Source organism: Tachysurus fulvidraco, chromosome 16 (assembly GCF_022655615.1).
Source record: "Tachysurus fulvidraco isolate hzauxx_2018 chromosome 16, HZAU_PFXX_2.0, whole genome shotgun sequence".
Classification (NCBI taxonomy): Eukaryota; Metazoa; Chordata; class Actinopteri; order Siluriformes; family Bagridae; genus Tachysurus; species Tachysurus fulvidraco.
Genome location: NC_062533.1, coordinates 13,430,755 through 13,502,843, shown reverse-complemented (window position 1 = coordinate 13,502,843; position 72,089 = coordinate 13,430,755). Strand labels below are relative to the sequence as shown.

General features: G+C 37.8%; 1 protein-coding gene and 1 long non-coding RNA gene across 2 annotated transcripts in view; both read left to right on the top strand.

The window, feature by feature from the left end:
* cd109 (CD109 molecule) overlaps window positions 1–12,150 on the top strand; it is a 31,283-nt gene extending 19,133 nt beyond the window's left edge. Inside the window, exons 24-33 of the mRNA XM_027155333.2 lie at window positions 759–840; window positions 1,645–1,873; window positions 2,273–2,444; window positions 3,856–4,046; window positions 5,772–5,924; window positions 6,014–6,079; window positions 7,560–7,693; window positions 9,444–9,600; window positions 10,551–10,653; window positions 10,766–12,150. Of these exons, the coding sequence (XP_027011134.2) occupies window positions 759–840; window positions 1,645–1,873; window positions 2,273–2,444; window positions 3,856–4,046; window positions 5,772–5,924; window positions 6,014–6,079; window positions 7,560–7,693; window positions 9,444–9,600; window positions 10,551–10,653; window positions 10,766–10,962 (1,484 nt within the window). The 3' untranslated portion in view covers window positions 10,963–12,150. The remainder of the gene's footprint in view (window positions 1–758; window positions 841–1,644; window positions 1,874–2,272; window positions 2,445–3,855; window positions 4,047–5,771; window positions 5,925–6,013; window positions 6,080–7,559; window positions 7,694–9,443; window positions 9,601–10,550; window positions 10,654–10,765) is intronic.
* A 24,331-nt stretch (window positions 12,151–36,481) lies between these two features.
* LOC125139056 lies at window positions 36,482–56,803 on the top strand. The gene is made up of 3 exons (XR_007138174.1): window positions 36,482–36,587; window positions 50,098–50,174; window positions 56,767–56,803. It is a non-coding gene; the product is annotated as an uncharacterized LOC125139056 (long non-coding RNA).
* Window positions 56,804–72,089: the final 15,286 nt, after the last annotated feature.

Sequence of the window (72,089 nt, the reverse complement as noted above, 5' to 3'; positions counted from 1 at the left end):
ACTCAAGACTCTGTCAGTGAGCAAAAAAACACTCAAGTCTCCGTCAGTAAGCAAAAAAACACTCAACACTCCATCAGTGAGCAAAAAAACACTCAAGACTCCATCAGTGAGCAAAAAAACACTCAAGTCTCCGGCAGTAAGCAAAAAAACACTCAAGACTCTGTCAGTAAGCAGTTGATAAATTCAACAAAATAGACTGTTTAAGTAATTTCCTGGGTACATAAATAAAATTCTGCACCACATACATCAGTTTCTGCAGATTCACTGGAGTCCACATATAACAGATGGCCCTATCAACGATAAAGAGACGGTTCATTTATGAAGCCTGGGAAGGTTATATACACTGATCCACAAGGAGGATTGGACGAACCCAGTGTCCCTCATGCAGTAATGTGTCATAATTATTAAATTAAGCTGATTAGGTATGATGAGATATCTCTTATGCAATACAAACCTTTTGAATCAGCAACTCGATGCTTACTCAAACAGTCAAGAATTTAATTTAGGAATTAGATTGACATTAGTTCAAATCTTATCCTCTTATTATTATGAATCACCACTGAAATGCAGGAAGTGCTTTTAAGAAAGTGTAACTCAAAAATCCTTAAGGCTTGGCAGGCTGTCAGTGGTTATATGATCCTAGGTTGTGGTTTAGCTTGCACACATAACTGTATATACACTGGCTTAAGTGTTACACAAGTGTCTGTGGTTTTCTGACAGTCAATGAGAATCGAGTGTTTCTGTCTGTCTATAAATAGGCTACGAGCGCGAGTTATCATATCAGAGGATGGACGGCTCTTTCAGTGCTTTTGGAGACAGTGACTCTTCTGGTAGTACGTGGTGAGAATCTAATCATTTTTATCTGTCCAAGGAACAGAGATGATGTGTGTTTTCTTTATGTAATTACTTCATTTTATGAACTAAACCAAAATCCCAATCTTTTGAACTCATATAAAGTCAAAACACTTAAAAAACATTCTAATCAGTTGTAGCTCAAGCTACTGGGTTGTTGATCGAAGGGTAAGGGTTCAAGCCGCATCACTGCCAGACTACCGTCGCTGGGCCCTGAAGCAAGGCCCTTAAAACCCTTTCTGCTCCAGGGGTGCTGGGTTGTGCGAAGAATCTCACTATGCTGTAATATATATGTGACAAAATAAAAGCTTCTAGTTACTGCATAGTACAGTAGACTTTTGTCAGGTTATAATAATATATGTTACAAGATTAATGTTTCCACCATGGGTGTCTATGGGAGTCTTTTATGGAAAAGGTCGGTGTGGGTGACGGTTTTCATTCCAACCAACAGAAGCCACACCTGAGTTTGAAAGCCTTATCTGATTAAACAGGTGGAATCAAGTGTTTGATTGGAATGAAAACCTGCACCCACAATGGCCCTTTGGGAATAAGATTAGATATCCCTGCCATAAGAAATCTGGCATAGAATGATATAGAACAATTCGCTTCACTTTGCTTTGAGTAATGAATAGGGACTGGGTTGAAATTACAGACACAGGGACAGTTATTCCTTAAACAATAACTGTTACAACTGTGTTTACAACCTTTTTTTATGATAATATATAATTCTCAAACAGTAATTATCAACTGAATTAAATATACTTGCTTTTATCTGATTTTTTCCTGTACCAGGTTGTCAGCATTTGTGCTGAGGTGTTTCCTCCAGGCTCAAGAGTTCATCTTCATCGATACAGCGATCCTGCTCAGGACGACAAGCTGGCTGCTTGCTCAGCAGCAGGACGACGGTTCCTTCGCAGAGCCTGGCCGTGTTATTCACACCGAGCTGCAGGGAGGTTTAGATGGACCAGTGTCTCTTACTGCTTATGTCCTCATGGCTCTTCTCGAGGACACGGAGTACAAGGTAAGTACACAGGATGGGTTAGGTTGGACTCTTCTAGAAAAAGTGAGAAATCACTATGGGTGTAGCAGTTACGTCTGTGCTCATTTATTTATTTATTTATTTATTTATTTATTTATTTATTTATTTAATTTTAATAACTGCAAGAAGCAACTATGCCAACAAATAAAGCCAATTTGGATGCTGGAAGGTTCAGGAACAAAAAACCTTTCACATCGACATTAAATAGTCAAGATGTTATTGTACAGGTTTAAATAATGGGTCGGTTAGATAATATTTTCTTTATAGCTCAGTGCAAAACATTGAGCAGCTCTTATAAAGACAATATATCAAAATCTGTCAAAATAGACATCTAAAAGATTAAAAAAATTCCATTATTTATCATGTGTTTTTATTTTGTAGCATACCTATGACAATGAGATATCTGCTGCCATGAACTTTCTGACCTCCAAACTGCGCCAAGGCGTCTCCAGTAACTACAGCCTGTGCCTGGTGACTTACGCGCTGTCTCTGGCTAAAAGTCCATCAGCGGCCATTGCTCTCACTGAGCTGATGAAAAGAGCCCAGATACATGGTGGGTAAAAAATTATATTGACAACAAAAAACACAAATATTCTGCCATATTGTCAATTAAATTTGTCATATTGTCAATTAAAACCCACTCTAGAAAAATCACACTCTAGTTTATTTTGTTTATGAGTGCCAACAAGTGCCAACATCTACAGATTAGGTTCTGGGTTGTTGATTAGAGGATTGGGGTTCTGCCAAGCTGCCACTGTTGGACCCTTGAGCAAAACCCTCTTTCTGCTCCAGTGGTGCTGTATCATGGCCGACCCTGTGCTCTGTAACATGATACATATATATTACATATATATTACATATATATATAGTACATACTGTATATAATGTGTAGTGCATTGTAAATATGTCTAGTAGTACACTGTGTGTACTGACTATGGGTGAGCACATTGCATCTTTTCCACATTTGCACATTTCACCTGGTACTAAGAAATTTTTGCACATTTTTCACCTGTATGTAAATTGTTCTAATTTCAGTTTCTTAACTACTGTATGTAAATGGTTCTGCAATTTCTGTAGCTCACTCCCAGGAATTTCACTCACCACGGCACATGTGCTGTGGTGATGTGACGATAAAGGTGACTTGACTTGACTTGACTTGACTTGACTTGACTTGACTTGACTTGACCCCGACCTCCAAAGTTGGGATGTGTGAAGAAAAAATTTCACTGTGCTGTAAAAGGTTTCTTGAGACCTAAAATTGATAAGGTGGTAAATAAATTTTAATAAATTATAGCCACTGCTTGTTGATTAGACATGGCAACCCATGTACTGATTGAAAATATTAATGTTTGTGGAAAGTCTAACGTACATGTAAAGCTATGGAGAAGCTGTGATGATTTACCTATGAAGTGTAAATTGAATAGTCTGGTAATTATTTATTTACTGATCCACAGTAACTGTTTTATCTTTGGTCAGGGTGGATTTGAGTTTATTCTGAGAGCCAGCAATTACTTTACTACTGTAAAACTCCTATAAACGCCTTTATTTGAGAGTGAACTCAAAGACTTCTTCAGTGATGTTAAAGAGTGGAATCTTTACATAGAATGCATGTAGTTTGGCAGGTTGAAAATTTATCAAACTTTCAGACTGCACTGTATATTGACTGCATTCTAAAGTATGAAAGGTTAATTAATAGCTGATGCCATATACATGCAGCTTTGTTAAGTTATGGATTTTCCTTGTCAAAAATAAATGTGTTTTTTTTTTGGCTGCTGGTACTAAAATGAAAAACGTATGCTGGTTCATGATGTTTGCCCAGCTGTCTCGCTGTGGCTTTTAATATGCTGGACTATAAAAGTGGCAGGTGCAGATGTAGTGCAGGTGTTATGGTTAACGGATTCTACAAAACTAATACACAACATCTGGATTCAACTGGATTCCATTTTTCCCACTTTTTTGTTTAGACGGTGTGCCCATGTGGACCAGTGGAGGAAGCAGCGTGTCAGAGTCATGGCAGCCACGCTCGGCTGATATCGAGATGGCGTCTTACGCTCTGCTCTCTCTGTACATGCTGGGCAGTGTGGAATATGCCCTCAGTCTCATGAAGTGGCTTAGCCAGCAGAGGAACCACCTTGGAGGATATGGCTCCACACAGGCATGTACACACACTATATAAAGTTCAAATCCCAGCACGTTCAAAAACATATATATTTGAACGTGCTGGGATTTGAACTTTCTATTCAGGGAGAAAGGGATGACATTCTCCCTGTCCTCTATCAATCACACAGACACTAGCCAATCATGGGTCTCTGTCAGCTCATGGATGCAAAAGGGGAGGGGACGCCTCTTTCGTACACCCCCTGACGTTCAACAAGATAGAGTTGGCTAGCTTCATGTGACTTTGTGGGGAAAAACGATAGCTGTTGTGTGATAAGGGAGAACTGTCTGGTGGGTAAAATCAGGAATCAAATCATAAAGAAAAACAACAAATAAAAAAAATAAAAAGCAATAACAATGGCAGAATTCCACAGTGTAACCCAGGTTTCAGTGTTACCCACTTATTAAGTTTTAAATTAGAATATTGTGACATCAGCTAATCAACTCGAAACAGCTGCAAAGGTTTCCTGAGCCATCAAAATGGTCTTCAATTTGGTTCACTAGGCTACACAAACATGGGAAAGACTGCTGATCTGACAGTTATCAAGAAGACAATCATTGACACCCTCCAGAAGGAGGTAAGCCATAAACATTCATTGACAAAGAAGCCTTTCACAGAGTGCTGTATCCAAGCATGTTAGCAGAAATGTGAGTGGAAGGAAAAAGATGCACAACAAACCGAGAGAAGTGCAGCCTTGAGAGGCTTGTCAAGTAAAATCCATTCAAGAATTTGGGTGAACACAAGGAAATGGACCGAGGCTTGGGGTCAAGGCATCAAAAGCCACCACACACAGACGTGTCAAGGAATTTGGCTACAGTTTTCATATTTTTCCTCTTAAGCCACTCCTGAACCACAGACAACCTGGTTAGCTGGGCTGAGGAGAAGAAGAACTGGACTGTTGCCCCATGGTCCAAAGTTCTCTTTTCAGATCAGAGCAAGTTTTGTATTTTATTTGGAAACCAGGGTCCTAGAGTCTGGAGGAAGGGTGAAGAAGCTCATAGCCCAAGTTGCTTGAAGTCCTGTGTTTAGTTTTCACAGTCTGTGATGATTTATGGTGCAATGTCATCTGCTGGTGTTGGTCCACTGTGTTTTTTGAAAACCAACGTCACTGCACCTGTTTACCAAGAAGTGTTAGAGCACTTCACGCTTCTTTCTGCTGAACAGCATTTTAAAAATGCTGATTTCATTTTCCAGCAGGATTTTGGCACCTGCCCACACTGCCAAAAGCACCAAAAGTTGGTTAAATGACCACGGTGTTGGTGTGCTTGACTGGCCAGCAAACTCACCAGACCTGAACCCTATAGAAATTCTATAGGCTATTGTCAAGAGGAAAATGAGAAACAAGAGACTAAAAAATGCAGATGGTGGGTTTTTGTTAAATGTGAGCCAAAATCATCACAATTTAAAAGTACCAAAGACTACTTCAGTCTGTGTGTACTGAATCTATATAATACACAAGTTTCACTATTTGAGTTGAATTACTGAAATAAATGAACTTTTCCATGACATTCTAATTTATTGAGATGTACATTATATTTCAAAAATACATATCAGCAGGCAGCATTATGTACTCAGCATCTAGATGCATTTGCATTTATTATTGGTATATAACACTTATAATAGCCTGTATATAGTTATACACTTTTACAAAGCTTTAAATCCAAATTGCACATCCATGTGAGACGGTCAAACCTAATAAAATGTGTACTTCTTTGTGTTCAGGACACAGTGATCGCTCTGCAGGCCCTATCAGCTTTTGCCTCACTGAGCAACACATTGGATATCAACCTCAAAATCAAAGTGACGTCAAAGACAGCTACAGTGGCTATGTTCATGATAGAACAAAATAACTACCTGCTCTACCAGAGCCAAGAGGTTACCATCTGTACACAGCACTCTGAAATCCAACGCTTTGTATCCACTTTCTCTTGGTGTGGTAACTTTTTGTGATTTTATTTCAACAGATTGAAGCTGAACAGCATCTTCAGCTCAACGTGTCAGCTGTGGGAAGAGGATTTGTGCTGTTCCAGGTTCAGTGTCTCCTTTATTTTTTAAAAATGAAATACTTTTTAATTATTCAGTTACATCCTTTCATACTTTTCCTAATTGATCGAATTTGTTTAGAAATGTTTACATGATTACATCATATCAATCACATTTTAGTGAATAAAGACAAAATGTAGTAGCACTAAGTTTGCAAAACCCAAATCCAAGGGGGTTTTTACACCTGGTCACTTCATACGTTTTCTGTGATCAGATATCTATCCGATCATAAAAAGACCAGGTGTAAACGCCCTCCAAAACGGTTTCGAGACGGATATAAATCCGATCGTTCAAACCACTTCAGGAGGTGGTCAGGGACACATTTCAGATGAAACTGGACAGGTGTAAATGCATGTGGTTGTTCAAGCCACATACGTCAGCGCTAAACTCCTCCCAAACGGAAGTACGTCACTCGCAGGTGACTCGCGAGTCGTGCATCATGCCAGAAACAAACAGTGCTGGCTATGATCTTTCACCCAGGCGTCTCGTTTGGTCTTAAAATGCACTGCTGCTACCAGCGAAAATGCAGCAAACAGTAAATGCTGTTTTTTGTAGCAACCGCACACACCAAAGCGTGTTCCATTTCAATTACCCCGGGAAATGAAGTAAAATATATTTGCATTTTGGGTGGGAGTAGAAAGATCGGATTGATATCCGATTCGCCAAGACGCGTTTATGTGGCCTAATGTAAATGGAACAGTTTTAACAAATCACATAGCTATCGGATCAGAGAAAACACATGAAGTGACCAGGTGTAAAAAGGCCCTAAGGTGTATCCGAGGTGTCCAAGTGACTGTTTTCCATATGTCTTTCTTGAAATTACCTCACAAAAATAATTTTAGACGGATAAAGCCATCTGCCAAATGCCATAAATGTACACATGGTTATGAAAGGTTTTGATGCTGGCTTGTAGTCCGAGTTTCTGCCAGCATTAACAGATCAAAGTCACACATGTTCCCATAATGCAATAGCTTACATTGGCATCCTGTATGGAGAATGTGAGTGTCAGCTGTGTCTTTAAGGCAGGATGACTTCATTCTCAGGCGGTTGGAGATCCACTCAGGAGACTGTGAGAAAGCTTGGGAGAGTCCAGTTTACAAGGTGTTACATCTGAACATTACAGCGAGTGATTCGCTGTAAGATGGCGTTCACTTGAACTGTGACTGGAAAAAAAAACTGGAACAATGTTTCATTGTTGTCGATGTGCAACAACGTCAATCTTACTCACACCCATGAGCTATTGTAGATACCCAGAACACCAGTTAAGTCTCTTAAATGACATAATAGTAGCATATTAAGTCAGTTTTCAGGGAAAAAAGACCAAACACATGGAAGCATTGACCAGTAGGCTAGAATTCCAGTGATGATTTATTTCACATACTCAGCTTGCTGCACGATGATGTTTAGATATTTCAGTGTACTTATTCATGGTTGAATTGTTTGTTCTTTCCATCACTGAATCTACAGCTCACGACATTCTACAATGTAGAGACTCAAGGGCTGTCACGCAGACGTCACGCTCACACATGCGAGGCCTTTGACTTGTATGTACATGTTATGGACAATGACATGTACAGTGTCAACATTCATATATGTTTCCGGTAAGAGACCGCAACACATACCTTTGTAATGGTTTTCATTATTTCAAAATGTGAAAAGTCTTACAGACGCACAGAGGTCTATAAGACTTTGTAGGTTAATTTAACAGGCGCTCATTGATATCCAACTTCAGGTAATGTTTCAGTGTCACATATTTTCCCCTCTTTACAGTAATCAATTGTGTGATGTTCAGTATTTTGCCGCCTGACAAAGCAGTTGTTTTTACTCAGTTGTTCGAACTGTTGGGGGGGCACGGTGGCTTAGTGGGTAGCACGTTCGCCTCACACCTCCAGGGTCGGGGTTCGATTCCCGCCTCCGCCTTGTGTGTGTGTGGAGTTTGCATGTTCTCCCTGTGCCTCGGGGGTTTCCTCCGGGTACTACGGTTTCCTCCCCCCGTCCAAAGACATGCATGGTAGGTTGATTGGCATCTCTGGAAAATTGTCCGTAGTGTGTGAGTGAATGAGAGTGTGTGTGTGTGTGCCCTGTGATGGGTTGGCACTCCGTCCAGGGTCTATCCTGCCTTGACGCCTGAGATAGGCACAGGCTCCCCGTGACCCGAGGTAGTTCGGATAAAGCGGTAGAAAATGAATGAATGTTCGAACTGTTCAATTTCTGACTGGCGTTCTGTTACTAAGCAACTTTCTGAAGATTCTATCACTTCGTTTCATACTGTAAATATGGGAAAAGTCCCAGGTCATGTGATCATCAAACAGGATATCAGAGATAAGACGGGGAACAACACCAGAATAAAAAAAACACTAGACATGCGTTTGGTAACACCAGGACACTAAGAGTTTACTCAGTATCTTCAATTTACAGCATTTTAGTTCACAATAGCAACATTCACTAATTGGCACGTCACAGCCGAAACTTCGGTCTTTTAGGTTTTTAGCTTGAGTTGTTAAAATGTTAGTAATGATCCCAAACATGCTAACAAGCTTTAGATTTAAGTGTCTTAAATCTAAAACTCTGACAATGCATAAAAAAAAAATTGCTAATCTAGAAAATCCACAAAACTGCTACAGGTTATTTATTTATTTATTTATTTATTTATTTATTTATTTATTTATTATTATTATTATTATTATTATTATTATTATTATTATTATTATTATTATTATTATTATTATTATTTTAAATTGACCATTAAATAGAAATATTATAGAATAGTTTGAGATTTGAGACACAACTCTAGTTTGTATAGCAGATGTAGCTAGACCGGTGAATGTGTCAGGATAGTGAAAAACAAATTGCTCAGTACCTTGTCACTTCCAGTATTATCACATAAAATCCAACTTGAGGGATATTTCTAATAATAATCTGTAAAAGAAATAAAAAAAAACAAAAAAGGTTTTCTCAAGAGAGAGGAAGAGATTTACTTGCAAATTTATCATTTATTAATGAAGTGACTCCATTTACAAATGATGTTTGGGTAGTTTGGGAAAACACTGTTATAGAGTTTCAGCATAGTTTAATCTACCCAAAAATTTGTCTAACAAGGAGTTTTTCCGTCTGTTGGCATTTTTTAATGTTGCTATATTTTAAAACGCCTTTCATCTAGCAACAAGCCCAATAATTCCATTTGTGACCCTATAAGAAACCAGCTTCGGACAAATCAATAGAAAATTGGCTTTTGGCTTGTGTGAGTTCCAGCTGGATTCTTTTCCTTGTAAGATTGTAAAGATAAAAAACTCACACTGCATTTTAAGCTGTTTAAGTGCTCTTCAAAGACCTTGTCTTCATCATTTTCAGGCTGTGTGAGAACCAGGAGCTGAATCAGACTGGAATGGCAATTCTGGACGTTGGCTTACTCACTGGATTTAGTTTGGCTCAAAGTGGCATCCCAGTGAACGAGCTGGTTAGAAGAGTGGAGACGTCTCCAGGAAATGTCATCCTCTACTTAGACTCTGTGAGCTTCTGATGCCATTTTGTTTTTATTTTACATCTACAGAAATGACCGAGTTTCATTTTTCTTGAATTTTTGGTTAGTTTTTTTTTTGCTCAGTTGTTTATGGGGTCTCAACTTCCAGTTTATTTACCTAAACTGTTACATACAGTATGTAAGCAGTAAAGCATCCTATGGTGGGGTTTTTAAATACTCCCAGTTGTTATGGTGTGATGCGCACTAAAGTTGATTATTTTCTTATAACCGCATTTCCTGATGTTTTTTTTCTTACACAACATAAAAAATGTCCACATTTACATTGGTCCTCATTTATTAATAAATAGCGTGCGATTTTAAAATATATTTTAACAGTCATCATTATGGATCTTCCATAAAGAAGTATAAAAATATTTCTATTTAATACTATTTTCAATTTAATAAGACAAAAATAAAACACACACACGCACACGCACACGCACACACACACACACACACACACACACACACACACACACACACACACACACACACACACACACACACACCTAACGATCAAACCTCTTTATCCTGAAGAATGCCTTCTGGTAGATTTATGGCACTGGAGAGTCCTTTAATAAAGTTTAATAAATGTTTCCTTACAGAAAAGATCTAGAATTAGAGGTTTAGTCTTTGATAAATAACAAGACATTTTAAAATCCATTTCATTATCAGGCTTAAATGATATCCATACATCATGGACCTACTATATCGGTATCTACCATACACTTCTCAGTAAATGAGTTGTTACCATAGAAACAATAACATATAAGAACATTGCATTAACCACTATATGCCTAATAGTTTCTGGAAAAACCTGACCATATGAACATCCATATGTGTTAAACCTCCCATTCCATATTTACAGTTATAATAAACTCACATCTTCTGGGAAGTTTCCACTATATTCCAGGTTCTTCATCTGCTTTTCTTCTCAGGTAACCAAAGCTGAAGCCTGTGTTAAAATCCCAACTACTTTGGAGTTTAAAGTGACCAGTGTTCAGGATGCAGTGGTCACTATTTATGACTACTATGAGCCAAGTAAGCTTCGGACATCTTAACATTAAGAAAAGCACTCACACTATAATGCTTCCTTTAGTTTTTAGTGTCTGGAGCAGCTCTTAGCATCCTCACATTTCCTTTCACTTGACAGGGAGGAGGGCGGTGACGACGTACACATCCGAGACCAGAAGAGACACGTCGTATTGTTTTTTCTGTGGGGAGGACTGCTCTCAGTGTGAAGATTTGGGGATCACTGTGTTTGACGGCGGTATTTCCTCACACCATCACCAGGGTTTGGTTCTGAGTCTGGCTTTGCTGCTTCTCATCACCTTCTCACTCTGTTTCTAGATGTGGCTGATATATTCCTTTCTAATTGAATAAAAAAGTTTATGTTGTGTAGTCAGGACTTTGAAGTACAGTCATGTAACTTAATTAATGATGCTAGAAACCTACTTAGAATGAGTAAAAAAAAAAACAACCCCAGAAGCTGGGTGTATGTACACTGATCAGCATTAACATTAAAACCACCTGCTTAATATTGCACCAGTCCTATTTGTGCTGCCAGACACAAACTCCACAAGTCCTCTGAATATGTGCTGAGGCACCTGGCACCAAGGTATTAGTTTCATGCTGAGGTCTGATGCTTGTGTGCCTATTCATGTGGTAGTTGGACAACTAATCAGTAGGTTGAGAGTTTGAATCCCACATCCACCAAACTGCCACTACTGGGCTCCTGAGCAGGGCACTTAACCCTCAGTTGTGTAAATGAGATAAAATGTAAGTCACTCTGGATAAGGGTATCTGTCAAAATGCTGTAAATTTAAATACATTATAGGATCTCTTGATGGAGGACAGGGTTCAACATGGACACCCAGACATGTCTGCAGATCCACAGCTCAGATCATAACAAGCATGAACATTTTCAGCAATTTGTGTTATAGTTGCTCCTCTGTGGGATCATACCTTTACTTCCCACAATCATCAGCGAGTCATGACCCTGTCACTGGTTCACTACTTTTCCTTCCTTGGGGCTCTTTTGAGATTCTCTTTCCCAGTCACAGTTTGGCCCTTATCAAAGTCAATTCCACACACTCGCCCCTTTTTCTCTCTTCCAGCTCGTCAACTTTCAGAACTGAAGGTTATAGCTGATCAGTGTATTTTTCTTGACAAATAACTGAATGATATCCTTTTATTTCATTGTCATTTTTAGTACAGTACGTTATGCAACAAATGGGTGTCACCCATTTATCTTGACACATCTGAGTCAATCATTTTCACCCACTGTAGCTATAAGTTCCTTTCTGTATAAATAAAATTGTTGGTTTAGTTGCTACATAAATAGTTTGGTGGTTTGGAGCCATGGAGAGAATTCACCTCACCTAGCCTAGACTGCTTTAGTCTTCTTATGTAAAATATATAAGTATCAGGAGCACTGATAGTCTGTTCAATTTTTGACAGCCAATCAGAAATTAGTAATTTGTGATATGAACTGTAATTTGCAACAAACTGTAATTACATAGAATAATGCACATCATAATAAAGAAAAGAAATTAGTTCAACATATTCCAAAAAGAAAAGAACGCCTCTGATTAAAATGTTTTTATGTGCTATGTATTTAAATGTGTTGTGCTTAGCAGTGCTGTGATGCATCTCATTGCAGTAACTACAGCATTTCATCTGAATCCCAGCACCTGCTGTCAGAAATGTGTGTCTCCACAGAGTGAAATCAGACCCATGTGAAAGGATAACAAATGCAGGGGATTTTATTAACATCCATATTAATTACCCCACCATCTGGTCCCACCATCTCTCTGGGTAAGCGTTGTATACAGGCAGACTCTTTTCTGTTCTGGAACCGAGGTGGTGGAATGAACTTCCTGTAAATGTCCGAACAGCCGAGTCACTGGCTATCTTCAATCGACGGCTGAAGACTTACTTATTCCTGAAACACTTGAACTAGCACTTTTTTCCCTGCTTGTTTTATGCATATTAAAAAAACACTGAAGAGAGATTTAGGTTGATGGTATGCTAATTCTGTAACCTAGTGAAACAGTGTTAATGTATTTGTCGATAGAGACTTCAAGGTCATTTTGTATGTCACACTGGATGAGGGAATCTGAAAAAGGCATAAATGTAAATGTGCATGAGACAACAGGTATAAATAGGGGAGATAATCAAAGGAACATGAGGAACAGGTGTGCGGAGGTGGGAACAGAATCACCAGACACAACATAAACAAAAATGTATGGCAAGAAATAACAAACTTAACTTGCACATAACTAGCTCACCACACTTTATTACATTGAGCTAGCTACCAGTTTTAGCTTGGTCACTGACTGAGGCATTTACTTGCCTGGTGGCCTAAGCAGTAAACGTATGTTTTGTCCAATCTGACGATATAAAGTATGATTCTTCAACACAAGTGCTCTTTTGAAGTGCACTAAAGATACTGTGAACACAAATAGCGAGAGATTTGCTCCACATGGTGACTTCCTGACTGGAAATGAATCACTTTAATGTCCAGGCCTAGCTGAGACATGTTTATAGCCAGCGACTGAGAAAGAGAACAGTCTAAAATGAAAGGAGAAGTCAAGGGCAAAGAGATTTTAATTTCCTTCATAAATCTGCACATATTGTGCTTCAAACTGATGTGTCGCTCAAAACCTTCGAGACATGAGTGTGTGAGAAAAACAGTCTGCAAAAGGACTTTATGGCATTTCTTGTAACGCTGTGCTTCAAAAGAGGCAAAGAGGCCATTAGCTAAAGGATCACTAGCCTCTCGTGGATGATGGCGTAAGCTTGGCTTAAAAGAAAACATGTTCCCGGGTTTCGAGTATGTGCTTTCAAATAAACACTCATGTCCACAAGCAAACTCAGTAATCACTTCAACTTTACAGTATGCAATTTAAGGCTTAGGAGGGTTTTCAACAGCTCTCGAAGACTCTCTTATAGTCATACCTGTGTTCCTGGTTAAATCCACATGTTCTCAAAGTCATGCAATGCCGTGGTGTTGTACAGTAATTCACACAAGATGTCCCGTGAGTCATTAGCAAGGAGACATCAGTTTTCTGTCAGCTTTATTAAACACAGCTTTTTTTTTTTTTTTTTTTTTTGCAAGGATAACTTCTGGAACAAATGCACTAAAATTAGCTAACACATAGACCCTGCTATACTACTTCATTAACATCATATTTTGTGGTTTTGGGGGGGGAAACAATACGACGAATAAGTCCAAGATTTTAGCAAAACCCACAGTATGTCCCTTCGTTCCATTAAGTCATGAATGTGGTTGCAATCGTGTGCTTATTACCACAGGGCTTTGGGACCACATGAAATGTCAATACATGGAACCGTTTGAGTGGAACAGAGCTGATGCTTGTAACATAGACACTACTGTGTAGGAGTTAAAGGCTGCAGTGTTTTAACATTGAGGATCATCCAGCAGTTCTGTCTTAAACGAACTTCCTCTGTCTGCCTCCGGTTCCTTGTGAGATCAGGCCCAGATGATAAAGTAAGACACAAACCCGAATCCCATTGACACGCAATCAATAGAAATAAGCATAGAAATAAAAATAATAGCAATTTCCACACATGAAAATTTTACTTTGCATATTTAAAGTATTTTAAGTAAACTTTACATGGCACTAAAAATGATTCACATAAAAATTGTATACAAGCTAAGAAATGAATAAATAAATATATGAGTCAATCTATTTGATGTATTTTCTTATCTATTTTATGCAATAAAGCTCAAATGGACTACATAAAACAGCACTGTAAGACGTACACTACAAACTCTGCTTTCTTCCGGATATAAACAATAACGGTTTATTTTCCAGCAAGTGGAAAAGGGCTGTGTTGAAGGCCGAGGGTGATGGACGCTCTGGACATGAGTGATGAATAGCTCAGTAAGGAGAAATTCAAATCTGGATACGGCAAGGTCCAAAAGTCAGAGACCACACAGAAAAGCTGTTTTTCTTTCCGTTTCAAATGGGAAATAAAGTATTTCGAATTTAAAAATGTTTCTAACAAAGAAAGCAAATGTTCAGTATCTTGGATATGTAATATTCAAATTCTGCACTACTTCTTATGTCTATTTAAATGTAAGCAAATAAATCCTATTGATTATGTTAATATCTTGTACAAAAGGTCAAATGTTGAATCTCTTCCGGTGAAGCATGCGATCAGACAAGACTCTGGTGGATTCGATCTTAAATGATGAACTTTTCATTTGAACTTTTCACTCAAGTTGTATCAGTAATATAGACTTTTGGACCTCACTATCTGTAAAGCTGAAATTATCCAAGGATGGACAAGATGAGAGGGATGTAGTCACATCTTCTTTTCCTCATAATGGCTGCTGTAGTTCATAATTTAATAGTCTCAGACCTTAAAGCCAACACAACAAGAAATGTTGAAAACAACTCATGCATAATGTTCAATTACATCAGTTCTGAATTTGCTGATGTTCTGACAAAATGACAAAAACTGACACATTCGTGTCAAAGGCATGCTGTATATATGGACATCTGGATTATGATGCTGAATTTCTGGTCTGTCAGTAAAACTAATCTCTAACATTTCCGCCATTTTTGCACCAACATCGATCATCTCAATTCATACCATGTTCAGATTGTTTGTTTATATTTAATAAATGATCGTTTCTGTACTAACAGCTCGTTCACATACTGTATGTCGTCCTTCAATCGATCACTTTTTTGCATAGCGCTTTAAACCGTAGATATTAAAGCAGCTTTACAGAACTATAGAAATTTAGAATAGAAATTATTACATTTAAATTCACCCTCTCTGCTCCAGGGGTGCTGTATCATTGGGATATGTGAAGAGAGAATTTCATTGTTCATAAAGTATATGTGACAAAATAAAGGCTTCTTTCTTTATTTATTTTTTTCTTTCTTGCTTGCTTGCTTGCTTGATTGATTGATCCCAAAGTAAATTCAAGGTATACCACTGGTATAAAGAGTTCAACTGTCAGACATTATGCTCTTAAATTAAAATCCAAAATTGCAATTATTGTCGAGTTCATGTTGTTTAAAAGGGGAATAAAACACTGAAATAAAAATAATGAAACTTTGTGAAGTGAAGTGAAGTGAAGTGAAGTGACGTGACATACAGCTAAGTACGGTGACCCACACTCAGAATTTGTTCTCTGCATTTAACCCATCTAAAATGTGTGCACAGCAGTGAACACACACAGAGCAGTGGGCAGCCATTTATGCTGCGGCGCTCGGAGAGCAGTTGGGGGGGGGGGTGGTTGCTGCCTTGCTCAAGGGCACCTCAGTCATGGTATTGCCGGCCCTGAGACTCGAACACACAACCTTAGGGTTAGGAGTCAAACTCTATAAACATTAGGCCACGACTTCCCCTTGTGCTGGTAACAGTAACTCCACTTTGATTTGTGCTTTGTCACACCTCCCTGTCGATGATTCTCCCTGTAATAGTTCTCTCCCTTATGTAATACAGGTCACAGGGTAATGGAATTCTACAACAGGAAGAAATGATTCAGAAAAAGCAGCCTTTAATTCACTGCTGTATTTAATTCAAATTGTCTGGAGCAGTTGTGGGAGGTGTTGTCATTGTCTTCAAATGCTGATGATTAACATCTGAAAATTGCTGGTCTGAAAGTAATAGATTCGCTGCGTCACTAGATGGCGTAGAGCCTCATATAAACAACTAAAATCTATTGATCCCCAGATGCCACATTCCTATTAAGTGAGCTGTGGATTTGATCTTTTAATAAATCACCCTAGAAACGCATTTGCATCAAAACACAGCAGCTTGCGTAAACACGACACTGAGCTAACCTCTGTAGTGAGTCCGAAGTCATGGGAACGTAAACATGAAGTCCTGTGGAAAACATGCAGCTTATAGCGTAAGCCTTGCACTCAAATCAAACACTTCTCCTCTGACTAATTTCTGATGTGAACTTGCTATACAAATTCACAGCAATCAAGTCTAATGTTACTGTACACAAAGCACAGTATCTAAGATCCACTGCAGGGAAAAAAAACAACAAAAAACTATCCATTATCCATCCTCCAGTTGCCAAACACTGTCTTGTGACAGACCTTGGATCTGATTTAAACAGGCCAATTGTTTGGAAGCTTTGGGACAAGACTTGTCATCATCTGAATCCTGGCAATGCTTGAGCCATTCAAGTCATATTCAAAATACAGAAATGGAGTGTTTTTAACAGCTCATAATTGAACAGGTTTGGAGCAAACTGCACTCAGACAATTCAAGGCTTCAGGACTGCAGATTCTGGCTTCATTACTGACAACTCATAGAGGCTGAAGGAAACTTTAGAAAGAGCACACCTTCTGTTCCTCCCCAGTGGCAATGAGGAAATGAGTCACAACTCAGCATTTGTCTTTAATTCAGACATTATGAACCCTACAAAAGCAAAAGCTTGCACATAGGCTGCTAATCTCGATCCTCCACTAGGTGGTAGACTTGATCAAGCCAAATCTATATGACATCGCAGCTTGCCATCAGACATTATGACCTCTTGATATATCTCTGCTTTAGAACCATTCTTATGGACAATACGAAAGTTGAGGATTTCGTTGTTCAGCAATGCCTACTGACCACAAGGTCACCCAGTGCCAAAGAAAACTCTTATTTACTGGGGAAGTGGTGGCTCAAGTGTCTAAATCCATAGGTTGTTGAACAGAAGGTTGGTGTTCAAGCCCTAACACTGCCAAGCTGCCACTGTGTCATAGCTGCCCCTGTGCTCTGACCTCCAACCTCCTCAGATGGGATATTTGAACATAAGAATTACACTGTGCTGTAATGTAGAGATAATAATACTAATGAACATAATCTAATCACATTCCAGTCTGACTAACTACCCTCAAAGGTATGAAGACTTTTAGCCTTCTATAGGCATTTAAATAATATGGAGTCTCTCAAAAATTTCCACTTGTTTTTAGAATTTAGAGTTCACTGATTAAAACAGCTTTCTATCCTCATTCCAGCATTCATTTCTTCTCAAAAGCAATTTTTACAGTCGAAGCCGAGGCTGTGACTAGGAGCTCGGTATCTTTAGCTAATTTTGCTTGTCCGGTGCAAAAAAAATTCAAAAGTCATTTCACTGGGCATGGAATTTCTTTTTAATTCTATATAAAAAACAAAGTCTTGAAGTCATAAAATCGAAGCATGAGATTGTACATGACCTCAGATGCTGCAAAAGTACTTACATCACTGCATAAAGCATTAGCATAGCTTCCGTCATTACACCACGATGAGACATAGCTGGCTGAGGATGCACTCATTTTTGCTGAAGATGATCATGGAAACACCATACACAGATATGTGGAGCTTCTTCAGATATTGAAGAGGGAGATAATCCCAAACCAGGCTGACCTGAATCACTGTGGTGTTACCAGCTGAGCCAGCAGTGAACAGCGAGGTTGTGGGTGAGATATAAATATATTGTATATACTGTATATCCGTGATTGATTAGCTTTCCAGCACAATCCACAACCTCAAAGTTCTGCCTCGTCAGTGGTTCATCTCAACCTTCACCATTTATGTTGTAATATAATGATGCATATGATGTAATGGATGCTTGCTGGCTGAAGGTTGGCCAGAAACATCTGAGACAGACCATTGCAGTAGCATTACCGCATTCTCCCACATTTGTAATACTAGATGTTTAAGTAGCCACAGAAGCGCTGCGATGATGGAAACTTCTCTTGCTCGTTTTCTAACTCTGTCGTTCCCTCTCACTTACCCTCATCCGCTGGCAGTGTAATTGTTGGAGCTCAAGGAACAGCAGAGCACTGGCTACACTCACATTACATTTGGTTGGAAGCTTTTTTTTAATTTATTTTTTTTATCAAAGCCAGAGCCCAGGTGTGCAGGATGCTTTTCACATTACAAAGTCTTTAATGCTCATCAGTGTAAATGATGATCAGTTAAAACTAATCCAAATCCAAATGTGACTGTTTTTCAGCTTTAAGGGTCATCATATTGTGTTGCATTATCTTCATCGGTTTTCCTGCTGACAAATGATTTATCTTTATTTGTGTGTAAATAACTAGAGACAAATTAACACGAGAAACTAAATTGACAAATTATCAATCGCCAAAACCATCGCCATCCTGAATCTAGGAAAAAGTGTTGATTATCTATCTATCTATCTATCTATCTATCTATCTATCTATCTATCTATCTATCTATCTATCTATCTATCTATCTATCTATCTATCTACTTAATTACTTACTTACTTGTTTATTTGTTTGTTTGTTTGTTTGTTTGTTTGATTTTTTTTCCGGCCCAGCTACCACCACCCACTATATTTTTATTCATATGAAGGTTTAACAAACATACAAATATATATTTCAGGGGGGGTACACACCAGCTAAGTACACATATACAGACAGACAGACAGACAGACAGACAGACAGACAGACAGACAGACATTGACAGACATAAACAGACATAGATAGACAGACAAAGACAGACAGACAGATAGAGACAGACAAACAGAGAGACAGACAGGGACAGACAGACAAACAAACAGACAGAGACAGACATAGACAGACAAACACAGACAGACAGAAGCAGACAGACAAACAGACAGGCGAGGATTTGTGAGTGTAGGGTTGGTATAAGTACATGTGTTTATTATTTGTTATTGGGGGTAAAGATAGGGGTGGTTGGAGTGAAGGGTGGGAAGGGAAGTAATGGGAATGCACTTGGTTCACATTAACTGAATTTGTAGAAAGACTATGTGTGGTTTCCAGGTTTCTTTAAAGGCAGATATATTATTGTTTTTATGCGCTATGGTTTCTTGTGGTATTCTGTGATTAGGTTAGTCCAATGGTTGATATGACAAGATGATTTCAATTTCCAGTTTTGATTATTTGCTTATTTGTTGCCATTTTTTTTCTTATTTCTGGGAGAAGGTAACGGATGTGGGCTACACTAATGTCACATTCCTTGCACACTTATAATTAAATTGGCATTGAAGGAGAAACAAATACAGTTTTATTGATGGGCTTAATATTTGATGTGATGATGATTATATAAATAATTTGCTACGGCCTTTTTACAGGCACCAGATCTCAACCCGATTAAACACCTAAGGAGTGATTTGTTAGACATTGCTTTCAAAAACCTGGCGAAAGGAAAAAATCCTTTTTTATCTTTCCTCACTTATCAAAGGTTCGAACCGAGGCAAATTGAGGCAAAAAATTGAGGCAAATTCTTATGTGTTTGCCCAGTTCATTGGATATTATTATGCAGCACAGGTAAAGCTCAAGCAAGTATTATTTTGCTGCACTTAAAAGTTTCCATGAACGAAATGAACAAAACAGAACCCACATGATTTGATTTCTGCCACTGTGGGGCCCTTGAGAAAGGCCCTTAAACTTTGTGATCGATCCAGTGATCTGAGCCCAACTTCCTCTCAAGCTGGGATATGAAAAGAAAAGTGTTGGATTAGAACTGGACTGAATAAGCTGTTAAAGATGCAGGCTGTGCTCCATTCCAAACAACAACCCACATTTAATTTTGTGTTAATGCTTATAACGTTTCCGATGTCCCACTGAGTTTATGTTCTCGTGCAATATGAGTAGACAGCAAGGCATTTTATTGCAAAAGAAGGTTCCGTAATGAATGAAGCATTATTAATGAGAATAATTATACACGTAAATGAAGCGAACCAAATGCTTTCCATATTTCATGGTAAGTACTTGTTTTGGCTAAGCAGGTGGGGGACAGACAATAGCTGTAACTCTCTGCATCTCGGCTTCTTATGAATTGCGACTGATGTTTTTTTAGCTGAGTATGATTGAGTTATTGTTAATGATCTTTAATATTTGCTTAAACAGTCAGAAGTCAGCGCTTCATTAGTTGGCAACAAGTCAAGATGATGTCATTTGCTCTGTACAGCCTGTAGGAAAGTTTTCATTTGACTCACCAAAGATGACCTTGTTCTGGTCTGCTGTGTGTGTGTGTGGTTTTTTTTTTTGTTGTTTTTTTTTTTTTTTTGTAATCTTGGACAGTCATCCACGATCTGAGATAAAATGATGCAGTAGCATTACCACATTCTCCCACATTCGTAATACTAGACCTGCCACAAAAGTGCTGTAATGATGGAAACTATTTTTCTCGCTAGTTTTTGACTCTTTCTTTCCTTCTTTCACCCTCACACTCCTTTAACAGACTCTGCAATTACTGGAACTAAAGGAACAACAGAGTTCAGGCTACACTCATGTTACACTTCGAATCGCGACGCACTGCTAATGATTTTCTTCTTAACACCACGCAAAAGATGCTACCGTCTTTCCTCGCTTAAGAAAGAGACGTGATTTATCAAGGCCAAGTCGATTGAAATCTTTCCACATCATAATGTCTTTAATGATGGTCAGTGTTACAGAATCCATAGAGAACATTACGTCTTGCTTCAAGTTAAATCCAAAAACATCTGTTTTTCAGCTTTTTAAGATCCATTGTAATGTGTGCCGTGACAGATGGTTGTGATATCAGATGGGAGGGCAAAAATCTCATATCTATCAAAAAGCAATGAAACTATTAGGTTTGAGCAATGTATTATATCACTAGGTCTCACCGGTGCCATAATAAAAATGATATTGGGCAAAGCATTAGACACACGATGAAGCAGACAGACAGCTGCCTTTAGAACATATGCGTTTCACGTCTGTAATGAACCACTGGGATTATGTCACGTTTCCTCTGAATACCAAACATGGTTAACAGAAAAGATGTAACCACTTTGTTTTAATAAAAAGAACTTACTTATTAGTTTTTACATGTTTTACAAAATATTTATTTTCAATCTCTTTTTTTATCTAATGATTGATCAAGTAAACCAGTTCACCACACGGTCAATAAACAGTGCTGATAACTGGATTCTAGATTACTAGTATTCTTTGCCCAAACTAAACCATTTTTGGACATTCGTTAACAACAATCATCATTTGATTTTCATTAACAAAGTGAAATCAACCATTCATATTATATTTTTTGTCTTGATGCCTTTTAGACACTTGCCCTTGATAATAGACATTTGTAACCTGCTAATTAGACTGAGAATAAGAGCTTTTGTTTATATTACATACTCCATGCTCACTGAAGTTATAGTGAAGTGACAGGGACTCAGTGGTTAAGGCTCACTGCTGGTGTCAAGGTCAAGCCAAAGCACTGCCAAGCTGCCACTGTGGGGCATGGTGGGGTCCTTGAGCAAGGGTATTTTACCCTACAATTTGAGTCCAACTTCCTATCAAGCTGGGATATGCAAAGAAAAAAATTAAATTCTTTTATTAAAAGTAAAATCTTCTTCTTAGTGAAACGGAGTTGAAATAAACCAGAAATGTCCCAAATGACACCAAGAAAATGTTTAGGAAGGAAAATAAGAAATAAAAAAAATTGAAGAAAGTATAAACTGCTTCAGAGATCTTACCTTGTTCTCCAGCTCTTCAAAGTCCTTGTCACTATAGAGGCAGATTTTCTTCCGTAACAAAAATGACTTGGGGTCGGGAAGACATTTAGTAAATAGAGGTCTATGCTAAGATGCTGTGACAAATACTCTTCAAACCTTCAAAAACTCTTTCAGGATTTTTTATCTTATATAAACACATGGATTATACTTGAAAACCTTTTCTTAATAATTGGAGACACAATTTAAAACATAAAAGTTTTTATTTTTTTATTTTATTTTAACTGCTATAATAATGCAATTTACATGAGGACTAAAAGACAAATGAGCTCATAAAATCATGATTATATCTGGATGTAATTTCTTTTCTGAACCAAACTTTTCATTCTTTTTCTTCAGGTCTGAGAGATTTATGGATGTCCTTCTTGATGCTGGTGATGCTGGAGATGTAGAATCGCAGTGCATAATATTTATATTGCTGTGCATTGGAAAAGACATTGGTTTCACTGTATAAGGAGAGCATACAGAACAAACAAATAATTATTGATGAGAACTATTATCCATGTAAATGGAGCAAAACAAATGATCTCATAGTTTCATGGTTCAGAATGCTTGTTTGGGTATATCCATTTTAATTAGGTTTTGGCTAATGGACTGGAGAACAGCTGTAACTCTTTCTCCATCCCAGTTTCTTGTGGATTGTGACATTAAGAGTATTTTCCACATGGAGATTAATGAAATATCATCTTTAATATCAATACTTGCGTATGTGAGTTCCCTGTTATTTGGCAGTAGATCAAAATACTTTCCATCTGCTTAGCCTGTAGGATGGCTCTCATTTTACTCAGACAAAAAAAAACAGACATGGCCTAGCCCTGGCCTGTAATGGGGTTTTTGTTTCTAGCATGGTTAACCCCAGTCATCATAAAAAGCCATGAAAACATTGTCTGGGGCTATCATCCTGGGGATATTCAGGGAAATGTATGTTATTCTATGAAAATGTAGCATTACAAATGATTCCCTTGCTAGATGGACATCATCCAAAGTGATGATCAAGATTAGGTGACACAACTGCTCTAGTAAACGTACATAAATATTCATCTGTATATATAGTCCATACACATCTGTAAATTACTGTTTATAGTAATAGCCATATATTTTGGTACAGCACATATCCTTCTGTAAATTCCAGTTTATTTCAGTTTATGGTTATAGCCATCTGTATTTTATGTTCATAGTACATACATATCTGTAAATTACTTCTATATTACCATTTTATTTATTTAATGTAAACACTGTATATCCTGCACTTACTGCTATTGCACTCTGGTTAAACCTAAACTGCATATCGTTGCCTTGTGCTTGTACATGTGTAATGACAATAAAGTCTAATCTAATCTAATCTAATCTAATCTAATCTAATCTAATGTAATCTAATCTAATCTAATCTGGTATTATATTAACCCAACTAGCTTTAGCATAATACACTTACCAAAAACTGAAATAAAAAAAAGCCTTAACTGTTTCTACTTTACCTTGCAGGCAGACTAAATGTCATATTTAACTATTGCATCATGAACATAATGAGTTTTGCCTCAGAGGTGAAATCAAAGTGAGAAAATGTAATCATTCTTAACAGGTCCAGGCGTTGTCTCCACTTTAGAGATCCGAAACCTCAGGGAGAACATGTTTCAGAGAGTTTTGACCTCCACCCTAGTTATCAGATAATTATTAGACAGAAGAATTACAGAGTAGACTCCTCTAACCGGGCTTAATGATAAGAATTACTTCTGTTTTCCGCGTGCTTCAGAGATTTCCTCTGGGTACTACGGTTTCCTGACCAGTCTGAAGACTGTAAATTGATTGGCATCTGTAAACTGTGTGATTGTTCACTCTGATTGATTATCACCCCATCCAAGGTGTTCCATGCCTGGTGCCCCTGGTATAGACTCTAGGTTTCATTCAACCCTGTGTAGGATAAGTGGATGGAGGGATGGAATTCTTCCTCTGAGGTTGGCTTGAATTTCAGATGTATTAATCATTTCCTTGTGCCAGACATGTTCTGTGGTTTTGACTCCTGTACTCCTACAGTAGCCTGGGTGGTCCTGTAATAACCATTAGTTTGAAAGATTTTTTTTTATAAATGTATTGAATAAATACAGCAAAAACAGGTTTTGTTAACTAAATTAAGCAGAAATTTGTATAAAACAAAATAAAGCTTTCTTGAGTGAATTTGGGCTTCATGCAAATATAAATCCACACTCTGAAATTCTATGAAAAATTTTCCATGGAGCAGGGTGGGGTTGAGGGCCTTGCTCCAGGGCCCAACAGTGGCTGGGCCGTGAACCCTGATCCTCCAATCAACAACCCAAAGCCTTAACCAGTTGAGCCACCACTCTGGCCCTACAATAATTTTTACAGTGCAGCGCTGAACAATACACAGTTCTGTAGTGAGTAAAGTGCAATTTTAAAATGCTATAGATGCAAAATTAAAGGACATTTAGCAGAAAAGTAGATGAAGGTGGTCCATACAACTTGTTTTTGTAATCGGATGCCCTTCCTGACACAATCATGCCATTTTATCAGTGATTGGTACCGGGTACAGAGAGTTAACCCCTCAGTGGCTGGGTTGGTCCCCTGCCTGGGAATCCGGGCTCTGCGCTGCAGTGGGATTGCAAATACGTGCAGTTGAGTATGAGCATGAGCATGCGATTGAGTGGTGTGTGTGTGTCAGAAAAATTTGGTGTCTCAGTAAGGAAACCTATACACCCTAAAATGGAGGGATTTCCTTTTAGACAAGCTCACTAAGACCAATATACTTGGACTGCCTTGTACAGTATATACCCAACAAACATTAGCTAGATTTAATTTAATAAACATTAAAGTCTACTCTTCCTTGTAAGGTTGATTTAGTTTCCCCTCCTTTTCATCACTTAACAATTGTGAAGTCAGTGTATCATTTTATGCATTAATTTAATCTGAATTTACTCAGCTATTAGCTAACCTCGCATCACTATTTTATGAACCTTAAAATAGTCGTGGCTTTAAATTACTCTCTTGGGAAGTAATGAACTGCAGTTTTGAGTTATTTTGCTGGCAGGCTAATATACTGAATGTCTGGAATATTTGTTTTAAACCTATATATTCTATACAGAACAGAATAATTAAGTCCTGAGGGGACCAAAGCAGATTTATGTGCATGTAAAAGCCATGACAATTAATTATAGTCAAGCCTGTTAGCATGGCGTTTCATGCTAAAATTGTTTGAAACAATTTGGTGTAAACTCTTTGAGGACTTTCTAGGCATTTCTAGAAATCTTAGATCAATAACAGAAGTCTCATTGTAGACAAATGTCATTACAGATGAATCTATCATCTTCATTCATGTATACAAATCCAAAAAACGGTTCAAACAATGAAATAGTTGATGGGAACAGAAAGGGATGAAGGACTGTGGAAAGCTAGTATTCAGTCTGGAACCTTCTGCGACAACTGAGTATGAAATTCATTATGCAAATAACTATAAGCTGCTAATAATATAAATAGATTTTAGATTATAGATAATATGATATGATTTTTATTTAATATATAAGTAAATAGTGAGCTTGTACAATGTGCACTCTTGACTTTTGATGGAATAATGGCTGAATTTTAAATTGACAATGTTTTTGTCAATTTAAAATTGCTTTTTGTTCTTTCTTTGCTTATCCCAGAGTGACAAATAAAGGGATGGTGGTGATTATTTGGTGTGTATGAGTCCTCTGTGTTAAGACTCAATAGTAGGTCAAATTTGTTTGGATTCACATAAATTACACAATTATCTGTCAATGCAGGCAGCCAGTACATGATTGATGTATATGCTGCAAGGGTAAAAAGGTCATAGACTAAAGCAGAGATCCAAGGTTCCATGCCAGCACTGAACAGCCGTTTATGCAGCGAACACCAACTCGTCAGGAGATTTATTGGTCCAGTTACAGGTTAGGATGTTGGCTTGCAGTGTTTGCTCTATTAGGTTTTACAAGCTTGACATATCCACCTGATATCACGCAAATTCACAGGAACAGTGAACCCAGAGCTGACATAGAACAGAAACTGTGAATTTGTGTGAGGAATATTGTGTCGAATATTGGCTTTAAGTCTATGTAAACTAAAAGCTGAGGCATGTCTATAATTTCATAAACAGGTGTACATCTCATCAGTGGTGTATAAGTTACCCCCTGTGGCCCACATGGTGTGAGAGGTTCGCAGGTTGCTCCACTGTCGAGTCAACACTGTCTATATTCTCATGTCTTAAATAGAAAGCTAATAGCATTGTACTAACTGGAAACTAACCGTTTCCCAGTCTATGGAAATGACATCACACACACATAAATTCAGGAATAGTTCTAGAGAGGGTCTCAAAAACATGTCATTTTAACAGGGGTGTGTAGACTTGTTATATCAACTGTTATATCCACTGACTTGTTATATCAACTGTTCTTGGGAACAAGACTATTCATTATTGCCAATAATGAAGGCTTTGTTAAAAAGCACAAGACTCTTGTGTCTATGTCCTAATAAATGTACTTTGCCTATAAAGTAACTGAGACTGGATTGTGGCTTCTTTTAATGCTTATTAGTTGTTGCTGGATGTGGGTATGTGTGTCATAATCCAGTAGCTAGGTCACCTCTGAAGAATAGAATAGAATAGAATAGAATAGAATAGAATAGAATAGAATAGAATAGAAAGGGGCACAGAAGCCTTGATTATTGCCACATATACATTACAGCACAGTGGAATTCTTTTCTTCACATACTCCAACTAAGGTGGCTGGGGTCAGAGTGCAGGGGCAGCTATGATACAGCGCCCCTGGAGCAGGGAGGGTTGAGGGCCTTGCTCACCTTGAACCCCAATCCTCCGATCAACAACTCAGAGCCTTAACCAGTTGAGCCACCACTGCCCTCCAAAATACCCGGGGAAGTGAAGTAACCTGACTTCACTACCTGACTTTGTTACAAAGTCTTGACTCAAGAAAGTGTCCATAAGAATTTTGCTACCTCCGGCCATTAAATGACCACTTTAGATATTACTCCTTAGTGGTGTTTGTCTGACTTCAGTGTCTGACCTGAAAAAAATGATAATTGTGCTATATTTCATCCCAGCAGAGTTTTACACTCTTGGTATCCTTAGTGTTGGTGAAACTTCACAGCACTTCTGAAGTGGACATGTCGCTCTGGAAAAAGATGTCTGCTAAATGCCATAGATGTAAATGTAGATATCTGTTAAATGCAAATAAACCATGCTTTCATGATTTAAATTGAACATATTATAAAAATTTTACAAAACTGGAATATTGTTCAGCCAGAATTTCAGGAACATCAGACCTTCTCACTAAACTGCCCCATGTTCCTTTCAAAAGATTTTTGCCTACTCCCTTTCTACAATCTTCTTCTCAGTGCCATAAAAGGGTTGCCAGATTCAGCGGATTTTAATTAGATGGTGCCTACAGTACAGTGAACATCTGAGCTCCACATGAGGAACCAGGCAGAGCCACATGAGGAACCACTGAACAACATCTATCAGACTTTTAATGCAGATGTGCAGAAAAATGATAGATGCTGTATTAACGTACCCTTTTAACAAGCCTCAAAGTGCTTTGGTTTCATTAGTGTTTACATATCGCATGTTGTTGTATAGATTTATTAATGGATGCCTGGAGCCCCAAAGTGTTTTATGAGTCAGACACTTTAAGGGACTTAGAAAAAGAATGTAAACAGTGTTTCTTTGACAACCTCTAACCAGGAGGTCCAAACGTCCTGTCAAGGAAGAATCATAGAGAATTTTAGTGGAAAGAGGAGACTGAAGAGATTGATGCTCCTCCTCTTGTCTTTTTCCTAGATTGCTAGCCAGCTGTGTGCAGCCAGATGATCCTCATCTTTTAAATACTTAGCTACAATGCTGTTGCTGGCAACACAAATAGTTCTAGATCAGTGGAGATGAAGATGGAGGCAGTGACGGGAGATGAACTTGTCTGAACTCTGGGTCACAAAGAGGGGGGAATTAAAGTAAGAGCTCTGCATGTTAATAACATCAGGGAACTTCTGGACCTTGTGTCAAGATCAGTTCTCATATCTCCAGTCTGTGGCAGCATGTCGTGCCGTGGCTTAATAGTGTTTAATTGGTTTATATCTGCAGGGAGAAGAGCGCAAGTGAGTGATGTAAATAGTTTAGTAAGGTACTGCTGAAACTTGCCTGATGTTATGCCTGAGATCTGGAGGCCTCTGAGGTTGGGTCATGTTTCCCAGATGCAGCATGATCCTGCATATTGAGCAGACCAAACAGAGGTGACTCATTGTGGTTTTGTTGCTTCCTTTGCACAGCAAAGAGCACCAATTTTAGACACGCACATAACTGTGGCTGAAGATTTTCTGAAATTGCTTTAATGTACACCATCAGATTTCTGCTCATCCGGACACCATTCTTTGCCCTGTACTGTGAAATAGCTCATGAGTCATCAGAGGGTTATTAAGTCTTTCAGTGAGCTGAGAACCTTCCTGTTTACTCCAGATCTTGTCCTAGTTTCAATAACCTTCACACAGCGATCATTACCTGCACCTGTGTGTATTTTTCCCTACACCTGTTCATTGTCTCTGTCTTTGTCTATATATACTTCATTGTATCTAGGGTTTTTTGTTCAGAAATCTTAGCGTTAGTTTCATAGAAAGTCACGTTAAAGACTCCTTCATATACCTTTTTTATCTCCTGTTTGTTGGAAAGACAAAAATTTGACTTTGCTGAATAGGGAAGCTTCTACACAGCACCCTGCAGAAACCTCTAACAGACCCAAGTGCCACAGTTTGCTGTCATTCTTACAGGGTCACATTGATGCATTTGACTTTTTAGTTTTTGGTGGGGGTGCATATACTTTTGAACATGCAGATTTTTTTCAGTTTCTGTGACACCAGTATGGCTCACATGGCGGTAAGGGGAAAAAAAAAACATTAACTAAGTAGCTATTAACTAAGTTGCTTGCTAGCTCACTCACTGAAAGTTAGCAACTACTAGCTACCAGCTTATCTTAACCACCAGCTAAACATTTTAGAAAAAGATGCCAATATTCGTTACCACTATTAAAATTGACCAGAGATCTGATCTTGAGGTCTGACCTGAGGTTCATTCATTTTCTACCGCTCATCCGAACTACCTTGGGTCACGGGGAGCCTGTGCCTATCTCAGGCGTCATCGGGCATCAAGGCAGGATACACCCTGTACGGAGTGCCAACCCATCACAGGGCACACATGCACTCTCATTCACTCACACAATCACACACTACGGACAATTTAGGGATGCCAATCAACCTACCATGCATGACTTTGGACCGGGAGAGGACACCGGAGTACCTGGAGGAAACCCCCGAGGCACGGGGAGAACATGCAAACTCCACACACATAAGACGGAGGCGGGAATCGAACCCCAACCCTGGAGGTGTGAGGCAAACATGCTAACCACTAAGCCACCATGCCCCCCTGACCTGAGGTTTGAGCTCTTAAATAAGCATATTTTAAACATTTGTTAACTGCAAAAAAGATAATGTGGATGCCAAATAGTAGGTTGTGTTGCGAGTGGATTAGCCATGATTCAAGTTTCTCTAAAATCTCCAGTTTGCTTTGATTCAATTTATTTCTACATTTTTCTGCAAATAATATTAAAATGTTGAAAAGTTGGTGGAATTTATCAAACGTAATATTGTGCATGGCGTATATATGCGTTGGGTTGTACTGCTGACCTGTTGAGTGTATTCAGACATGTACAGTTTAATGATAAAGCTGATTATTCATCGCCATCAAGAGTAAAATGAGCTGGAGCTGGAGATCAGAGACATGAACTGAGCTCATGTCTCTGGCATGGCTGTGAGATAACATCATTAAGAGCTTTCACACTCATTTGCACAGAAGTTTTGCAGTACACTGGTAACCGTATACAGTGTCATCTAAACGTATGCTTCTATTCTTTTCTTAATGCTTTTGATGAAAACCAGTCCATATGCTGACGTAATAGTACCTCGACGTAATGTCGTGTGGAAAATGTGTTTGCCCAGACCACTTGATCATCGTTAGCACCTGTCTCAGATTTACTTTAGTGTAGAACCATAAAATATTGCTACTTGTTGCCAAATTTCTGGTTGCTTGCGATGGTCTTGGATATTAGTTATTTGGGAAAAGGCCAAATAAGACTTTAATAAGAGTTTTGTCACAATGCATGTAAATATACCGATATAGCAGTATTTAAATCATAACAACATGAATTCATTACTATGGCACTTAGAACGTTATTTGTCCTCCGTTGATCCTCTGAATTTTAAAGCCGTAGTAAAGAGTATCCTCTTTCAAGGCATGACTTCTTTTTATCAGCCCAGGCAAAGGTGATAAAATCCGTTTCTTCAGAAAAGAGCAATTTTATTTGTGTTCCCTGGTGACTGTAATACAAGGATCCCTGGGTTTACCACATTTTATCTTAATGCATTTTTCTTAAGAACAGGAAAATCCCCAGTGGAATGTAAACAGTTGGAATTTATTTTGACCTCCAGTAGTAACTCAGTGGTTAAGATTCTGAGGAAAGTTGGCTGTTTCAGCAAGGCCCTTGTCCCTCAACAGTGCGATTTATTGAATAGGGTTGTGTAGACTCTACTCTCACTTGTAAAATTAAACAATCAATATAAATGTAATGTAAGCATTGACTTCAATGCTTGGTTTTATCGAGTGGCTCAATTCACTTCTAAAGAACTTGGATAAGTTAAGCCATAAGATACCATCTTAGGCCTCATGTTGTCTCTTATTCACTTCCACAAGTCCTAATATCTGCATACATCATATCACCATTTTTTTCATACGCAATAGTACATGGCTGTTCTTGTAGCTGGAGGGTTTCTTAAACATTTTCCAACCAAGCTACATAAACAATGCCTGAGGTCCTATTTTCCACTCATTAAATATAAGAGCCTACAGATGGTACCATTGGATAACCTTTGTGACTGGACTTGTATTAGACATGTTCTTGTCATGCCTGAAGGCTCTGTGCCATTGAGGACCTGAATTCCAGGATGTGGGAAGAGTTATTCCCATGCTTATGCTTAAGTTTCTCACAAATCAAGATCTCTTCAAGTTCACAAAACTGTTATTCAAAATCAAATCAAATTTTATTTGTCACATACACATACATACAGGGTACGACATGCGGTGAAATGCTTTTTGCTTTTGTCCGGTATATAAGCATAAAAATAAAAAAAGGAATGCAATTTAGGATAAAAAAAAATAAACCAAAACCAAAAGGAGATAGATAAATAAACAAGTATAAACCATATAAAAAAAACGATATAAAATGAAATGAAAATATAAGTTGAAAAATAATGTATATACATAAATATACATATACATAAATGTGTATGTCCTTAAAGTCCTTAAAGTGTCCAGGTACAGTATGGTGTGTAAATAGTGTATATAGTGTATAAAGTGGCACTGTGCTGTGCAAGTCCAGAGTTAAAGTGTCAGTGCAAAAAAAGATGTCATTAAAACAGTGAATATTCAGTATTCAGTAATACTCAGTAATATCAACGATTTAAATTTTTACAAAATTTCCAAAATTTGAAATTGCCTAAATGTCATTTTTGTATGTCAATTTAGAACATTTTAATGTCAAGTTTAGATCAACAGATCTTCAAATCCTAACCAGTGGCTAGATAGGGATTAACTGTTTTTACCTTTTTAACATGGAATAAAATGAAATTCTGACTGCATGGTTTTCCTTTTGACTATTGTGACTTTTTATTTTCATTTCAAACATAAAAATGAAGACATGGGTCATATTATTACCAATCCAAATGCAGCATGCATAATGACTCTGTGAAAATAACTTGGACTGTATTAGTAAATGTTAGACTGTAAATGACAGGTTCGTACTCTATTAATGCATTTTTCTAAATGTATCTTCTCATTTCCAGGGATGTGTATGGTGGAGATTCTAAATTGTTAAGTCTCAAAAGAAACTAATAAATAGTGTTTATATTTATAGAGTAAATACTCTACTTATACCTATAATAGAGTAAATACTCTATACTTAATTTAATAAAGCTTGCTTTTAAGAGACTCTGTAACTCTGAGTGTCCTGTGTCTGCCCTTTGTAGCAGTCAGAAAGTTTTCCTTCAGGGTGAAGGACTTTCCGATTCACGTTAACACGACAAGGTAGTTTCTGTGATTTTATGAACTTCAGGAGGGCCAAAAAAGAGAATGGTGACCAAACTACTGTGAAGTAGCTGCTATGGCATGAGTTATAACAGGACAAACTTGTCTCATGGATGTTCTGCAGCATCAACTATAAAAAATTAAATGTACAACATGCTATTTTTTTGTAATTACGTGACACATTAATTGTTGGCATGTGAGAAGAACAAAACAACTTGGGATATGCTGTCATTGCTGTCAAATTTGTTTTATTCCTGTTTGAGTCTTGTTTAAGAAAGGTATGAGAAGAATGTCACCATCACTTCCACTTGAAGTACAATTTGTTTTTGCAAGGTGCTGTTGAGACAATGTCTGGAGGCTGTCTAGTTTTGCCAGTGTCAAAACTCTCCTTCCAGATCTTTCCAGCCACACTGAAAAGTCTCAAAACAAGGATCAGTGCCACAGGATGATGTAAGAGCTTGTGGGGACTGCAGTAAAATATGAGACCACAGATATCTCATTATGCTATCAACGTTTACCCAACAACTGTTAGTAAATCATTACCAATCACCATCAGATAGTAAAAGCTTACATTTTGAAGGGATAAGAGGCACTTTAGATCAAGTCATATCTTTTCGATCTTATATCTTTAGCCAAGACTGAACAAAGCAGGAAAAGAAAAATCATGCAACTGGAAGGGAAGGAAACATTTAGATGTTTGGCTGCAGGTGGTCAGTGGTTATAAAGACATCTCTCTCCTTGACTGCTACTACCTCATTCCTGGCGAAAAACACTACAATTCTGTCCGGTAAAATATTTTACACTAACTTTACCCCACCATTCACCCAAATCCTAACACTCCGTGTGAGCATTTTGTTGTATGGGCTTTCCAGGCAAGTGCAGAAGTTTATAAAAGGTTACAGTTAACTCTGGGGTTTTGTTGAGTTGATATAATCAAGCTATGCTGGAAAACAGTGACTCAAATACTTTCCTGTAAGTTCATTTGGGACTGTGGAAATATCCTTGCAGAAATGTGGTAAGTGGAAATATGCCCCAGATTTCCTTCTTCACCTGCTGTTAATGTGAATGCAAACCTTTGTTGTGTGCATGTTGAACACAAGGGCTGCCAGGCTCCGACTCCAGCTCAAGTTTGGACCTGAGGAATTTTTGCCCTTGAGTCTAAGAACTTATGTCAGCCTGAGTGGTTAAAACTACAGGGAGTCCTATAATTTGCAAAAAAAAAAAAAAAAAAACACACACACACAAAAAAAAAAACACACAAAAAAACCCAGCGTTTAATTCGAATGTGCTTATGCACTCATAAGGACATTAATCTGACAGGAGGACGTTTTACTTGCTTGCTCACGTTGAGCTCAACGTGTCAATGTTGTTGGGAGAAACATGTCTTAAACCCTCTAAATGTTTTGGTAACTGTAGTAACTGCTGTAGTAACTGTAGTCTTAGAGGACCATTTATTTATTTATTTATTTTGAAAAACTGTTTGAAAGCCTGAAAGCCCAGGCAGAATCTGCTAAAGGTGTGTAGAAGGTTTACTGGGTTTATTCAACACACTGTACTAGCACTTATTGTTATCCTGCACTGCCGATCGAGGCTTTGATGCGCCTCAGTCTTCATATTTACTCCATACCAGATTACTGGTTTGCATTTTACTCAGGAAGGTCAAAAAGAGAAGGAGGAGACTAGGAGAATTTTATAGTGCTTTTCATGAGAATGGCATGCACATGTTCATTTTATGGCAGGAGACAAACAAAAAATGAAAGGAGAAAAGAAAAAAAGCTTGCACAGATACAGTATGTCAAAGTAGTGATGATACTACATAAGTCATGGTCTGTATGGTCAGGACACTCTTTATCTGTAGGTTGTAATTTGGACATTAAGGATGTAGCAGGTCAGCAGGAGGTTGATGAGCTGCTCTTAAACTTATCTCCTGCAGGTTCCATGTGGTGGAGGAGAGCTGGAGGAATGTCAAGAATTCTGTGCAATTGAAAAATGGTGGGCTTTCACATGCACAACACATGCTCTCGTCGGTCTGAACCTTCTTGAAACAAGTTAGGTAATCATTTATATTTTAATGTACATTAGTCTGACATTTTGGAGTAGTTCATAGAAAGGTTAAGAGCTTAAGTCTGATGTAGTTTTTGGTGTTTGAATAGCGATCACACAATAACACCAAGGTTAATTTAGATTAAATATTGATGGCCCACTCCATGGTTCTGCCAACATGTATCTATTGAACATTTCTAACACTTCATGAAATAAGTATAGAGTGTCATTGTCTTAACTTTGTCCTAAACACCTCCTTTCTGAGGGGTCGTCAAGTGCACAGTGATGTATTCAAGCGTTACCTATTTACAAAAATCAGACCTCCAAGCCTTTTCCTTAATACCTAACCCAAATCCCAGTGGACTCACGTCACATTTTGGGAATTTAAATATGAAATGCATGTGCTTATAAACACATTTCAAGCAATAGGCCTTTAACGAGTGACCTTTAAAGGTCTGAGACTTTAACAGTCTAAGACTCAAACTTAAAACATTCTAGCTCCTCAAACTTTCTGCAAAGTCTTAATTACATATTGGTTTGGATTTGATGTATGGATTAAGTCGGTTTTAAGTCGGTGTTACTGTATTTGACTCAATGCTAAATTTATCAACATTAATTTTATTTATATAGCACAATTAAAAGTGCTTTACAAAGTGCTTTACAATTACAAATCTACACTATATATATATATATATATATATATATATATATATATATATATATATATATATATATATGCTAATTATTTATACTTTTTCAAATTTTTTTTATATATATATAAGGAAATTGATCATTAATAACAACAACAACAACAACAACAACAATAATAATAATAATAATAATAATAATAATAATAATAATAATAATAATAATAATAATAATAATAATAATAATAATTAAAAATAAGTCAGACAGAAATCTCCATGGTCAATGATGAGCAGGTGGAGGAATGCCTGGAAAGTTGGAGGTCTGCTCCAGAAAGAAGAGGAATGTCAGTCGTAGTAAGACAGAATACATGTGTATGAACAAGAGGGAAGGAATTGCTGAGGTCAAAAAGGTGCAGGAGTTGAAGTATTTGGGGTCAACCATCCAGTGTGATGGGGAGTGTGGGAAAGAGGTGAAGAGGCGAGTACAGGCGGGTTGGAGAGACTGTTTTGGGGACAAGGTCAGAGAGGCCAGATTGAGAGGGTTTGGACATGTACAGAGGAGGGAGATAGTTGAAGATAGATGGAGCTGCCAGGTGAGAGGTTTAGAGGAAGGCCAAAGAGGAGATATATAGATGTGTTAAAAGAGGACATGGTGCAAGAGTAGAGGATACTGAGGATAGAACTAGGTGGAAACAGATAATTTGCTGTTGCTTCCCCTAGTAGGAAAAGCTGAAAGTAGAAGAAAACAACAACACCCAACATTTCCTACCTGATCTTGATAAGCTTCTCCGTCCCAGTTCTGAAAAACATGTGATGATGTTGCCACCAACATGCTTCAGTGTAGGTCTCAGATGATGGCCTGGTGATGATAGCTGCTTGGCTACTACCTGGTATAATGCTTGGACTTTAAATCAGAGTTTAATCTTGGTTCATTAGACCATAGAATAAATTAGGTCAATTTTTGACCCAAGCCAATCACACACACACACAAAGAAAAAACTAGAATTACATCAGAAGATCTCTCATGTTCTTCATTATGTCTCTAACTAAAGGCACTCAGCCTGGCTTTCATCCAGCTCTAGGAAGAGTCTCTGTGATGACTTCATCCATTTAAGAATAATCTGCCCTGAAACACTTTTGTCTCATGGGTTTACACACAAATCCACTGACTTCATGGTTTATTTGTTGCCTGGACATTTGCAGACTCTCAGCTGTATACAGAGATGTGACTTTGTAAATCATGTGTCATTAAATGAATTTGCTATATTTTATTCTCTTCTTGGGGATTAGTGGAAACAGAACGTTCCCGAGTTCAATTTCCAGTTTCATGTCAAAGGGGGTAAAACAAATTTAGTCATTCATTCATTCATTTCATTCATTCATTTCATTCATTCATTCATGTGTCTTCAGTTATTGCTTCATCCTTGGGAGGGTTTCAGTGAAACCAGAGTCCTGGAAAACATGAATCATGAGACAGGAATAAAACTGACATATGGCTCTAGTCCATCACATGGCATGATGCATGTGCACTCAGAAAGCGTAGAATCTGGAGGAAACCCAAGAGAACAAAGAGAAGTTAAAATGAGGTGACATCAGAGACCAGAGATCAGGATCGAGATGAAGGAATCTGGATCGGTGAGACAACTTCAACAAGTCACCAAGAAAGTGTTTTAAGATTTGACTTAAAAGGTGACACAGATTAAGCTTGTCTAAGTTCAACTGGTACTGTAGGTAGTTTAAGGACCTTGGTGCAGCGGGCAGAAATTCACACTTGTTTTTAGCCAGTATCATAGAACGGTCGGCTAAAATTAGTCTAGCATCTTCTGTGCTTTTCTTTTGTGTTGGAAATATTACTTTTACATGTAGTCCAATTCAAAAAAGTGATATTTTTCAAACTGTAGTGCTTTATACTGCCCTTAATAAATCCCTCAGCTACTGTTTTGAAAGTCAAGCTCTCCACTGACCCTCCCAGAGTAATCAAGTGCCAGATTTTCCATTAAGATTGCAACATAGGATCAGGACGAAATTTTCCAGACAGCATGCATCTTGCTGAGAAGGTTCTGGTGTTCCTTTTGTTTTACTACTGTAGTACAATCAAGAAGCCTCTTTCATCTGAAAGTGCTGAAGTAAAACCAGAGCCTAAAGGCCCTCCATCTGATGCAGTTTAACTTTAAACATGAGAGGAAGCTAACTAAATTGAAGCGACGGTTCGACTTCCTGATATTTTTTATTATTCTTGAGTACTAATTGGCTGTCACGTGACTGTAGGTCACTTGCTGTACATCCTATAATGTATGACGATCAAACCAATTTCCTTTAATCAGGATGGGAAAAATTCTGAGATATTTTTTAAATCTCTTCCAACTTGGCAGCAATCGAACCATTAAGTATAAGCATAGCTTGCTAGCCGAGGTTAGGAAATCTATTAGAAATCATTGTCTTCTGAAGGAAGTTAAGTCAATAATTGACTCATCGGATGCAATTAAATACATCTTCATCATATAGGTTAAAAACCTTGATTGAGTAATCACATTGTTTCTCAGGTAGTTTGTAACCATTCCCTTGTTCGGACATTTCTTCAGTAATCTTTCAAAAATGTCTTTCCACCTCACAAAAACCAGTACAGTAGTATTGAGTGGAATGTGTGTGTGTGTGTGTGTGTGTGTGTGTGTGTGTGTGTGTGTGTGTGTGTGTGTGTGTGTGTGTGTGTCCAGTGATGGACCCAGATTTCCCAGGACATGCTCTAGATCCAGCATGAACCTGTCCAGGATAAACTGGCTATCTGAAGAAAGATGAATGACATCTGGATAATGGGCCAAAATAGCAGCAATTCAGACAATCATATCTAAGCTTTGGTGTCACTTTAGATTTGGGCCAAACATGGCCCACCTCTAAATTCCCATCTGATCAAGGTTGAGAGATGACTGTGCTCTGGAAGCCAGATTCGGACAAGTTTATTGCTTCATTCCAAAGCATTCTGTGGGCCAGATGATAGTAGTAAGTGTGTGCTGACACTCAGCCATTGCTAATCTGGATTATTACAAACCTCTCTGCATTCATCATGTTGATGATCAGTGCTTTCCATTATGCAGCCCCATCCCTTTATCTTTGATTAACAGGATTAGGCAACAAGTCTCATCGTAAGAATTATAAACAGTAAGCGGCATGTAATAAAAGCATAATAAAACCAAGTGACATCTTATGGCAGGCAATGTGGGAAAAGTCCTGTGTACATTACTCCCTGTCATCTCCATCAGGAACACTGTGCATGTGTCTGGCCAGACATCTTGAGATAGCAAATAGAAGGAACTCGAAATGAACGCGCTTTCAACGTTTTCTTGGCCATACCGATGTTGTTTCACCACTGGATGTCAGTGTGTCCCAACAGAGATGAGTGTGTGACACAGCGGAGGTGCTGCGTTCACAGATGATTTCTATTATCTCAGTCTGTCTCTTTATCTCACTCTCACTCATACCCTCATAGCTCCATTTCCCAGACATCACACCAATGGTCCATGTCAGGAACAGTCTGACACGCTCGTCAATGACAGGACTGTATTTTCCGCTACCACTATTTATCTTAGTTGTCCTCGGTTGATTTATAAAAATAGAATATTTGACATAAAAGAAAGCATGGAAAGGAATAACACGCATTTCCCCTAAGCACTGTGTCACAGCACGCAGGTTACAAGAGTACATTTTTGTTCGACTTCAACATCTTTATGCGTTTACTATACTGATGTGAGTCGGATGTTCCTGTTTGTGCAAATTGCAATTCTGCTGTGTTGCACGAGCGTGCATGAAAGAGTCATGGGTTCCAGATGCACTCTCTGTGAAGTCACGTTTAAGTGAAATGAAATAAGTTTTTGGCATGGTAAAAAACACAATAGTATTTAGAAACAGGTGTTAAATGTTGCCGTCAAATTACGAGGCACCCATTGAGATGAAAGTCATGCTAGCAGATTGTATGAAATACAATACATGTCAGTGGTAGCTTTGTGTGTCAGCTAATGAGGAGAAGATTGTGAGTTCAAATCTCAGGGCTAAACCACTGTGGAGCCCATGAACAATTACCCTAGCGAGTGTCAGGCTCATTTCTGCCTTTTGATAAGAAGTGTGTTCAATTCTGGCTAATTTTACACTCCAGTTAAGACGATATTTCTGACTGATTATGAAGTGTGTGGTTCCTGATTCTCACACCAGCTCAATTACAGGAATTTGAGATGTTGTCTATTACAATCTCTGGTTAAACCTTGATAAATGTAGCAGTGCTTTTCCAAAAGTCCAGCAGAATTACACCATTGCAAATTTCTCCAGACCACCTTGCATGGAAACACTTAGCGCATGTGTCTTGTTTAAAACTTTATTTTTATGTAAACCAACAAAATCTCTCTCTTTTATTATAAAAACCAACAATAATCTTGTGCAAACGGAGAAAAGCCGTTTTATTTGTTGTCGTTACTGTTGTGATAACAAGTTCAATTAATCAGATAAACAGAACTACAGCACAGCGTTAAAAGAAACGCAACTATTTGTAACTTTTGGTTTGTAGGAATTCTTACCGAGAGACCATCTGGACCAAAATGCAGACAATGTGCAGTTTTCTGACTCTGCTTATTTTTTATGAAATTTTGCAAATGCTGATTTTTTTCATCTTCACATGTGTACGTAAATGAGTGGCGATCACCTACAAGTGTCTACTACCTAAGTAGTGTAAAGTGTCTCCAGATCATCTGCATTTAGTGATTTAGCCTGTGAAAGGAAAAGCTCACAGAGAGCTGAAAATGTATAATGAGGAATACAAAGAAACAACATTTCTCAGAGGCTGTGCCAATTAAAATATTATTTCCCAGTGTAACAGCACCTGAAAAGGTGAAAACGTGTAGAACATTTGTAGGAAAAGTGAATTGTTTGTGATTTTAACGAAGTGTAAAAAATTGCTTGACTTTGAAACAGAGAATAAAAATATATCCAAACTGTAGCAAGGTGAGGCACGATGGCTTAGTGGTTAGCATGTTTGCCTCACAACTCCAGGGTTGGGGGTTCGATTCCCGCCTCCGCCTTGTGTGTGTGGAGTTTGCATGTTCTCCCTGTGCCTTGGGGGTTTCCTCCGGGTACTCCGGTTTCCACCCCCGGTCCAAAGACATACATGGTAGGTTGATTGGCATCTCTGGAAAACTGTCCGTAGTGTGTGAGTGAATGAGAGTGTGTGTGTGTGTGTGTGTGTGTGCCCTGCGATGGGTTGGCACTCCGTCCAGGGTGTATCCTGCCTAGATGCCCGATGACGCCTGAAATAGGCACAGGCTCCCCGTGACCCGAGAAGTTCGGATAAGAGGTAGAAAATGAATGAATGAATGAATGAATGTAACAAGGTGAAAATTAATACCATTAACATCAAATAGTTCAATTAAAAATCATTAAATTTGTGTGGAATATAAATAAATTAGAATGAAATCTGTGTATAAAATTGCAGTGACTCAATAACAATCAAATGATTTTTGAAAGTTAAACAATTGAGGTTTACAAAGACAGGAACTTTTATAGGACCAACTAAAACTGATTTTATTGAATTTCTTGTTTAAATGCTCTTAGGAATAAATAACGGATATATTTGTTCATATGCAGCTTGATAAATGTGATAAAAGCAGCTATACTGGAGGAGTCATTTATGGTTTGCTTGATGTCTCGATTGAGGGTGCTAAAAGTTATTGGTTTCTATCATAGAGGTGTTTAAACAGGATTATGCAAACGGTGCCCCGGTGACATGTCCAAGCTTAACCGGTTTTACCAGTACACTGGCGCTCCATTGGTGCTCCACTGATGTAACTGAAATCATTTTATCCGACGTTTTTTTCTCAGCAAGTCTGTAATAAAATGAGTCAGGACTCTGTTGGCTTTCAGTGTGATACATGTTAGATGCTTATGAATCAGCACTGGGGCCAAATGAAAGAGCAGAAATAGGTCTGCTATCACTATTTACTTTGAAGATAGAAACATTTGTGTGAAAAAACTAATCATTTTGGTGTTGTTGGTTTTTTTGGAACTTGTCTATGAATATATTACCTTCACTAGAAAGTAAAAACAGAAACGCTTTAGAAGTAAGGATAAATCATGCTGAGATGATGCTCCTGCCTTCCCTTTGAAACCAATTCAGGGTTAGCTACAAACATGCCTATTAAAATGATCATGGCAGGGGACTTAAAAGCTTATTTACAGGTGGCAGATGCCTTCTATGACTTCCAAGCAATTATACCCAAACCCTTTAACTTCAGACTATTGAACTGCATGCTGAGATTTCAGTGAGGGCCAAACACATGGAAAGCATACTACTTTTTCAGCAAGAAAGAAATCGACAACATCTTGAAATGTGGAGATTGTGCCAAGCAGCCTACAAAGGTATTCTAACACTTTGAAGCAATGAGATAAAATAATGAAAATTAAAAGCGACAGCTAGCATAACATTAGCTAACAATCGAGCTGCGTTTCAGCAAAGTCATGTGAGAGTGTTGAACCTAACCATTGAACTAGATTATACTGGTAATGCTCTCACTGTGCATGTTGGAAAAATGCTTGAATTTCATTACTTTAAATTGAAAAAAGCTGCACAATCCCTGTTCTTTGAAGAAGGCGTTAAAGTCTGTGGCCAGTGCCATGAGAAAAGACACCAAGAGTCCCAAGAAGCCAGAAAACCTGCTTGCTCCTTAGACGGCATTCAGGAGCACAAACAAGCCGAGGCTTTTAAACCCGAGAGGTGTACGCCAAAAGCTTAACCGTTACGCACATTTAGTAAGGATTTTATACAGAAATCATACACATGACCTACATACACATACACATAAGCATTTAAGCAAATTATGTGAAAGTTATACATGCTTGCAAAAACAGAGATTTATCATAGGGGCTTTTTACACCTGGTCACTTCATGCGTTTTCTGTGATCAGATAGCTATCAGATGGTAAAAAGACCAGGTCTAAATGCCCTCCGAAACGTTTTCGAGACGGATATAAATCCCATCGTACAAACTCCTTCAGGAGGTGGTCTGGGACACATTTCAGATAAAACTGGACAGGTGTAAATGCATGTGGTTGTTCAAGCCACATACGTCAGCGCTATACTCCTCCCAAACGGAAGTACGTCACTCGCAGGTGATCTTTCACCCAGGAATCTCGTTGGGTTTTAAAATGCACTGCTACTGCCAGCGAAAATACAGCAAACAGTAAATGTTGTTTTTTGTGGCATAATCGTGGTAACAAGTTTTTTCGTCTTCTTTTTGACTGCATTCTGAAAACCGCATACACCAAAGCTGATTCGCCAAGACGCATTTATGTGGCCTAATGTAAATGGAACAGTTTTAACAAATCAGACAGCTATCGGATCAGAGAAGTGACCAGGTGTAAAAGCATTATTTCCATTAGTATATTAATCAACAACTTAAAATTCCCAAAATGCTAGAAAATACCTTGTTAGAATATTCATGACTGATTTAGTGTCGAAATTGTAATTTTTAACTTTAACTGTGACTGCCAGCACATAATAAAAACAAACTAAATAATACCAATTGCTGAATCAAGTGCTATTTTATAAGATGGCAGAAAAGCTGTTGACGTTAAGCACATAGTCAGTGAATAGGTCGCTGTTTGCAGTAATTTTAGATACACCAATCAGCCATAACATTAAAAACACTAGCAAGCGTATACAGATTCCTTGCACACTGAAAAAAAAAAAAACGGTTCAGTAACATTAGATGACAAACAGTTCAAGGTTTTAATTTGGCCTCCAAATTCCCCAGATCTCAATCCAATCAAGCATTTGTAGGATGTGCTGGAAAAAAAAAACATCTGTTCTCGCCTCACAACTTACAGGACTGAAAGGATCTGCTGCTAACATCTGATGCCAGATACCACAGCACACCTTCATTTGTCTTGTGTGGTCCAGGCCTAAACAAGTCAGAGCTGTTTTGGCAGAAAACTGGGGACCTACTCAATATTAATCAGGTGGTTTAATGTTATGGTTGAACGGCGTATCTGCTTCAATGCTTGCTGTCTTTTCTTTCATATAATTACATTATTTTTCACTTTTAGCATTTCTGCATTTTTTATCCATATCTTTAGGTTAAAGACCATAAAACCCCAAAATCCCCTCTCTGACTCTTTTACTGTGTCTAAAACACCCATAAGCCATTGCACATAATATGCTCTCTGCATTCATCATGTCACAAGACTATGAGCACCTTACTATGCTTAATTTAGCAGGGGTACTTAATTCATACATCGTGTAGCATTTCCTAACTTTGTCTCTCTATGCGTATAATCACATATTCACTATCATGGTTGTTTCCTAGTGTTTGTATTTCACTTTGTGTAACTGCTCAACCTTTACCTCCACTCACCCATCAACCTTTACCTCTCAACCATCATTCCTGACAACACGCTTAGTTCTATTCTTTTTTTTTTTTAAACTGCTTCACCAAAGGCTATGTGAACATTTTCCTCCATGCAACAAAGAAATAAATAAAAATGAACAATGCACATGAATAACTTAAATGATGCTAAGACAAAATTATTCCGGTGGGATTTGTGCATCAATCTACATACAGATAAATATGTACTGAGTAATTTTGTGTGAACTTTATCAGTGTTCTGCTTTACAGGTAGCTCATACACACACCATACACACTCCATACATAAACACACCATTAGATCAGTGTCACTGTAATACAACACAATTAAACGATTCGATGTTAACGTTTTTATACCGTGTGTGTTTCCCAACAGTTATGTTATTCATATATATATATATACAAAAGCATTATTTTATTTATAAACCTCAGATCTAAGGCTTAGTTTATTTGAACACTTCTCTATTGGATATGTAAAGTCCAAAATTTGAGACAGTTTATTTTCTGGGATGCTCACATTCTGAACATTTCCTTTAATAGAGAAAATGCCTGACCCGATGAGACGCTCCAAGTGCGTCACTACAGTCCATGTGTGTGTGCCGAAAAATGTCCTTACTAAGCTGTGCTTGGCTTTAAAAGCATGCAGCAAAAAGAGGTTTGCAATAGAGACACACAGATCTCAGAAAAGTGATTCAATTTGCCCTTATACATACAACGTCTTATGGATATATGCCCTTTCCCTACAATTTCCCTCTGTTTATGTAAACAACTGAATATTCTATTGGTGTTTAAATGCACAGAAAACTGCTCCATCAATAATGTCTCCATTTAGCCACAGCTGCTTGAAATATTAATGTCTTAAATTTCTCCTATAATAAACAAGGAATAGTCAGCTGAAAAAACTTCATTTTATTTTGCATTGTTTGTTGCAAAACGTGTATCAGAGTTTACTGAGACCAATGGGGCAGAAGTATATTTTATATCAGAAGTATAACTACAAATGTACATTTGCTTAGTTTTCATTGTTAACGTTTTAAGTTGACTTACCCTTTTAGTAAATCTCCAAACTCCATCCAATGAAAACAAAGAAAAGGTTCCTTTCTGCTACTAGAGTCGTTCATTGACATTCAGGTCATAGGTCCCGCTAGTTAAAAATTATCCGCTAAAAATTGACATGAGTCCGTCAACTATATGGGGGATGCGGTAGCCTAGTGGTTAAGGTGTTGGACTTTAGTGGTTAAGGTGCCCAAAATTGTGAGCTCAAATCCCAGATCCACCAAGGTGGTGGACCACAACCCTCAATTGTATAAAATGAGATAAAAAAAAAAAGTAAGTCACCCTGTTTAAGGGAGTCTGACAAACGATTATATGAATATAGGAAAAGAAAAAGAAAAAACAACCTGGCTACAATAAACTGAGCACACTTTTTGATTACTTTATTAAAGCACATTTTGAGTGCTTGTCATACAATACTCAGTTCATCTTGGTTTGCCAACTGTATTCCAAACTTCTTTGTAAAAATTTTACAAATCGCTCAAATCGTATTTAAATCTGCGCACTGACTGGGTCATCTTCTACTTCTAATGGCATGCCTTAATTCATTTGATTTGGGCTTTGCATCAGTATCATGCTGGAAAGTAAATTTTTTTCTTCATGTTTATATATTTTGGAAAATGGAGCTATTTCTGCTTCCATATATCTTGAATAGACCCCCAGCCTCAGAAGAAGAAGTAGCTGCATAGTACGATGCTTCCACCACCATGCTTCACTGTAGTGTTCTTTCATGGATAAGCTTTCTTGTTTTCTTTTTTTGTGTCAGACATGTCTACAATAATGCTCAAAAAGTTCTACCTTTTTCTCATGAGAGACAAGTCCCATAATGCAATTTTGTTGTTGTTGTTTGTTTGTTTGTTTGTTTGTTTGTTTGTTTGTTTGTTTGTTTGTTTGTTTGTGAGATGGTTTCTCAGGTCTTCCTACTAGCCATCCTACCCCATGGTCCAGACATATGAAGAATACAAAAGATTGTTATTGTATTCAGGATTGCATCTTTAATGTAGCTGTCAATCATAGGAGTTTCACTGAGAGGTTTTGTCTTTTCTTTTTGTCTATAATAAAGGATGTCTTTTTTGTGCTAAAGTCAGTGTGATGCCCCATGGTACATTTAATGTCCATTCTGGTTCTGTAGGCTAGAAGTCACCATGTATATTTATATTTAAACAATAGTGATATAAATGAATAGCTATAGTGTGTTATTCATTCTGAATCCCACCATCTGCATGCCGCTCACATCCATTGTTATTAGTCAGATTAATTAACGTTCACAGATGACACATGACCTATTCAGAAAGAGCTAAACCAAGCAAAATAAGATGCAGACAAAAGCTGTCCTATAACTCTCCAGTTAGCACAACACATAGTCGCATGATGAGAAAAATAACAACACTAGCCAGACTCAATTGATATCTTTTATATTTGATGTGAAGAAAAAAAAAACAGAACTTTTAGCTAAACACTAGCTGACAACTTGATGACTTTTCTGCAGGTGCAAACATAATCTGCTACTTCGTGGGATTTGACCATTTGACCTGTCTCCTAAATGAGGATTTTTCTTTGTTTGTCTTATCCCTGTCTCTTGGGTACAATTTAGAACTGTATTGGAGAATAATTTAATAATAACAGTGTCTCTATCAGATAGGATTTGTTAGATACAAAAAAAAAAAAAAAACTTTTCCTGTGTAGAAAAGCATGCAGCAGTGTGTTTAAGGGACCAGGGTTTGGATTTTAGAGCTAATGTAACCTTTATTTCATGGGATTTGTATAGAGAGACATTGATATTAAGAGAAATAATAGTTAAGAAGAGAGGTAGAGGCTGGTATGAGCTGAGAGATGAAGGGATTTGATTTTGAGTAAGAGTAAAAATTGTCCAAACTATTTGGAAGTTAAGGGATCGAGAAAAATCCGCTAACCATGCAAAAAAGCGAAGATGGTTAGATAGAAAATGTTAGATACATAAAACTAAATAAAACTAAATAAAAAGAATAACTGTACTATATAATGTTAGTAAAGGTTTACTAGTTTACTACTACAGTGTCTTAAACTACTAGGTTTACTACTACAGTGTCTTAAAGTCAATGTGACACTGTGAGTTCACCGACTGCGTTGAACCAGTGGCAGTGCTTAAACACCACAGTGATCTTTTTATGATGCATGTTAATTCTTTCTTTCTAGATTTTTCTGAAAAGTAACAGCATGGTATAGATTGTTTTTGGTGATGGACAAAACATAATGTGTCCAGTTCTGAGGATCGGATGATCACAAATTATCTGTATCATTGAGACGTTCATTATTTAAATAAATAAATAAATAAATACCTAGCTATACAACAATGCTTCATACTTGAGGAATAAGTATTATATTTTATTAATCATTATACAATGCTTTAATGCTTTGAAGAGTACACACGCTTGAGCTGTCAGATCTGATATAGTACGTATTCCCTGAAGGTATTTTCAGATTGAAAGGGATATTTTCCGTGACGGCAGTTCATTCTCTGCGCTGTGGCAGCCTGTTAAAGGTTCCCGAACTTGGACGGTTGCCTGGTACAAGGCCAAGTTTAGACAAGCTTCCAAACGAGATGCCATTTTATTTCATATATGGGATTTGTCATTTTAAAAATAGCTAACAGTGGAAAATCAGTGGATGCAGAATTAATCCAGATCCAGCATATCAGCTGTCGATTGTTCATGTATGGAAAAATAACTTTAGTCCTGAAGGAACTGTTCTCTTTTGAGAAGTACACAACATAATTGCAACGACTTGTTAAATGTGCTTGAAATCACGACTACAAAAAGCACACATTTTCCATTCCAAACTGCCCACACAGATCTGTACAGGTCTGCATTGACTCAATGTGGTATTTGCATGTGTTTGTCTCAGACCACGCCTGTTTTGGTCTTCTTTAACCCCCTCACCGAGACCCACCGCCGAGAACACCACCCATGGGCCATGATCAGCAAACAAGGCCCAGTGCTTCTCCATGCTATGCACAATGTAAGAATTCCACATTTACAAAAGTGAGTCATAGTCCTAATTTTTCTCCTCTTTCCCGTCAACAACACATCCATTATAGCTTGTCTCTATGCTTCCTGCTGCACTTTGGGTATGTAATGGAGGAAAGATTCTGGAGGATAGTGCATCATCTCTGTGGCCTGTTCTCTCAGCTACTTTGCTAAAATTAAAAAACAATTCATACCATCTGGGATTAATGATCTTTTAATCATGTCATAAAAACTGGATCAATAGCAATGTTATACTTGCATGAGCACTATATATCTTATCACCGGCGCGGTGGTGGCTCAGGCGGTTACGGCTCTGGGTTGCTGATCGGAGTTGATGATCCACCGGTGGGCCCTTGAGCAAGGCTCTTAACAATCAGTGCTCCGAGGGTGCTGTATCGTGGCTGACCCAGGGTTTTCATCACAATTTCCAAAGTTGGGATAGGGAAAGAGAAGAATTTCACTGTGCTATAATGTACAGTATATATGTCAAATAAAGACTTCTATAAATCTATATAAATCATCATGGTGACTTGTGCAAGCGAGTCAGTAAAGTCCCACCTGTCAGAAAAAGGCATAATTTTTGGCATTCAATCATTGGTTTAAGAATGATGTTCTTTATGAGGTTATGTACTGTAGTTCAGCCCCTTCAAGAGTGCTCCCAATCATCATATGGAGAAGCCATACATCCAGGATCCAGGTAGGACAAGCAAAGAGCAATAAGCATCAACTTTTTTTATTCTAAGTAAAAAATTGTGTGTGTGTGTGTGTGTGTGTGTGTGTGTGTGTGTGTGTGTGTGTGTGTGTGTGTGTGTGTGTGTGTTCACAAATGCATTCCATAATCCTTGAATATTAAATTTCAACCCACATTTTTGATATCATGAGCAGCCATCAGTGTACATCAGGTACATACATACTCATCAAAAGCTATTTTTCTCCTAAAAACCAAAAACGGATCAAAAGATATCTGAAAATTAAGAAAAGAGACATCTAAAACAAACAAACAAACAAAAAAAAACAACATTTCTGATTTATAGATTTCCATTTGCAAGACTGCAAAGAACACATACCTGTACAAACAATGCTCTGGGAGCAGGTGGAAGACAGGAAACGTGTAGAAGGACTAATGTGTTCCTGGCAAGAATATTTTGCCAAGTTATCTTGTAAGAACAAACTTGTAATAACATGAGGACTGGGGAAAATCCTGTAAGAATTTGAGATATGCCTTTAGTGCCTTAAGTCCTAGCAGTTCTCAGCTTTACAAGCCATGGCATTCTGTAGGTAGCAACCCAATAAATCTACCAGGAGCTTTCTCTTGGTCAAATAAAAAAAAAAAAAATGAAAAGGAATGTTGAAAATGAATCAGTTGTATTACTGTATGCATTTTACAGGTATTTCACAGGTAATTTGCTTAAAACCTGCTGTTCTCTTGCTAGTGTGTTACTACTGTAGATTTTTGTAGTTAATCTTATATTTTTCAGCTTGTTCACCTAACAAGTCATCAACGGTTGTGTCCACTCCAGAGTGACAATGGGTTCTTCACCCCTTACTGTTTTCACCTTATTTTTATAAAGTCTAACCAATTAAATCAGAGTACTGTTGAATTCTTTGCTCTGATTGGTTGCTTGATATCTCTGATTAGTTTCCCATTACAGCACTCGTGTTTTATTTGTGTTTTATTCTTTACTTTCTAAACACTGATTTAAACCTGTTTTTTGTGCACTAATTTTCATCTTTGCTTTAAAACTTTTGTCCAGCATCTGTAGTCTGTTACAACAATAGAGTTCATTTTGAATAGTATTTTACTGCTCAATGTTTTTTGATATTCTCATGTATGAATTAAAAGTAGAAGAAGGCTTTATATTTGTCACCTAGACATTAAAGCACAGAACAGAAGTTTTAGGAAGTTTGGGGTCAGAGGGCAAGGCCAGCTATGATACAGCACCCCTGGTGCAGAGAGAGTTATGGGCCTTGATCAAGAGCCCAACAGTGGCAGCTTGGCAGTACTGGGGCATGAACCCCAACTTTCTGATTAAGCACTTGAGCCACCATTTCCCCTAATTTCTTAAAGGTGCTTGTGAAATCTTGTATAAGGTTCCTCAACAATCCAAAGAACCCTTAGGAGTCCCTGCTTTTTTATTTTAAACAATGTAATAATAGTTACCCAAACTACAACTATCAGCAGGGAATAGGTTTTAGTACAGTATGTGTATCAGGTTCTTCTCTCTGTGGGCTGATTTTTGTTAGTTTACTGCACCCCCTCTGTGTCTTCTTCTTCTTCTTCTTCTTCTTCTTCTTCTTCTTCTTCTTCTTCTTCTTCTTCTTCTTTTTCCTCTCTCGCTCCTTACCCCAGCCCTGACCGTGCACATATTTTCAATATGATTGTGTGTCTATCAGTGAGCTTGAGGACTAATCCACAATGTAAACTATGTGTGGAAAAGAGTGAAATGGCTGAACCACACCTTATATTCTGGTTCACGTTTATCCATCCAGATTGAACCGGTTTCATTAAAGGCAGACAGAAATGTAATCATTGGGATGACAAAAAGGAAATAGTATTAGTCTATTCGTTGATTAGTCTACCAGGAAAAATACTTGCTCTCTTTTATTGCTTGCTATATTAATAATGAGAAAAATAGTTACAGCATAAAGATAGAATTTTAAAAAATGCTTTTTACCTTTCTGCTTCCAGAAATTGCAAAACAAAATCCCCAAATTTGAAGCAGGAACTAAAGTAGGACTTGTCGCTGAGAGGAACATACAGTACAGGTATGTTAAGAATCTTTTTGTTTGTTCGTCATTACTTCCAATGGATTTCCCTTTTTCTGTCTCAGGCATGCTCGCATCTAAGCAGACTGGCTGTCTTCTGAATATTTGTAAATACAGGATGCCTAACATGTGACACAATTCATTTAACGACACCATTTTATTTTTCCACCCCCTGATTAATGGCATGCACCTGTGTGAACTTATTCACACAGACAATTCTGACATATTTGTGCACTGAGACACTCTGTCTGTGTTTCATCCCCCTTGGATTATCAGCAAATATTTCTCAACAATGGAAATTATTTACTCTTTTGATGTCAAGTCAAAGAAATGACTTTTACGTTAGTATTGAAAGACACGACAGCAAAAACCATGTGCAGTAAAATGTTGTTAGAACCTGAAACTTTTAATATTTGTTTATTCATAGCACATAGGCTGAAAACAGTGCATTCAGCAAGTATTCACACCTCCTTCACTTTAGTCAATTTTTTTTATGTTGCATTAATCTACACTATGTGCCCTGTAAATGGCAACGTGAAAACAGAATTCTAGTAATGTCTGTAAATGTATTCATTCATTCATTCATACATTTTTTACCGCTTGTCTGAACTACCTCGTGTCACGGGGAGAATGTGCCTATCTCAGACGTCATCGGGCATCGAGGCAGGATACACCCTGGAAGGAGTGCCAACCCATCGCAGGGCACACACACTCTCATTCACTCACACACTACGGACAATTTTCCAGAGATGCCAATCAACCTACCATGTATGTCTTTGGACCGGGGAGGAAACCGGAGTACCCGGAGGAAACCCCGAGGCGGGGGGGGGGGGGGGGGGGGGGGGGGGGGGGGGGGGGCTTGCAAACTCCACACACACAAGGCGGAGGTGGGAATTGAACCCCCAACCCTGGAGATGTGAGGCAAACGTGCTAACCACTAAGCCACCGTGCCTCACCTTGTAAATGTATTTAAAAATAAAAAAGTGAAACATCACATGTACACAAGTATGAAGACCATTTACTAGTACTTAGTTAAAGTACAAAGTGGAACAGGATTTTATTAAGAATATTTCCTCAACAATGACCAGTCTCCCAGTCCCTGAAAAACAACCCCACAGCATGATGCTGCCACCACCATGCTTCACTATTTTTTTGCAAATTACAAGCAAGCTTTCATTTTGTGTTTTGTACTGATGAGAAGCTTCAGTCTAGCCACTCTGCCATAAAGCCTAGGGCGGTGGAGATCTGCAGAGCTGGTTGTCCTTCTGAAACTGAGTCTGTCCCATCTCCACACAGGATCTCTGGAGCTCAGTCGGGTTCTTGTTCACCTTTTTTTTTTTTTTACTAAGGCAGGTTTGGCCGGGTGACCAGCTCTTGAAAGAGTCTTGGTTGTGCCATTTAAGAATTATGGAGGCCGCTGTGCTATGAATCTTCATTGCAGCAGAAAGTTTTTTTGTAACCTTCCCCAGATCTGTGTCTTGTGTCAACAATCCTGTCTCTGACCTCTGCAGGCAGTTCCTGTGACCTCATGGCTTGGTTTTTGCTCTGATATGCACTGTCAGCTGTGAAGCCCTTAATAGATAGGTGTGTGCCTTTCCAAATCATGTCCAATCGATTTAATTTTCCACAGGTGGACTCAAATCAATGTGTAGAATCATCTCGGCACAAAAATGTCTAGAACTCTGTTTTCACATTGTCATTATGGGAAGTGTAGATTAATGAGAAAGAGAAAGAGTTTGAACGATTGTAATACCTGGCTGCAACATAACAAATTGAAAATAGTTAAGGGGGATTGAATACACCGTAAATTTAATGGATTTGCAGCATTGGCTAAAATCGTCCCAAAACAACACCATTATAAAAGGTTAAACGTACTTTTATATTTCTTTGCTAACAATGAGAAATGGAAAAGAAAAACAAAAAGAGAGAGAGAAACAAAAGTCTTCTGCCGTACAACGATCACATTTCCCTGTTCCCTTTGCCGGTTTAGAGAAGGACTGCTTTTTAATGTCTCTTTAAATCTTTCTCAATTAAATTATTGTTTACGTGAACAAACTCATAATACTCGGACAATTAATCCACCTCAAAACCATAATAAATGTATTATCATGAACCTTTTTTTCTCTCTCTGAACTGAAGCATGATGTCATATCCTCTTCCAAAGTACTTTCCAACAGAATTGGGCAAATTTAATAGCTTTCATAGAGAAAAGGCTTGGTAAATTGTGCTTAAACAAGGCTTATTGTGCTCTTTTTATTAGAGTGATTTTTGCATTCAGACTGTGCGGCAGATGCGTAATTTGTGGTATTTCATGTATACTTTATTTAACCACTGGCATGGCATGAAATTTTATGTGCTTTGGTTAAATGCAAGCACATTTGTCTGCAGAGAATTTAGGTTATGTTCAACTATACATTTCTTTCTCTTCTTGATATTCAAATCCCGTAAGACTTAATCAGGGTATTTGGTTAACAGCTAGAAAATAGAGAAAAATCATTCTTTATTGTGGTATAATCAATTTTCTTATAACCATTATGTCTTTTTCATATGCAATACAGTGTGAATTAAATACAATAGCACATACTATTAATGGCAACTGATGACTTAATTCATTTCCAATAACAGCACATCTGTTTTTTTTCTCTTGAAATAAACACTAACAATTTTACATATTACAAATATTTTATATAAGAAAAAGTTGAGATTTATTACAGCACAATGGTATAAATAATTTGCTCTATTAAATATATCCAGCAAAAAATACACTCAAGTCTGCAGACTGGTTTGACACCCACTCAGAGAAGATTCTGAAGTTTCTTTAACAGACTATAGTCTTGCATTAGCAGTATACAAAGTCGGAGGAACTTGCAGGCAATCCGTGTTGTCTGTACTAATATCCAGCAAGCAGTTGGGCATTGTGCCAATAGCCAGTGACTACAGAGCTGCTCCAGGGTCCCGAATGCTTCTGTCACATTTTAAACCTCAGCCGGGATGTATAAGGGGATCAAGCAGGCTATTGGTCTAAAACAGAATAAGACAGCTCCACTGAGATTATCCATATGCAAAGGCATCAAAGACAGAACTAAACAAAAGGAACACTGTGTACAACATTACACTGAACGGTACACTGTTGTCACGGAGACATGCCATGGAATCTCTTCCCATGATGGATGAACCTGATGCAGAACTCCAAGGTTGGAGTGGAAGAACTCATGGCAGCACAGAGCCCTGACCTCAACCTCTGAGGTAATTGAACATATCTGAGATAAACCAAGCTTGTCACTTGCCATCAATGTTCAGCCACAATTCAGTTCAGTTTGACTTTATTTCTATAGCACTTTTAACAAATGTGACAGTCACAAAGAAGATTTCCAGCAATATAAAAATGTTATATCTAATATAAAGGATACTGTTTTAGATTTGATCACTGAGCAAGCCAGAGCTGACCGTAGCAAGGAAAAGCTCCCTGAGATAAAGATCACCGTCATGTGAGTGACACTGGATTGTAAATAATTTTTTTCTACAGTATAACTGTATTATTGAGGTTAAATTGGCAAATTCCAACAGCTTTGCACAAAAAGCTAGTAGAAAGCCTTCCAAGAAGTGTGGAGAATATTGTAACAGCATAAGGGGACTAAGTCTGGAACAGTGAAAAATGCTCTAATTGTCAGAGAAGAGGCTGACTTAATAGATAAAAATTTTAAACCCAAATATTAGGATAACATAAAAAGGGGGTTTGATAGAATAAATAAAGAACAATGGGCTGGAAAGATGAGTAATCTAGAACCACACAAACATGAACACAAACACAAGGACTAAGTAACAAAAACAAAGACAAGACAACCGGTATAAATAGGGGTGACAATCACTGAAACACAAGGAACAGATAAGGAAAGGGCAGGGCTAACACACATGATAAAACAAAGACGCATGGCACAAAACAAAGACACATAGCACAGATAAACAAACTGCAAGAAAGTCCCCCTAGTGTCCAAACAGGAATAAGTCCAGGCCATGTCTTGACTCTGATCTACATTATATGGCAACTAGGAGGTTTGTATTGCTAACTTAACTTACTAGCAAAAGTTAGCTGATATCATCATATCATTTTTCCTAATGAAAAGATTTTCTTGTCTGGGATTATTTATACACCTAGACATAAAGACCATGAAGCAACAGACAACTTTGGTACGTTTTTCCAACGTTATCAGTTATACGTTCTATGTTAATCAGCAGTTATTTGGATCCCAGTCTATTTTATTTACTTTGCTGTACCATTTATTCTCCTCTGAAGTAAGAGGAGTAATTTTAGCCATCTTACACTTTTGTGGACCAAAACAGAACAAAATACATGGCATATATACAGCGATAATATATGTATGGAGGTTTCAATCTCTTCTGCTTATCTTATCCTATCTTATCTTATCTTATCTTATCTTATCCTATCTTATCTTATCTAATCTTAGTGTATCTTATTCTATCTTATCTTATCTCATCTTATCTTATCTAATCTTAGTTTAACTTAGCTTATTTTAGCATAGCTTATCCTATCTTATTTTATCTTATCTTATCTTATCTTATCTTATCTTATCTCATCTTAGTTTATCTTATCTTAGCTTATATAATCTTATCTTATCTTATCTCATCTTAGTTTATCTTAGCTTATCTTAACTTATCTAATCCTTTCTTATCTTATCCTATCTTATCTTATCCTATCTTATCTCGGATCCAGCAGCTATTGCACTCTAATCCACCCCAGATCCAACATGGTTCTCTCAATCACCTAAACTCAAGTGCACCTGTTTCCTATTTTCACCCATTACTCATTACATTTAAGCATTTCAGTCACACATGTCCATGGTGAGGTTATGACTTTCTTTTCATTTGCAATTCTGAGCATTATTTCTGATTGGTTTCCTGGCTTTGGACCATTGCTCATTTGTCTATATTTTGATCTCCACTTTGCTCGCTGTGTGTGTGCCTGACATTGTAGATTAGTTAAAAAGAAAATTTTTTGCTCGCACTTACATCCAAGTCCCTCAAAATTTGTGATGTTGGTTTTGGGTTGTGTCTTTTCCTTTTTTATTTATTGCTTCAATCAAAAGCAGGAAGTGAAATTTTCTATTAATGAAATAAGGCAATAATATGAGTGCTGGGATTATAGAGGAAAAGAGAGTTGGGTTTGGTGAGATTATGATTTATGGGAAAGTAGTCGATATGCATTCTGTACTGGGATTAATGCGATAGCTTGTTGCTACAATGTGAATATGACAGGTCATAAATGTTACACAGAATGAAACTGTCCTTTCATATATGGACAATTGATTGTAATGTAGTGACCCCTTGGGCTTACCATTTATTATAATTTTTTTTTTATTGTTGTTTGTGTAAAGATTTTGCTGGCCAAGCCATCTGACTGTGAGTCTCTAAGACTCGCGTTCTGTGACGCAAGTTCCTTTTATAAAGCAGATGTCAGATCTCATACAATTTACGTGCTTTTGCTGTGTTTTCTTTTATTCAGCAGAGCTAATTGGAGAACCAAATGCATTTATATTTCACAAGCTTATTGTCAAGGATAATACATTAGGATTATTATTGCAGTCATTGTTGACTTGTGATGTTGGATAGGGTTAAAAAACAAAAATGATTATCAGTGAAACTATTCGGTTGCACAATACATCATATGAGGCATCAATTATTAGGACATACACCCACACACAGCTGCATTCATGATTGAACAGCCCATGATGTAGCTTCAAGTCAGTAAAGCTCTATTTGCGTCATGTTTGCTCCAAATATCAAACATGGCTAAAAAAACCCTAATGATTCTATCATCTGTCTCTTTGTGTAATTTGCACTTTGACTTGACGTACAAAATGTGCTTTTCTACTTGGCTTTACCTTCAAATGATGTTGTGTTTGGAATGCAAATACTATGCGGTGCAGTTACATCAGTAGAGGAGGTGAAAAAGATCGGCTCAAGCTTCACTTCTTCATACCATTTTGTTGCTGGTGCTGTTGTTTAATTCCACAAAATATATCTAACATCAAATAATCTGATGCAAAAAAAAAAAGGGACCTTACTACTGTAGGTTAGACATGGTTGCAGTGGATGATACAAAACTAGGCACAAACGCGGCGTATGGACGCATTTAGTTTTAGCATTAAACTAAAAGTGAACACTGCAGAAAAGCACTGAGGAGATGCTGAGGTGAACCGAAAGCATTTAAATTGCAGATATATTTGGTTTCTCTGCTTAACTGTAGTAGAAAGTTGTGTTTAAACAGTGAAAAGTGGATGATGAGAAATAGAAGAAAGTAATAGTAAGAAGTCAGTGATTGAAGCTATGTGTCTGTTTAGTAGCACTCAGTGTTCTGTGGTGTGGAGAAGAAGCGACAGAGAGAACATGAAAATCAGTCGATTTTAGAGTGAATGGTGAGTATGAAGAAGAAGAAGAAGGCCAGAAAGGAAACCAGACCTGCAGACACATAAATAACTGGGCCCATATTCACAAAGATTTAGATTATGATCTCAGAGAGTTCAATATCATTCATTCATTCAATCATTTTCTAATGCTTATTCGAACTTCTCAGGTCACGGGGAACGTCATCGGACATCGAGGCAGGATACACCCCGGACGGAGTGCCAACCCATCACAGGGCACACACACAATCACACACTACGGACAATTTTTCCAGAGATGCCAATAAACCTACCATGCATATCTTTGGACGGGGGAGGAAACTGGAGTACCCGGAGGAAACCCCCGAGGCACGGGGAGAACATGCAAACTACACACACACACAAGGCGGAGGCAGGAATCAAACCCCCAACCCTGAAGGTGTGAGGCGGACATGCTAACCACTAAGCCACCGTGACCCCCCAAGTTCATAATCATAGAGTTCATAATCTATCTTAAAAAATTTCTAACTAGGAATCTTAGCTAAAGAGTAAATCTGAGCAAGGAAAATACAACAACTTTTATCTTAGGGAGGTTGCGGGGCTAACACCATGTCTATGTGCGACTCTTTCTTTTAAGGACTGTGTTTTTGGTTGTCTAATAAAAAAATATGTGCTATTATAAGACTTCACTTTGTTTATATGTTAAGATATACTGTATACTGTATATGAAATTCCTGCACTGTTGGAGATATCTACATTTACATTGGTCACAAAAGTAAAATAATCCCTACATGATCTAATCTATATCATCTTATTAACTCACTGTCATTATTAAATATTGTATACAACACATTTCGTCTCCCTCTTTACCTTTCGGCCATTTTCTCCTCTGTTAAAGAAACTCTTAAGCCTCTTAAAAGTCACTACTCCTGACACTTTTTGACCTTATGAGCTCTATTAACTTTTATCTTTACCAGGATCTTCTCCTTAATTTTAAGTGGAATTGCCAACAAGAATTTTCTTAGAATTTTAAAATTAGGGCTCAGATTAAGCATTTAGTATTCTGAAATAATCTCTCTCCCTCTCCCCCTTTCTATCGAGCCACACATGCTGATATCAATGATCTTGACCCCTTCAAGTCTCTTCATCTGCTATGCATCTTGATGAAGTCACCCAGATGAGTAGGCTACCTTTTTTGTGGCCTGATAGCAGTTTGACTGACGTGCATGACAGGTTCTGGGTATTGCGAAAAGAAAATAGCTAGAAATAATAATAGAATAATACACAGACTAACAAGAACTCTGACTGTAGTAGAATGAGTTAGCAGAAAGTTGAAACCAAAAATAAATCGGTTAATAATAAAACTGCTTAAAAAGAATATTGGTCCCATCATTTGCTTTCCATATATAATATATATACATACATATAATCCATGTGGATCTCTTTAAAATGTGGGAACAGCCAAGGATTGTGGCATTGTCTGGGGCTGTGAGAGATGCTAGTATGCTAGCCTTGTTAGGTAAGTTCAGACAGCTGACCAGTTCTTGGCCCACCATAGCAGGGAATGTAGAGGAAGCGCCAGTGAGTGTTACGGTCCTGCAGTGCTCTGTAAACACCTGCCAGAAGCAGTTGAGGATACACAGTTCTCCTGCATTAATACTCTCTCGTGGACATTTGTGAGCTGGAATGAGGTGACATTTGCAAGGTAGCATGGAGTTTTACAGGCTCATGCTGCTTCCTATTCATTTCACAGTTGGAAAAAAATAAGAGATATCCAGGAAGTGGTTTCAGAGGAAGGCTTTGGCTAGCACGAAGATGATAAATAATGCCACCTGAGCAGGCGGTGGGAACTGGAGTGTTTCCAGCTCAACGATTTTCGTCATGAGCATTCGTCATTAGAAAGCTGAATAGACCAGAGTCCTGATTACGGAAAGTAAAACACCAGTCATAGGCGAAGGAGTTTGGGAATAACAGACTAATCTTAATGGATTCTTTGGAATTGCCCATCCTCCTCATTCTACCCACAAAAATGTTGTGATTTTATCCACATTAAGTATATACTGTAAAGGCTACCTCAGTATCTTCTGTTGTCCTACACAGGGTCACAGGGAACCTAGAATATGTCCCAGGGGACTCAAGGCACAAAGTTTGGGTCACCCTGGACAGGGTGCACAATCACACACACACTCACACACTCACCCTTTCACATATTAAGGAGAAGTGTAAGGGAATTGAACCACCAACCCTCAAAATGCTTACTGTCTAAGCCCCTGTGTCTCCAAGCAACAACATATATGAAATTAAAATCCATGAGTCATTTATTATTCATTATTCAATTCATTTAAGGGATAATACGTTTCTATTTAATGTATTTAGTTATAGATTTTTCAACTATTTTTTCTGATTAATATTAATATTAAAACCCTGAGTCTTTGCTACTTTTCCTTACATGATTTTTTTTATCTAGGAGGACAAGAAAGAAAAGCTGTTAATGTTAGTTATGGCAGTGAGGCTTGTTAAGCTGTTGATTGTTGGAAGTGATAGAAATTTGCTCCCCCACTTCAAATAGAATCATGATCTTAGTGAAAAAGTTTCCTGTTTTACTGAGCGATCTTCACTTAGATCTCACAATATACATGGCAGAGCATTCAACTCCGTTTAGCTAATCAGCAATGATGAAAACACTACTTTGTCTTTCTTTTTATAGAGTACTGAATTTTATATGACGTCATGTTTTTATGATAGCGATACATAAGGAACAGAAGGTCAGAACAAAGACATTAATGACTTAAACATACAGTCTGCATGCTGAGAAGACTTTCATAAGACTGGGAAGTCGTGGCCTAATGGTTAGAGAGTTTGACTCCTAACCATAAGGTTGGGGGTTCGAGTCTCGGGCTGGCTCACGACTGAGGTGCCCTTGAGCAAGGCACCAAACCCCCCCAACTGCTCCCCGAGCGCCGCAGCATAAATGACTGCCCACTGCTCCGGGTGTGTGTTCACGGTGTGTGTGTGTTCACTGCTGCGTGTGTGCACTTTGGATGCGCAGAGAACAAATTCTGAGTATGGGTCACCGTACTTAGCCGTATGTCACGTCACTTCACTTCACTTCCTAAACTGAAAGCTTGTTTATTGAAAATCGGTTTCATTTGCAACTTGTTAGAGTTTGTCTTAGAAATCAGCATCTAGGGGATTAGTAGTCGCATGGTAGTTACATTTCAGGTCAAATTCGAGAGCTATGGTACGTTTCAAGCCTTAATTTTCAATGCAAAATGCAAAATGCAAAAAAAAAATAATGTACATGTTTCAAAACAAAATAGCCTGCTGTTGTGTGTTGTGGAATATGTGTGTGATTCAGCTTAGTACTTGAATATATATTTAAGATAAAGTAGTTCTGAAATGATTTTTTTAATTCACAACACAATCCTTGATAGTTACAGTATGTGACAGAAAATCAACACATTATATAACCAAAGGTTTGTGGACACCTGAATTTAACACTCACATGTGTTTGATGAACATCATATCACAGATTAATTCCCCCTTTTGCTGTTATAATAGCATCCTCTCTTCCCTGGAGGCTTTTCACTAGCTTTTGAATTGTTCTTATACAGCCACAATAGTGAGATCAGACACTGATGTTGAGTGAGGAGGTCTGGGGTTCAGTCAGGGTTTAAATTCACCCCAAAGGTGTTCAGTGGGATTGTGGTGTTGAGGTCAGGGCTCTGTGCAGGATACTTGGGTTTTTCTTCCAAACTTCCTGGAGCTTACTTTCTGCATAGAGGCTACATAATAAGGTGACATTATATAAAATTGTGTGCTTCCATGTTTATAGCAACAGTTTGGGGAAGAGCCACATGTTGGTGTGATAGTCAGCTGTATAATATATCATATAATATATGATGAAAAATACAAGAGACTTTTATCATAGCAGATTTTATTTCAGTTTGTATTTACGTCACTGACACCAGACTTTTTATATTCACAGTATAAAAAATGATACAGTCACTGGCTAAGTGTGATAAGAAGAGATTATAAAAACCAACAATAATCTTGTGCAAACGGAGAAAAGCCGTTTTATTTGTCGTCGTTACTGTTGTGATAACAAGTTCAATTAATCAGATAAACAGAACTACAGCACAGCGTTAAAAGAAACGCAACTATTTGTAACTTTTTGGTTTGTAGGAATTCTTACCGAGAGACCATCTGGACCAAAATGCAGACAATGTGCAGTTTTCTGACTCTGCTTATTTTTTATGAAATTTTGCAAATGCTGATTTTTTTCATCTTCACATGTGTACGTAAATGAGTGGCGATCACCTACAGTAAGTAGTGTAAAGTGTCTCCAGATCATCTGCATTTAGTGATTTAGCCTGTGAAAAGAATAGCTCACTGAGAGCTGAAAATGTATAATGAGGAATACAAAGAAACAACATTTCTCAGAGGCTGTGCCAATTAAAATATTATTTCCCAGTGTAACAGCACCTGAAAAGGTGAAAACGTGTAGAACATTTGTAGGAAAAGTGAATTGTTTGTGATTTTAACGAAGTGTAAAAAATTGTTTGACTTTGAAACAGAGAATAAAAATATATCCACACTGTAGCAAGGTGGGGCACGATGGCTTAGTGATTAGCACGTTCGCCTCACACATCCAGGGTTGGGGGTTCGATTCCCACCTCCGCCTTGTGTGTGTGGAGTTTGCATGTTCTCCCTGTGCCTTGGGGGTTTCCTCCGGGTACTCCGGTTTCCTCCCCTGGTCCAAAGACATACATGGTAGGTTGATTGGCATCTCTGGAAAATTGTCCTTAGTGTGTGATTGCGTGTGAGTGAATGAGAGTGTGTGTGCCCTGCGATGGGTTGGCACTCCGTCCAGGGTGTATCCTGCCTCGATGCCCAATGACGCCTGAGATAGCCACAGGCTCCCCGTGACCCGAGAAGTTCGTATAAGAGGTAGAAAATGAATGAATAAATTATCAGTGTACAGTTATTGTTCCTTGAGTTTAAGAATAAAAGCAAAATTTCAGCGATTTCTCAAACCATCCTTGACTGTTGTATAACTGGTTATCTGTTGTACTGCACATGGCAATTTGAATGAAATGTCACAAGTGGTTTAGGTTAGAGCAAAGGGCAGGGGTAATGCTCACTTTATTGGTAATCCAGTTAAATCACTCTAGCTCATTAACATTCCTTTAATTGTACATTTAAGCTGACTAAACCGAGAGACTTCAGCTTCTTATAAGTAAAAACAATTAATAAAACATCAAACTATGTGCAAATTAGCTGCAGTTATGGTTATGTCCATGGAAAAACAGAGTATGTGATACGCGGCAACAACAGACCTCTTAAAATAAGCCGCAAAAGGACTCTTAGCCAGGATACCATGGAAAAAAGTGAAATAAATATATGATCAGCTCTGAATCACTTCTGCCTGTTTGCTTGTAATACACTATTAAACATGTCTAGACCTTCATTTTGAAATCTTTTTTCAATGCTGCAGTGTAGTGAGGATTATATTTCCATCTTCTGTGCTATGTGGTAGGTCAGGGTGAGTCTTGTTAAATCACAAAGTCAAGGGTGATAAAGACCTAATGGAAAAAGGCTTTGGGACACTTGTTTCCACTGAAAATACGCTCAATAAACTGAGACACACAAAAAAAATAGTCTGAGCTGCAGACCAAATGACATGTAGCACAGTGGAATCTGTAGGAGAAGATTACATTATTAATGCAAAACTGTTAGAATCTAGTATGATATTGTATAGGTCCCAGTTGTGCTGCCAAAAACAGCTCTGACTCATCGAGGCACAGACTCCACAAGACCTCTGAAGGTGTGGTTTGGTACAGTACAGTATATGGCACCAATAACCTATAGCAGTGTTTGCTGAACATATCCCACAGAACCTCGATCGGATTAAGATCTGGTTTAAAGTGGAAGCCCTTGTCATGTCCTTTAAACCATTCCTGAGCAGTTTTTACAGTGTGGAAGGGTACATCATCCTGCCGAAAGAGGCCATAGCCATTAGGGAACACTATTGCCATGAAGCGGTATGTTATGTTTGGTCTGCAACTATGTTTAGGTAGGTGTTATGTGTCAAAGTAACATCCACATGAACACCATGACCCAAGGTTTCCCAGAAGAGCATTGTCCAGAACATCACACTGCATCTGTTGGATTGCCATATTTTTATAATGCATCCTGGTGTCATCCTTTCCCCAGGTAATGACTCACATGCCTTGGCCATCCATGACACTGTCAATGGTTCAGCTGAGTTTTGGAAGGTACTACCTGACGCATATAAGGATAACCTCACAACACCTGTCTTTTTGGAGATTCTCATACTCAGGTCAATATACAGTATACATGAATGTGTATTACTATGTAGGTAACATATAGCCTCCTAACTACCCTTTTTGTGTACTTTTGTCATAGTTTACTTTAATGTGCCAGCTAGCTTAGCCAAATACATGTTCTAAACAGTGTTACACTCGGTAATAGGCCAATGAGCAAATGGCTAGTAGTAAAAACAACTAGTCAATCATAACTTCTAAGAAGAGAAACAATACCACAGGAGCTAAAAAATGAGCTATTATTAATTTTATTTAGCATGAATTGAATTACTGGACAGTGGAGGTGATGACCTCACATGCCTCTACTAGGGTGGTCTATTCTGTAGGAATTTGTGGCACAGGTTATGTATGACAGTCTGTATCCTGAGCTGTGACTTTGTTGACTTGGTTTCTAGTTCAGGCCCCATAACATTTATATTTGTTCTAGTTCTCTTATTTCTATCCCTAATTGTGCTTCTGGTTTTAATATTCATCAGGGCCATGCTTTTGGATAAGCCTTAATAAAGAAAATCAGCATCCAAGTGCCTCTGGCATATAGCATCTACATGATTACTACTGAACGCAAACATTCATAGCTGTCATCTTTTCATCTGAAGCCTTAGCTCTAATTAATCTTGGGCTCTGAGCAGCAATGGCTTAAACACAGACACAATTTTATGGGGCTATGGGTTTTCTGGATGTTTGCAGCCAACATCTTTTATTAATTGTAGTAACCATCAACTAATAGTTTTCCATGGCAAAAACAGCTCTCACAATCTGCTTCTGTGGAAAAAAAAAGCCATTGTTTTTGCCATGCCTGTTAAACTACTTCCTGTATTTGTGCATCCAGCTCATTTTTAAGACATCATTTTATTCTATATTGATGTCATTTTTACAACATAGGTTTATGAGATCTGCACTTCGGGACATTCTCGATCACAGCGTGTGCCTAGATCGCAGTGAAATTCATTACACCGTGCTCTGTTTCTGGCTGGATCTCCATCTCTGCTTCCTCACCCACCCTAGCATTAAAAAAAAAAGTCCATCCATTGTTCCATTTATAATGAACCTTGACTATGTCATGAAAAGTAAGCAAGGACTTTCTTCATGAAATGTGCCCAAATAGACAGACACACGGTGCCTAACTCTACTAAATGACCTTCTACCACCCAGTATCTCATAGCAAACTTAGAAAAAAGATTTCTAAACACCATATTAGATCAATTTTAGCCACAGTCTTGGCAAAGCAAGATGATCAGATATTCTGGGTTGTGGGATTATGCAAGTTTCAAATGTGAGCTCTAAAATGACTCATTTGTTCTTATCTTATAAGTTTACAATAAAATTATTACAGCAAGCACAAAAAAAAAGATCATTACACATGTCTCTTTATACTTTATCTAGATTTTAATCGGAGTGTGTTTTTAATAATACCTAAATCATTTTAATATGCCTGTCTGAATGTTCTCCTCTAGATTGGTTGAAGGGTTTGAGTGTAAACCACAATCACCTTCAAATTCTTTTCTAAACATGAGTCATCTAGAGGTGGTTTTAATTACAAGCACGATTGCAGTAATCTGCTTGTCTGAATGTGTGTTATCCGCAAATGTCTATAAATAATCAAGATAAAGACATTCCATGATTACTGTTACTCTCCAAGTGAGAGGAAGAAAGACAGGCCATGGTTCTGGATGAGGTCCTAAACAGCAGGACTGCTGTTCCACATAAACCGAGGCATAAATTCAAGCACACTGCCAGGGTGCTATCCTAAATACATTTCACTATAAAAGAGAATAAACTTTCCATGGAATTGTACTGGTGAGAAACCTGTAAACCATAGCCGCTGAACTTTATTTTGCTCTGCTTCCAGAGATGAATGAATATGTTTCTAGTTTTCCACAGATGAAAAAGAAAACCCAGACAAAACAATGATGCATACAGATAGCTGTATTATTTATCAGTCATGCCATAATTCCAGGAAGCACGTTTGTTGATGAAAACTATTACTCAGATATATAACATGAGTCACATATCTAGAGTTCACGTCTTTAGGCCAAATGATATCGATAGCTTTGACACGGCTTGATGTGGTGCTGTTTCCGTTTGGCCCATATGATTTCATGCATGTCTTATAAGTGGAAAGTTGTAGGACTGCTTTCTGAAATCTGGAAAGTAAATGATTTTATCAGGTGTGTTACTGATTGAAAATTATACGCTGAGATAAGTTTGTCTAAAAATATCACGGTTATCATGCTAACAGGTTATTTATTGACTATTTAAAAATGGTGGTGAAAAGTAAAGGAAGTAGTTATTATGAAATTTTTTTTAAGGGATTTTTGTTGAAGGAGATTTTGTAAAAAAAATAATATATATATATATATATATATATATATATATATATATATATATATATATATATATATATATTCTTTCTTTCTTTTTTTTCACATATCTCATATATTTATGCAGGAGACAGAGAGATTCTGTACTGTTCTTTGTGTGATTTTTTATGGTGTAAACCACAAGTATTTAAACCTTACCAAGTATTACCCAATGTTTTTTATTCCAACTATTTTTGCCAGTCAGCATTACAATTAATGAGTGCCATCATTATGTCTCCTTTTATTTCCCCATTGAAATAATTTAGATACAAAATAAAATAGATGCAAAAGATGAATAGATTGGCTGGTCTCTCAATCTCAAAGAAGAGTTTTCTGCTCTAATTTCAGCTCAGGAAGGGCTGTTACTTATCTGCTGAGGTGAATCAGGTATGAATATTCTACAGTTTGCCAGTCAGGTGGTACTCCACGACCAAGGTTGGGAACCTGAGCTGAACACAATAAAAAATAAACCTGTATACTCTATAACACAGCGTAAAGGACATTATGAACAGTACTGTATGTAACAGAGCTTCATACACCGTCCTTAGTTTAGTATGTTGAAGCTATTCCAGCTTTTGCAGGTTTTATATGAATCAATGACTTTTAGAGCCAACAATAGGTCATTTGTCCCACAGGCAGAACAGTTTATGTCCCAGACTCACTCTTGCTTCAGTGGACAATATACCTGGTACCTATAGAAGCTACATAAAGACTGCTGTGTGAATCTCCTCACTGCTGAGATGCCACATTATTTATGAACATGGAAATCCAGTCTCTAGAGAGAGAACAGTGTTTCAGCACAGAAATCCCTAGTGTGTTGCTAATTATTTTTTAAACATGTGTGCCAAGAAACATTAAGAAAACAGTGTGACTAATACTTAGCCATTAGAAGCTTTTCCATATTTTATTTTTACCAACCAAAGACATCACAGTTCCACCCACTTAGTTTGTGTTGGCTCACAAGTCTGAAGCTTGTGAATTAACAGGTCAAGGTTCCCCAAGTCAGAAGTCGTTTCCTAAAATCACTGAACAGAAATAAAGGACGCCTACACACCTTATTTTTTGGCAGAATAAAGGTCTTCAGAGGACAGCTGTATTGCAGATAAGATGGTGGGAATGTTCTACCTAAGTAGTGAGCTTCTTTCCCACTGGAACACAATGTTTCTAGCCTTCATGTTGGAAAGTGAATATTATTTCATCAGAACTGCCAGTACCTTCCACCCTGGATGAAATGTGGGATAATTTATGTGCAGACAATAAACATTCATACATATGCACTAATTAATGAGTAGGATTTATGTTTTTCTTTTGTTTTTGTTTGTGCTAGTGACCATGGTTAAACCATCGAGTTCTGACACACGAAGGAAAGTTTTCTAGGTTTACTACAATTTTTACAACCCAACAGGAAAAAGCATTCCCAGTAAATCTGTCATATGTGAATGAGTAAAAGCCTGTCTGGCTATTCTAGATTGAGAGACCAGCCAATCTACTCATCTTTTGCATCTATTTTATTTTGTATCTAAATTATTTCAATGGGGAAATAATAGGAGACATAATGATGGCACTCATTAATTGTAATGCTGACTGGCAAAAATAGTAGGAATAAAAAACATTTAAAAAGGAAATAAAGCATTTCCAATTAGAAAAGATTTTTGAGTTACTAGCTGAAACAAAGCACAGAGTTGCTTCTCATTGAATGTCTCAGAAAACATGTATATCTTTAAGTATTTACATTTATAGCATTTGGCAGATTACCAGAAGTGCTTACAGAAGTGCTTTAAGCCTCTATCAATGAAAACATCCTGGTATTGGTTCACTAGGTCACGGTCTAGGAATACCATCAGTCTAGAAACTGTAGCAAAAAATATAGCAACAAATGCATAAGTGCTATTTTCAGTAATTTAGGATGATTTAGGTCTTAATTGTCATTTAAAGACTACAATTAGGTGACATAGCTGTTCGGACATCTCTAGGAGAAGTTCATTCCACCACCAAGATCTCAAAACAGAGAAGATTCTTGATGCAGAACATCCGTGTACCCTGAGAGATGCTGGAACCAGTCAAGCAGTGCTAGAGGATCTGCCGCAGTGTGGGGCAGTATGGGGAGTGTAAAGACCTTTGAGGTAAAAGTGGGTGCTGGTTCTTTTTTGACTTTGTAGGCAAGCACCAGTGTTTTAAATCTGATACGTGCAGCTACCGGAAGCTAGTGGAAGGAGCATAGCAATGGGGTGGTGTGAGAGAACTTTGGACGATTGAAAACAAGTTGCACAGCTGCATTTTGAATCATCTGTAGAGGTCAAATGATGCTCAGAGACAGACCTGCCAAGAGTGAGATGCAGTAGTCAGTCCTGAAATGACAAGGGACTGAAATCATAATTGGTTGTATGCTGAAAACTTCCCCTAAACGAAGTAGGACTGAGGATAAAGATTTTAAACAGCAACAATGAAAATACGAAAGAGATTCATTGTGTGATTTTACTCAAAGGATTTCTCCCCTTTTTTTCATTGTCCAAGCAGTAGATGATTCATCATTTTACTGGAACTGGCTCGGTGTTCCGATTTAGACTTTCCGCTGGACAGTGACGGTTTCAGCAACAAGGGAATAACTACTGTTATGAGAAGTATGCTGAGCAACAGAGTCAGTGTGTCCTCTCTGGAGACTTCTGTTTCTAATCGAATTAGCTGCTAGACACTGAATCAACTGTCTAGAGTAGGATTGTGTATCACATCAGCCACCAAAATAATTCTTTATTTGATAATAAAACACAGACACAGATTAGTGGGTCAATGACATGTAAGACCACTTGGGGATGAATGAAATTCAAAAAAAGCACACACACACACACACACACACACACACACACACACACACACACACACACACAGAGAGAGAGACAGACAGACAGACAGACAGACAGACAGACAGACAGACAGACAGATAGATAGATAGATAGATAGATAGATAGATAGATAGATAGATAGATAGATAGATAGATAGATAGATAGATAGATAGATAGATAGATAAATTTTATCATGTTACAGAGGCATAACCATAAAATCAGCATAAAGTTCTACCAAAAATGCACTGAATATTAAATAAATATACATACAACAGTGAACAGTAGTAGTAACGAAGAAGAAACCATTATTTTTGTCACATAGACATTAGAGCACAGTCAAATACTTTTCTTTGCATTTCATATGAGTGTGTGTAAAGTCAGCAATGATATTGCACCCCTGGAGCAGTAAGGGTTAAGGGACTTGCTCAAGGGCCCAACACTGCATCTTGGCAGTACTGGGGCCCCTATAATCTGATCAACAACACAAAGCCTTAACCATTTAATCCAACACTACACTAATGTGTTCCCTTTTCACACAAAGATGAGCTGTGATACAGTGTTAAGGTTAAGGGAAGAATGATTTTGTTTGATTTGGTTAGGTTCTTATTATGGATGAATGAGTCTGTAAAAATGGGCTTTGCTGTCTCTGTACAATGCCATGACTGAGGTGGGATGGATAGTCCATAATAGAGAGCAGTTTGTTCAGCGACCTCCTATTTCCCACTGACTGTCCTATTTTTTGTCCAGTGAAAGGTTTGGGCCTAGAGAATGAGTTTCTTTATCCTGAAATCTCAGAATCTCAGACTTCAGAGAAGAGAAGGTTACAGTTCCCACTAAATTATCCATGTCCATGACTATAACCCAGTTCAGTGGGTTATAGTTCCCACTAAACTGTCCCTTTCCCTGAAACTGACTCTTATTATTGTCTTGTATAACAGATTGATTAAAAAAATGAAACTTGCTGTTTTAGATCATACACAGTTTAGAGCAAATTTTTTTTTACATACCAATAAACATAAAGCCACGGCATTCAACCACTCTATGTATAACATTAGAGTAATGGATAGACAGTATTTACTCTATAAATATGTTTTGTGGTGTATTTTTTTCCCAGGGAGCAGACAATGTGCCTCCAGAGAGTATACTAACATCCCTGTGGTGTTCTGTATGCCACAGCTCTCAGGACCTCTTTTAGGGAGGTTTTGGACTTAGATCAGATGGAAAAGTGGCATGGAGTAATTCAAGAGTGAAAGATTGATGCTGGTAAACTGAAAGAAGCATTCAGAAACCAAACTCAGTGAAGATGCTCATTACTGTAAAAACATGCCCTAATGTTTTACCTCGTACAGTAAGTTGTCCGTCATTTTTTTCACAAGCATTAAAAAGCTAAATGAAAAAATATGAAAATGAAAAATTTTATATAAATGTTTATTATATATATATACATACAGTGTCTCTTTGTGCACAATTAATAGTTGTACAATTAAAGAGAAAAATAAACACATCATTTTTTTTAATCCATCCCATTAGATTTCACAATGTCATGAGTCCGCTGTGGTGAACGGGGTATCTGGGTTAAATTTACAGTGTCTTATTTATTTCCAGATTTATTTTCCAGTTAAAAATATTTCCCCACATTTTAGGCAAAAGGTTTGGATCCTTTACATACGGATTGCACAACGTCCTATGTAAAGGATCCAAACCTTTTCCCCACATTTTAGGCAAAAGGTTTGGATCCTTTACATAGGACGTTGTGCAATCCGTATCCAAATACAGCCAATAAAATGTTTAGTAATGACCTGATGGGTCTAAACAGCTATGTGTATTGACAGGCTAGACATTTAGATTTTATTATTAAGAAAGGTGTTTTGAAATTCCCTGCTAGTGAAAATGACTCATTGAAATAAATACGTCGCTAAAAGTCGACGTACAGCATCGAATCTGTCACTCGTGTTTAAGTGGAACAGCATAAATTTAGTTAAAGTGTCAAAGTACAGGAAAGATTCACAAAAGAAAGAGATTTTGGCATCAAATCTCAAAGTGATGGTAAATTAGTGCCTCTTTCAGAAAGGAACCGAGCAACATGGGAAAACAAACACGAGTCCATAGGATTTGGGAAAAATAAGTGCAGCTATTCCTAAAACAATACACAACTGTCATGATAAATACAAAGGAGAACGATTATAAACATTCTTGCTCTCTCATTTGTTAAAAGATTCGATTTGGGAGGAATTCCTCTGAGCTATCTTAAAAAGGTCAATTCAATCTATTTCATGTGTGTTTAACCCCCAGCTTTTATAATACCAGAGGGGACCCATGCTTATACAGTATATGTGCTTATACACAATGTGTGCCCAATTCTCAGATCCTTGCTGTGAATTTATAATTTGATAATATTGCATACGATTTCCATAGTCCGCCATGTTAAATTCGTGTATGTACAATTGCATTCTTCCATGTCAGGGAGTCTCCCAGGCTTAATGGTTGTGTGCGTTCTCTCATCACATCAAAATTATAGTTTGAAAAACAATGTCATCTGTCGATTAGTTGAAAAAAAGGAAAAATTAGATTTGACAGTTTGGCCTTGGGCTATGACCTGACATTCTCATACATGTTTCCAAACCAAACAAACGTTCAAAGTAATTCTGAGATAACAAGTAATGTCAGAGCTTTTTCAAAGATTTTTTGATTAAAAAACACTGAAGGAATCCTGGGGGGCACAGTGGCTTAGTGGTTAGCATGTTTGCCTCACACACACAGGGTTGGGGGTTCGATTCCCGCCTCTGCCTTGTGTGTGTGGAGTTTGCATGTTCTCCCCGTGCCTCGGGGGTTTCCTCCGGGTACTCCGGTTTCCTCCCCCGGTCCAAAGACATGCATGGTAGGTTGATTGGCATCTCTGGAAAATTGTCCATAGTGAGTGAATGAGAGTGTGTGTATGCCCTGCGATGGGTTGGCACTCCGTCCAGGGTGTAACCTGCCTTGATGCCCGATGCCCCGTGACCCGAGAAGTTTGGATAAGTGGTAGGGAGGAATCCTATCTACATTTTTTTTTTACAAGCTCTATGGCTGCTGAATCAACACACGAGAGTGAAACTTTTAAAAATTAAAATTAAAATGAATAAAATTACATATAAAGTGCAAAGTAAAAAAAAAAACTATATCTTTAATTTGTAGTTACAAAGTAGAAATGCGCTACAATGTGATCGAAAGCCTGTTCTACTGTTAATTTAACATTTGTGTGGTGTTCGGGTCAAAATGTCCCTCTTTATATTTTTTATTAAAAGTGTTTTGAATATTTTGTAAATCATCTGCATTTGCAGGAGTATTTTTGAGAGCTCTGTTTCATAGCCAGTGACTGCAATAACCTTTTGATTCACATGCTATTCTATTGTTGTTCATCGCCTGTCTGTGATAAATCAGTACAAAGTAATAAACAATAGCTTAAACATTGTTCCTTTTTTAATTTGGTTTTAGATTTTTTTGCCACCGAGGTCTTTATTATAGTACATTTCTTTTACAGAAATTTTAACTTTATCGCAAAAATGAAAGACTCTATTATGTCAAAGGTTCGAAAGAGAAAACATAACACAAATTACATTTCAATAACCTGATAAAATTTTGAAACCTCTAACTACAATAAACAATACAGAAATTGAAAGGAAAAAAGTTTTCCTAGGTAGTGAGGTAGTGTTTAGGTAGTTATAGTTTACACTTACATGGGTGTATAGGATTGACTTAGTGAGTCTATAACATCTGATAAATTTGTGATCACTTCCATACTGTGTGTATTTACTTTTACTTTTAAATGATATCTTCATTCTATCAATATAACTAGTGTCTGGAGTGCTTTGAGAGCTGGAGTCCCAATGTCTGGTTGGCAAAAAGAGTATGTTAGCACAATCCAGAGGAGGAAAAAAAGCAGGCCCTTATCTTAGATAATTGCTCCTCTCAAGATAAAATTCACTC